General features: G+C 54.7%; 1 protein-coding gene across 1 annotated transcript; it reads left to right on the top strand.

Annotated features, from left to right (window-relative positions):
* The first annotated feature begins 20,503 nt into the window (after positions 1-20,503).
* On the top strand, positions 20,504-30,513 carry EFNB1 (ephrin B1). The gene is made up of 5 exons (XM_051968143.1): positions 20,504-20,908; positions 27,360-27,637; positions 28,236-28,328; positions 28,526-28,657; positions 28,765-30,513. The coding sequence occupies exons 1-5, from the start codon at positions 20,781-20,783 to the stop codon at positions 29,151-29,153; spliced, it is 1,020 nt and encodes a 339-aa protein (XP_051824103.1). The 5' UTR covers positions 20,504-20,780; the 3' UTR covers positions 29,154-30,513.
* Positions 30,514-69,368: the final 38,855 nt, after the last annotated feature.

A 69,368-nucleotide genomic window follows, 5' to 3' on the forward strand; every position in this document is an offset into this window, starting at 1 on the left:
GGAGTTTCCTCACAATTGTCATCTCAAACGAGCCCTGTGTCTTAGCTGAAAACTGCCCCCATCAGCCTCACCGGTCCTTGTTGCCATCTTCCCAGATGCCTGGGGGAAGGGGCCCCCTCCTTTTTGGATTCAGGGGATTGCTCCTGTTTTCTGTCCTCCCAAACTTGGAAAGGGCCTACTCTTTCCTCCCAACCCTAAACTGAGGAGGCCTCAGCCCACTTTGTGGGGCAATGGACAGCAACCTCAATGAATGCATATTCTCAGAAGTTCAAACTTCTGCTGGCTCGGTCATTTAATCTCCCCACCACCCCAGTAGTGAAAGGCAAGACTGATATTATTGCAAAAAGATAAGCAGCTTGGTGGGTGTTAGGGACGGGGATCAGGACTATGGAGGCGAAGCTATAGTTGAGATTACAAGCTGGCCACAAGAGCCGACCGCTAGGATTGGGGTCCCGATAAGGATGGATGCTAAGGGCCCAACCTCCAGATATGACCCGGGGGGGTGGGGGGGAGTGGAAGGGAAACGGGGGGAGGGTTAGAGCTGTGGTTCTGGGGATTTAGTGCCTCAAGGACAGGTGATCTCCTGAATTGGTGCTGGAGATAGGAGGCTGAGGGAACAAGGTGGTCCGGGCCAGGAGTGAGATTTCTGCTGTGGCCAGGACCCTCACTGGGACTGCTGTCGGCCATGGGGGCTGGTGCTGCTACCGGAAGGTGTCCGAGGCTTCCCAGCCCTTTGTCTGCAGCCGGGCTGCAAATCAGGCCCAGTTGAACTCTTGGGCTGTCATTGAGACTTTGGCCACCAGATGTCAGCAGAGCTCCACCAAGAGATAGCTTGCAGTGGGAGAAGAGCAGGAAGAGACAGCTGCTCACAGGAAAGCTGGTTGTGGGCACCCTGGCTTTGGTGTTAAGGGGCAGAGGGGGCATCTGAGGCCATCTTGGATTGGGTTTGGTCCTGGGGGTGTTAGCCTGAGCTAAGAGGAAAAAGTCAGGGTTCCAGAGTCACATCTGGCCTTCCTGCTAGAGATATCACTAGCACCTAGACTAGATGAATCAGACTAGACTAGACTAGAGAATCAGAATGGACGTAGGGGAAGGGGCCTGAGACCAGGATTGGTGTAGGGGTTTGACGTGAAGTATTAAAATCTTAGGGATCAGGAAAATATTGAGACTGCTTTTTTGAATGGGGTGAGACAACATGGCTCTTGCTATGTGTTCTGGGTACTCTAGCTTCGTGATAGAGAATCTCGGAGCATCCTTTGAATGGACCCCCCCTTTTTTTCTCCTCCACTCCTCTTCCTTTCTCCTGCCCCAGGTTCTTTGTCTGCCCTGGCTGAGCTCCTGGTGTGCTTCTCTGGGCCCTGGAGGTCATCGCAGCTCCATGCAATCTGTGTTGCAGGAGGGAAAGGGATGGACGAAAAGGTGTATCTTTGTAAAGGGCATAAGCCAGTTTGGTTCTGGGCATGAGAGACATTCTGGAAGCCAGTATCACTATAGCTAGGGCAGTAGGGTTTTTGCTAGACAATTCTGGAATCTAGAAGGTTGTTTCTGAAAGCAAAGGCCATGTTGGGATGGGCCTGGGTGGTGGAGAATGGGAGCCAATGGTCATCACTCTTTATGTCTGGATACTCTAGTCTGTTAGTATAAGAAAGATTTTCTGGGCGTCCATGGGCCCATGCTGCCCTTTTCCCACAGCTTTCGTTCTTTCAGCTCCAGCAGAGGCACTTAGTTAGCAAGTCTGACCATTTGTTGTCACTAGGCCTTCACACATAGATGACCTGGAGGAGGGGTTGGGATGGAAAAAATTTAAATGTGAAAAGAGCTTTTCTAGGATTGATTGTGTGTGTGTGTGTGTGTGTGTGTGTGTGTGTGTGTGTGTGTGTGTGTGTGTGTCCCAGGCACAGATACCACGGTGATGGGAGAGGATTCTGGGTGGTTCCAGCTATTAGGTCAGGATTTTGATTTGTGTTGGGGAAGGAATAGAAGTCAGGCCAGGAACTGGATTGGTGGTGGTCTAAGAGAAATATCTGGGCCACATGGGTTAGATCACTGAACTCTTCTCCCTTTTTGGCTAAGTGGCCTATCTGTCTTTGGGTAATCTGGGTTCAATCTGATAGAACCTGGGGCATCCGGGGTCTTGGTAATGAAAGGGATCAGGTTGTCTTTTTTCACACTGATCAGCTTTTTGTAACCCTACCCCGGTACCTTGGAATAATTTACTTCAAGCTTAGGTTTTGGCGTAATCTGGGGTCTTCCCAAATGGGAAAGGAGAAGGCTGCTCAATGTATTTCCTAATGAGGAGCCTCTAAAGACAATTCATCTTAAATACTTATTGCCTATAAGAAAATTTATCTCCCCAATGAACAAATGGAGAAAAGTAATGGCCCTTTATTCAGAAAGCCAAATAAAGGATGCCACCTGCCAATTATGAAAAGATTGTCTGAACAAGATGCTGCCTCAGAAGGTGCCATATCCAGTGTGGAAGGCAGCACGTGGCTCCCTGCAGCTTTAGAGCAGTTGCCTTACCTACAACTGCCTCCATTCCACATCAGACATTCTCTCCACCCACTTCTATTGCTGCAATACTTGCCTTGCCCCAACCTGGTCCCTTCCATGGCTCACTTCCTGTTCCAGACACACTAGCTTCTGCCCTGAGACAACTCCATCCAAGGCAAACCCCCACTGTACACATTGATAATCTACTTGAACTCATTCCTCCATGCTCAACCTCCTTCCCCCCTCAAACCCTCCCTCACCCCAGGGACCCTGAGTCCCTGGCTGCCATTGTTCAGCCTTCATTCTCTTTCCCGTGGACTGTTCTCTTATTCTCAATTCCTTCAATCCCTCCCAACTCTTAAACTGTCCCTCCCCTTCTGCAGTGCCCTCTGGAACACCTGCTCCACAGGCAAGACATTAAGCTTCCTCTTAATCCCTTTCCTTTTTTACTCTTTCCATCTTACTGCTGTCACAGAGTCCTCCCTCTCTCTTGATGACACAACTTCCCTTTCCAGTATTGGCTGTACTTTTGTTCCTTCTCCTTGGCTCGCTGGTCATAGCAGAGAAGGTGGCTCTTTGCTCCCCATTGTCACTTTCAGGGTCTCCTCTATTACCTCTCCTCCTTTGAGGTTCATTCAACTCCTTTTTCCCCCAGTCAAGAATCTGGTGGATGTTATCTACTGGCCCCCAAGAAACTCTCCATCAAAGAGTTCAGTTTCTGGTTCAGTCTTTCTCCCCCCTCCCCAACTCCTACCCTCATAGTGGGAACATTTACCATACAAACACCCCAACCTCCCAATTCCTCAATTTACTTGTTGTATGATCTAGTCCCCCATCTCACCATAGCCCCCTGAGATGGTTGTGCCTTTGATCTTGCCATTCCCCATCTTTGTGAACTCTGAAATATCTTTATCTGATCATAATGCCGTGACCCCGTTTCTCCCCCCGCCTCTTGATCTCTTACTTTGTTCTTCCTCCTCACCCACCCCTCCAAAGCTTTCAGCCTGAGCCACTGTAACTGCACTCCCCTTTGCTTTCAAATTACTTGCCTCCTTATCCTATGGCCCATTTTGCTTCATCTTGAGATTGGTTTACTGAATCAGAGGTGTGCTGAAGCTGGCTGACGCTGGATCGCAAAAGCCAATGATTACATTTTTCAGTTTGAGCATTTATACCTCGGGAGTCAGCAAACGGTACAAAATGGAGCTTGATTTATCATTCTGTTCATAATCTGGAGTTTAAAAAGTGATGGAGAAAATATTAATGCACATTGAAAGTGTGACCTGCACATATTTTCCCCTCAGAGAGTTAATTGTTAAACGTTTACCAGCACATCCTTGGAATATTCCCACCATCTACTGCCTTCACTCCTCTATATCTGCTGCTGGATGGAGGTGGACAAAATCACAAAACTACGTTGGCTACGTCTACTACAAACTTATGTTCCACAAGGCAATCCTTATATATGTCCCTGATCAATTGATGATTTCACCCACCACAGGGGTTTTTCCCACCCTTTTTATTACTTCCCCAAACCTCCCATGTCTCTCCCCTCCACGCCTTCACAGTTTAGAAAAATGCTCATATGGCACAGAGAAACTGAGCTACCTCTTCTCCTCTACTGATCTCTTATCACTTAGATGCCTCCTACTACTCTTTCTCCCTGTCTCTCATGAAGAACTAGCCCTACTCCTTGCCAAGGTAAACTTCTCTATGGGCCCGAGTGATCCCACTCCATCCTATTTTCTCCGGCAGATTGTCCTTCCTGTGTCATCCCCACTTTCTCATTTACCTTCAAGTGGATTTCTCTTCCATCCTCCAAAAACCCTTACTGGATCCCTCCATTTCCTTTAGCTATTATCCCATACCTGACCTCCCTTATCACATCTAAACTCCTCGAGAAGGTTGTCTACAATAAGTGCTTTTGGGGCCTTTCCTCTCACTCTTCTCAACTGTTCACTGTGTGGCCTCTGACCTCCCCGGTCAGCCAACACTGCTTTCTCCCAAATTGCTGATGTTCTCTTAATCTAAAAGCTTTTTCTCAATCCTTAATCTTCCTGACCTCTCTGTAACCTTGGACAACATGGCTGATCATGTTCTTCTCCTTGATCTTCCCTCTGCTCTCGGTTTTTGTACCACTGACCTCTGCTGCCTCACCTACCTTTTCTGGCTGTTCCTTTGCAGTTTCTGTCATGCCCACTGCCAAGGAGTGTCCTCCAAGCCCTGTCTATGACTCTCTTTTCCTCTTTCTACACTATTTTGTTTGGTGATCTCCTCAGCTCCCATGGATTCAGTGATCATCTTTATGCAGATGCTTCTCAGATATATTTATCCAGCCATAATTTTTCTCTTGCTCTCCAATCTCCCATCAGCTGTACGTAGGTGTCTCAAACTCAGCATCTTCAAAACCCAGCTCGTTTTCTCCCCACTTTTCCCTCAAGCCTTCTTCCGACTTTTCAATTACCGTCAAGCGGCTCAGCTGTTAGATCCTGCAGGTTCCCAACGTGATAGTCATTCTGGACTCCTCGCTTTCTCTCACCCTCCCATGTCTAAGCTGGTACCAAGTCTGCAGCATCTCTCAGATGTCCCCTTTCCCCCAACCCTGCCCCCATCCTGGTTCAGACTTATCACCTCATGCTTGGACTGTTGCCGTAGCCGCTCGCATGTCTGCCCACTTCCACTATTTCCCTATTCCAAGCCATCCTGCTCATATATAGGTCACAGGAAAGTTACCTTAGCTTCCAAGAGAACTGAAGGTGTTCTAGTTCCTCATGTAGCCAGATGGTAAGAACGACTATCATTCATACAATGGCTGCCTTGTACGTGTTTATTATTAATGGCCATGTTGATGCATTTTAGATGGTATGCTCCATTTTTTTATCCTGCTGTTTGTCCTTCCCGGTCATATAGCAGTGCTCTGCATGTACTTCCTGGAGCTACGTTTGTTTGGCAGTTCTGCATTGGTTTGCTGTCTGCTTATGGATGCGCTAATGCTTATTTACGTTCTCTTATTTTATAGGCCTGTTAATTTTTCTTTTGCTAGTTTTCATTGTGTGGCTGCTTTTGTTGATTTTCTTGTGTGTTATGGATACACGTGGATGATTATATGTGTGTGATGTGTCTTACAGATCATTCAAATCACTGAAGCAACCTGTGAAACAATGCTTTGCATGGTTAGAGCTATTGTAGTGTCTATTGCCTGTGAATTTCATTCTGAGATGACCCCCTGAGACTTGGAGACAAATATTAATGTTCTTTAAGAGCTGATGTTTATTTTGGTACTTGTGATACGCACACACACACACACACACACACACACACACACACACACACACATAGACACACACATATATGTCTGTGTGTGTGTGTGTATGTATGTATGTATGTATATATCAAATGCAGTGGGCCTGATTTTGCAGGAACATAACCAGCCTTTTAGCCATATCCATGGGGAAGAGTGATTCAAAATACCTGAGGTCAGGTTCTGGTACTGGATTGAGCTTTCCTATCCTTCCAAGCTCACCTTTCCCTTCCTTTGGTAAAAGGGTCTTGTAGGTACAAGATCCAAGAAGCCAAGCAAGCTAGAGGAAGGGGGAAACTTAGGCCTCTGCAAACCAGACAGACAAATATGGAATGATGGAGAATGGATATAGCTGAGGTCTCTCTGACAGCAAGTGATTTCTGAGGAGTGTGGTACTGGGGCAGAAATGATAAGAAGTCATGACATGTTTTTCATGCTGTTCTTCCCTCTTTTCAGGGAGGAAGCCGGATGTCCTCAGGGAATAGTTCCCTGCTTGAACTTTCTTGCTGGGCTCAGGAAGCGGTAATCCTTGCTCTAAACACACGCTTTATTCACTAATCTAGCTCTTGATGAAAATGTTGGCCAACAGAAACCCAAACTTTCATAGTTTGCTTATTGTTCATATATACAGATGATTAGAAGAGGGAGAGAGAATATTCCCCGTGGTAGAGATGAAATGTTTGGTCCGGCTGTGGGAGTGGCCAGATCTGGGGGTGGCTGGTAGGGCAAAATGGGGATAGTTATATTGGACTATGTTGGTGATATAATCCCAGACCTAGATATCCTGGGGAAGTCTGGGAAGAGACAGGAAATCACAGCTTCCTCCTCCCCTCCCTCAGGGAGAGTAGGGCAAGTTGAGTTCGGAAAGCAAACCAGACTTTTGGAAGGGGAGGGTGAGTAAGACTGCTCCACCCATACAAAGGGAGAGGAAAAGTCCATCCCCTGGGCATGCGCAGACAGGCCTTGGAACTCCGGAGATGATCCACAGCTTAGACTTCCTGACTAAGTCCTTACACCTGGCAGTTTATAAGAATTTGGGCTGAGGGAGTCTGGGTGAACAGTCATGGAAAAGTTCAGTGCCTAAGGCAGCTCTTAATCCCTTTGGACTTCTCTATAGTAGGCCTGGGAAGAAGTGGATGGAATGGTAAAGAAGCTGAAACACCGGGGTCCTGTGACAGAGGAGTGTTCCGGGAGGGTGGCCACTTTAGGAGTATGATCTCCACTAGTTGTGTATATTTCCCAGCCACACGTATTCACCGATCGCGTGAGATCCTTGTCCGTGTAGCCCTCCACGTATTGCCCTGCCATCTTCTCGGGCCACGCGGATTCCAGCATGATCGCCCTCCCCCATTGGTGGTATGGTAACTTGTGGGAGAGTGAACCCCAGTGGGAATGGGAGCAATCTTGCTAAGTATTTTGCCAGGCTGTTTCATGAAATGGTTTTGCTTTGAACTAAAATCCTCAGATCGGCTAGGGAAATAAATATATTGGTGAGGGCTTTTTAGCTGTGGATTTGAAATGATGCCCACTCATCTGTCAATGCTTCCAATTGTCCAAATGCTTCTTGGGCTCACTGGGTGCTCGCATATACAAGAGCAAGGGAAATGTTACAGAATTACAGAATAATCTGAGTGGGTAGGGACCTCTGCAGCCATTGATTCCAAGCTATTTCTGGGCAGGATTATCCTATCAAATAGCCCTGACAAGTAGTCATCCAAGCTCTTCTTAAAGATTTCTAGTGACCGAAAATCCACCAGCTCCCAAGTCAGGCCATTGCACTTTGGGGCAACCTACATCAGAATGAAATCGGCCCATCACTCCTCCTTCTGGTCTCTGGGACCCAACAGGATGTAGCAGATTTCTCTTTCATATATCTTTTCACATCCTGTAAAATAGACGAAGACAGCCCTCATTTCTGCCATAGGCTTCTCTAGGTTAACCAACACCAGGTTTTTTTTTTGTTTTTTTTTTTTTTTTTTTAAATCTCTTCCTTTAGTTGTTTAGTCATTGTTTAGTCATGTCTGACTCTCCATTACCCCATTTGGGGTTTTCTTGGTAAAGATAGGGGACATGATCTGCCATGTCCTTTTCCAGCTCATTTTACATTTAAATAGGTAAAGTGACTTGCCCAGGGGCACACAGCTAGGAATGTCTGAAGCCAGATTGGAACTCAAAAAGATAATTCTTCCTGTCTCAGGTCTGGAGCTCTAGCCATTGTAACACTACCTACCTGTTCTTTCCCTTTTATCCTTTTAAGAAAAGGGCACCAGGACAGGGATTTTTCCTCACTGAAATTTTTCCCATTTAAGGAAATTCAACCATGAGGAGGATGTCAGAGTAACTTTTAAGTAGTGACATACCTGCCATCATTATAACACTTATACCTCTAGACCTCAGTTTACTTCTTCAAAATGGGGGGTTTAGACTCAAGGATTTCTAAGGCTTCCTCCTACTTCTAGAACCCATGAGCCAAAGAACCCTTTGAAAAGAGATATTTGAACCTGGAAAACAATTTCTAGAAAGACAGTAGTGTGAAAATAACCAACTTTGAAAGATTCAGAAATTCTGATCGATGCAATGGCCTCCCACACAATTCCAGAGGACTGGTGCCTGTATCCAGGCAGAGAACTGATGGTTCAGACTGCAGGTTGTGCAGATTGGTTCTTTCTTTCTCTCTTCCTTCCTTCCTTCATTTCTTTCTTTCTTTCTTTCTTTCTTTCTTTCTTTCTTTCTTTCTTTCTTTCTTTCTTTCTTTTTTTCTTTCTTTCTTTCTTTCTTTCTTTCTTTCTTTTCCTTCCTTCCTTCCTTCCTTCCTTCCTTCCTTCCTTCCTTCCTTCCTTCCTTCCTTCCTTCCTTCCTTCCTTCCTTCCTTCCTTTGTTTAGGGAGACTCCTAGACCAATCTCAAGAGTAGATATGATGAATTAGAGAGTAAATATGACCCTATCTTGGCAGTCAGGTTCCTCTAAGACATAATCCCAGTCTATGTGATTCTATAACTAAGGCACCCCCCCCCCACACACACACTTTAAAGTTTAAACTGACATTTCCTCCCATAGTTTTAGCCTGGTCCGTTATGCCATACACTTCTCTCTTTTTAAAAGTTCATTTTTAAGTTCCAAATTCTCTCCTCTCTCCTCCTTTCCCCCTCCTCATCCATTGAGAAGACAAGAAAAACGAAACTCATCACAAATATGTAGTCATACAAAACAAATCCTCCCATTAGCCATATCAAGAAAGGAAGAAATAAGAGAGAGAGAATTATGGGAGGAAATGTCCGTTTAAACTTTAAAAGGTAATGCCCTAGTTCTAGGATCACATAGACTGAGCTTATGTCCTAGGGGAACCTGACTGCCAAAATAGGGTCGTACTTACTGTCTAATTCATCATGTCTACTCTTGAGATTGCTCTAGCAGTCTCCCTAAACAAAGCTGAGGTTTGGTTCAAGAGTCTCTTCAAATGGAGAACTATCTTAATAGGGACCTTGGGAGTCTCTGGGGCTGTTCTGTAAACAGGCAAGGTACCCAGTGCCTCTACAGCTAGTTATGGAAGAGCTCGCTGGCAATCTGCTAACTCACGGGTCCCTTGACCATCACAGTTTTTTCCACCATAACTCTTATCTCCTTGTGGCAAGTCCTGACAGTAAACTCTGGCATCATCCATTTATCTCTTTGTTTCTGTCAGAGCTCTCCCAAACTGAAGTCAAAGTTTCAGCAAGCTTCTCCAGCCTCTCTGTCAGCCACGAGCTGAACTAGGTTTTGAGTATGTTTATCTTTTCCATCTTTCGAGACTCCAAAACACGAGTTAGTGGAGAGAAGTAGCTCTCACTCCAACAGTGGTGGGAAGGGCATCATTGTTGGTGGTACATATAGATTTTACTTTGATTTGTTTTCTAGTCTTAGAAGTATCAACACACTCAGGCTGTGGTTCCTCTTGGGGATAGCCTGTTCTAACTCTGTCAAAGGTAGTGTTTCTGGGAGCAACCGGCTTTCAAAGGCCCTGCCTCAGTCAGTCTGAGACCTGGCAGGGAATCCCAGGTCTGAGAACTCTCTCTCCTGCTTGAACAACTCTGGCTACTTCCAGGTTGCTGGCTGGAGATGCTCATACATATTTGGTGAAATGATTGGCTATCACTGCTTGTTTAGGACTTAATATTCTTGCTTTCTTTTTCTGGACAATTTAAAGCAAACAACTGTGGACAGATTCCAAAGATTTGCCAGTGCTGATCTTTTCCAAACAGGCAGGATGTGCTTTTCTTTGAACAGTGTGGACCTGTTTCATACTTCATAGTGCCAGTTGCTACCTGGAGCCAGTATAATCGGTTTCTTACTAGCCCTAGTGCCCTCTCCTTGACTCACATGTCCAAAGTCATCCTTCAGTGCTTTCATGACCTTAGAATCGCTCTCCTACTTCTTGACCTGTAATATTTCTTGGAGGCCTGCACTAGCCAGCTGCTCTAGGCCTTAGGGATCCACACACAGATGACTGAGGTGTAGAAGGCTGGGACATTTATTCTGTCGACATGTTATCTGGTGAAAGCCCCGAACTCTTAGCAATATATTTCCCTACGTATCACATAGAGCTTTGCCTAGTTTCAAGATCACTGTCACGTTATGCATGTTCTGGTGAATTTAAGAATTGGCTAGGATTACTCTCCATCCCTTGCTATCCAACCTGGCATTGGTCAAAATGTACTATGTCAGCCTACACTTGGGATTTAGTGCCATGAACATGGAAGGACAGGGTGGAAATCCCCACTCCATTTTATCTCGATACTTTGTGAGAACATCTTTCAATCAACCAATCATAGGCTGTAAGAGTAAGAGCTCAAATTCTTTGAAAGCCATTCAAAGACGCCAAATCATGACAGACCTAGGTCTGTTCCCCTTGGCTGGAAGTCTTGTATGAAAGACTCCAAGTCTTGTATGAAAGTACTGCATTAGCTGCAATGTAAGGAGTTCAAGAAATTGGAGCGGGCATGGAGTTCCAGCTGAACCCTCCTGGTAAGAAATCACCTGGGGTGGGGGAGAGGTCCCAGCTTTAGTCTTGGTCAGATTCTTCTTTTTCTATCCCAACCTTTGAACCAAGGTGGGGAGGGGGGCTTTCCTTCTTTAAAGGGTCCAGAAGATGTTAGACTTCCCGTCTCCTCTGATCAATGTTCTAAAACTGATCTCCTCAGAGCACTTTGGGCCACTGTTTACATCCCTGGGAGCTGAGGATAGATTGTAGTTATGACTTTCAAAAGAACTCAGGAACAAAAACTTCATCATGCAGAAGTGAAATTGCTAGAGTCCTCATGAGTGGAAGAAAAGGCCGTCCCAGAGCCCACTCCCCCCCGCCCCCATGCTCTGTCTTTCCTCTAGGAACTGTCTCCCTAGGTGACCTCAGCATTTCCCAAAGAGTCCAGGACCATCGCTCTGTAGGTGGTTCCCAGATCCCTCTAGCCAGCCCTGATGAGCTCTAGCCCCACTTCACAATGTGTGGCCCCTTCAATCCAGATATCCCACAGACATCTCAAATTCAGCCTGTCTTAACTGAATCTCATCATTCCCCCACACCAAACTTTCCTTCTTCTGAACTTCCCTGTTACTGTCAGGGGCGCCGCCATCCATGCAGGTATCCAGGTTCATAGCTTCAGCTCATCCTCGATTCTCCTCTGGCTCCTTGTCTAATCACTTTCCGACCTGGTAATTTCCTTTTCTACGATATCTCTTGCTTGTGTCCCTTTCCTTCGTCAATCAATAGACAGTCATCTATTAAACTCCTCCTGTGTACCAGACACTGTGCTAAGTGCCTGGGATACAAAAAAGGCAAAAGCCAGTCCTTGCCCTCAAGGAGGGCATTTTTATGGGGGAGGCAACATGAAAGTGAATATATACATGACGAGCACTCTACAGGATAAATGGGAGGTCCCAGATTTAAGAGGGGTTAGAGAAGGCAGTGAGATTTTAGTTGGGACTTGAAGGAAGCCAGGGAGTTCAGGAGTCAGAGCAGAGGAGGGAGAGCCTTCCAGGCCCAGGACATACCCTGTGAGGATACCCAGAGCCCAGAGATGGAGGAACTTGTTCCTAATCCAGCCAGGTGGCCCAGCTCACTGGGTGAAAGAGGGCACATTAGAGAGGTTCAAGAAAACTAGAAAGGGGGCAGGGAGCAGGGCTTTAAATGCCAAAAAGAGCATCTTATATTTGCTTCTGGAGGCCATAGGGAGCCAGTGGAGTTTATTAAGTGAGAAGGAAGAGTATGTTCAGACCTTGGATTGAATAAAATTACTCTGGTTGAATGGATTGGAGAAGGCAACACTGTCTCCCCCCCTCCACCCCACCCCCCAGCAGATGTGTGGTGATGAGGGTCTGCACCAGGTGGTGGCCATGTCAGGGAAGAAACATGGCAGCGAGTGAATGGTGGGCCTTTCTAGATTCAAGCTCACCATCTTTCTAAGGTGGGGCCATTGCCACAGTTTCCTGATTGGCTTCTCTGCCTCCAGCCTCCCTTGTCTTCAAGCCTTCCTGCACACTAGAGTGTAGGTCTGCCCGTGGTACCCCACTCTACCCCATTTTTAAGTTCCTGGGGGGTTCTTTCTTTCCTATCGGGCCAGATAGAAGCTCTTCATGAACACCCCGCTCCAATCTACCATTCTCATGCTTCTTGGTCTCTCCATAATCCAGCCATTTTTAGTGTCCCGGGTGCTTAGTATAGAGCCTGGGTCTGAATTCCTGCTTGTTGACCAATTGGTCGACAATCAGATACTAATGTGTAAGAATAAGAACCGTTCTCCACAAGAGAAGCCATCACAGAGAATGGGCAGTTGCCTTGGTTTTTGTTTTGTTTTGCTTTGAGTGTTTACTAAGTGCCTAATCTATCTGAGGCAGTATGGGAGTTTTTGTATGATTTGGAGTCATCAATAAACAGAAATATTTGGGTAGGCACACAAGAAATAAGAGGATGCTACATGAAAGTGTGTCCCTGTCTCCTAGCTGCTTTCCAACCCCCTCCAAATGCACCCATGACTCCCCCATCCTGAAAACCCTTCCACTAGCTAATATCCTCCACCACTACCTCTCTCCTTGCCTAAATTTCTTGAGAAAGTTGTCTACTCTAGACACTTCCTTCCTCTCCCTCTTCTTCCCTCCCTCCCTCTCTCTGTCTGCCTCTCTCTGTATTTATCTGTCTCTGTTTCCATCTCTGTTTCTCTTCCTATGTCTTTGTATTTCTGCTTCCATCTTTCTGTGTCTGTTTCCATCTCTGTCTGTCTTTCTCTGTTTCTGTTTGTCTGTCTCTCTTACTCTGTCTTTCTGTCTCCATCTCTGTCTCTTTCTCTGTATCCATCTCTCTGTCTTTCTCTCTGTGTTTCCATCTGTCTGTCTCTCCTCTATCTGCCTCTGTGTTTCTCTGTCTGCATTTCTGTTTCTGTCTCTCTCTGTCTCCATCTCGGTCTTTCTCTGTCTCCATCTCTCTCTCTCTCTGTTTCCATCTCTCTGCCTTTCTCAGTTTCCATCTTTCTGCCTTGCTCTGTTATCTCTCTGTCTCTTTCTGTGTGTCTCTGTGTCTCCATCTCTCTGTGTCTGTCTCTGTCTTTATGTTTCTATCTGTCTGTCTCTCTGTCTTTCTCCATGTCTTTCTGTCTCCATCTCTGTCTTTGTCTCTGTCTCCGTCTTACTGTCCCTGTCTTTTTTAAATTAAAGCTTTTCATTTTCAAATCATATGTATGGATAATTTTTCAACATTGTCCCCTTCAAAACCCTGTGTTCCAATTTTTCCCCCTCCCTCTACCCCCATCCCTAGATGGCAAGTATTCCAATATATGTTAAAGATGGTAAAGCATATGTTAAGTCCAATTAAATCCAATGTAAACATTTATACAATTATCTTGCTTCACAAGAAAAATCAGATCAAAAAGAAAAAAATTGAAAAAGAAAACAAAATGCAAACAAACAATAACAAAAAGAGTGAAAATACTCTGTTGTGATCAACACTCAGTCCCCACAATCCTCTCTCTGGGTATAGATGGCTCTCATCATCATAATATCATTGGAATTGGCCTGAATCGTCTCATTGTTGAGAAGAGCCATGTCTATCCGAACTGATCATCGTATGATCTTCTTGTTGCCATATACAATGATCTCCTGGTCCTGCTCACTTCCCTCAGCATCAGTTCATGTAAGTCTTTCCAGGCCTTTCTGAAATCTTCCTGCTGATCGTTTCTTATAGAACAATAATATCCTATTACCTTCATAGACCATCACTTATTCAGACATTTCCCAACTAGGGGCACCCACTCAGTTTCCAATTTCCAGCCACTACAGAAAGAACTGCCACAAACATTTTTGCATACATGGGTCCCTTTCCCTCCTTGAAGATCTCTTTGGGATATAAGCTCAGTAGTAACTCTGCTGGGTCAAAGGGGATGCACCGTTTAATAACTTTTTGAGCTTAGTTCCAAATTGCTCTCCAGAATGGTTGGATCCTTTCACAATTCCACCAACAATGTATCAGTGTCCCTGTTTTCCCACATCCCCTCCAACATTCATCATTATCTTTTCCTGACATTTAGCCAATCTTAGATGTGTGTCTCAGAGTTGTCTTCATTTGCATTTCTCTTATTTTTGCTCTCTATCTCTCTTTCCTGGTCTTTCTCTGTGTCTCTCTTTCTATTTCTGTCTCTCTGTCTCTTCTAGACTTTGGCCTTTTCTCAGTCCTTATTCTTAAGCTCTCTGTGGATCACTTTCTTGTCTGAGTACTTTCTACTGTCTCTGTTGCCAGGACTTTCCTGGCGCCCTCCTGGTTTTCCTCCCACCTGCCTAAATGCTCCTTCACTAATTCTGACTTTCTCCTAAGGCTCTGTCCTGGATACTTCTCCGGCTCCAGGTTCTCTCACTTGGTGAGCTCATTGACTCTCATGGATTCAACTTTGACCTATGCAGATGATCCCTGGATCCATATCAGGTTTTGATAGCTCATTTAGGCTCATCTCATCACCAATTGGCTTTTGAATATTTCAAACTGGGGGTCTTATAGGCATCTTAAACTCAGTGTACCTGAACCTGAACTTATCTCCTCCTCCCTCTCTCCTCAGCCTCCCTCCCTCTTTCCAACTCTCCTGTTACCAAGTGTGCCCCAGCTTCCCAGTTACCTAGTAGCATCCACTGGAATTCTCTCCAGATACCCAACCCATTGCCAAAGCTCATCATTTCCATCCTCACAGTGTGTCTCTTCCCTGTCCGATCAGCTCCTGCCCTGGTCTAGGCCTTCGGTACCTCTTATCTGCACTATTGCAATAACCTTCCATCTACCCTTCCTCCTGGCCCACCCTGCCAGGGAGAACTGCCTCAGAGCTGGGGTGGGTAAAAAGTGGGAACAGCTGCTAGCTCTTTCCCTACTGTGACATTGATGAATGAGCCCCATTTCTCCACATGCTCCCGGGAGTGATGGCAGCAATGGCTAGTGTCAGGGTACCAGGGTCTTCTTCATTGTCTTACTCAGGACACGAAGGAAAGGTAGGGGTGTCTCTGTGTGTGTGTGTGTGTGTGTGTGTGTGTGTGTGTGTGTTTGTGTGTGTGAGATGACCGCGCTAGCACCCAGGATATCTCAGAATCAGCCAGAGTCAGGATAAGCAAAAGTTCTTAGGCTTTATTCTTGGTCCTTAGATGCAGGATTGAACAGGATGGAAGCAGAATCTCCCTGACCGCCTTCTCCCTCATCTACTGCCCAAGTGTGACTCTGGCTAGTCTTACTCCACCCCCTAGTCCCTCCTACAATCCTCTGTATACACTAATCATTGAGCCAGCACGGATAGTGGAAAGGACTATTTTCCAAGCATGTGCCCATAGAGTATTGTCCAATCGGTAGTTAGCCTCAAGTGCTCAGCAGTCCTGACCTCAGTGCATCGACTCAAGAGTTTCAGCCGTCTATATCTGTGTGTGTGTGTGTGTGTGTGTGTGTGTGTGTGTGCGCGCGCACTTCTGGCCTGGACCCCTGGTTTGGAGAGAAGGGAGAGATTTAGAACAGAGCTTACATCTCCAGCTGCTGCACCCCCATCCCACATCCCATCATGGGTCAAACAAAATGGAGCTGCCATGGTCTTCTGTTCTAGATCATGCCATGCTGGGCATCCATAGGAGCACAGGGCAGAGACTACATAAGAGCCCATCATAAGTTTGGGCTTTGGCCCCAGCTTTACTCATGAGTCTATGCTGCCTGTTTTCAGGTTCTAGTTCTTTGGAAAGTGGCAACACTAGCACTCTCCTCCCCGCCCTCCTTCCCAGTTCTGGAACATTTGACAGGAAGCAGAAAAAGGCACTGAAATGGAGGACAGTGGTCCTGCCACCAGTTTGCTGTGGGATCTGGGCAAGTGAAGCTCTGTGAGCCTCAGCCTTCTCCACCAATCAGGAGGTTGGGCTCCTTGGATCCCAGAGGGCAGAGCCAGGAGGCAAAGGGGGAAGCTGCAAAGCAATCCGACTTCATTGTGATGCTGGGAAACAGGCGCCATCCCGGAGTATCCTGGGCAGAACCCTGGGCGGAGAGCTCCAAATGGAGGGGAGGGGATAGGCAAGTCCCTCTTGGAGATGGTGGTGGGATAATAGCAGGGATTCCGAAGTCACGCTGAGGAGTGTTCCATCCAAGGGATCCCGTGATTCCCGGCACCAAGTGGGCCTGCCCCAGAGCAGAAGCAGGCCAGGCCACAAGAGAGAAAGCCCCCTGGTGAAAGGACATCTGGATATGTGAGGTTCGTTCATTCTTGGGAGTCTGTTGGCAGCCTCTGACTCTGAGGTGAAACACAGGGAGGTGTTTTAGGGAGAAGAAGGTGCTTTGCTCACCCCTCTGAACTAGCCCAGTAAACAGCCTGATCCCTGGCTTATGTTGGAACCTGGCATATCAGGGTCACATGGGTGCAGCCATCCATCTTCTGGGGATTGGGCTGTTTGGTTGACTTTGGGGCCCTGACTTTTCCTTCTAAGAAGCTGTATGGCTAGCTCAGGTTGGTGATGGGTGGAGGGGATCGTGGGGTGGGTGATGACATCTGAAACTTGGCTTGAGATGAACCGGAATGCCCAGCTGGGTTAGGAGAGCTGAAGCAGTAAGGGGGCAGTCCATTCAGGTGGGCAGGAGTCCTGCGGTTCATCTGAGAAAATGGTACCCAGCTGTCTGGGTGTAGGCTGGACCTGGCCTTTACACCTCCCCTCACTCGACTGTTCGAATGTGGAATGGCCGCCGTGGGCACCCTTGGGAGTCAGAATCCCGAGGAAGCCCTGCTGTGTTCAGAGCACCTCAGCCCCTGCCCTCAGGAAGGTTTCTGATTTCTGGAAATGGAAGGAGGCCCTACCCCAGGATTCTGCCTGAGTCAGGGAGGGAGGAGCTGGCCTGGTGAGAAAAGCTCACTCCCAACAGGATTTGGGGAGGGGACTGCTGCTGAACTAAGATTTCAAGGCTGGCCCTCGGTCACTCGGAGAAGAGGGAACCGGAGAGATACTGAGATATGAGATGAGGGAGAGGGACGGGGAGGCCTAGGGGAGGGCAAGGGAGGTCAGTGGCTTGTGGGCATCTCGGAGCAGAAGCACTGGTGGGCAAGGTGGGGCAGCCCTAGAAGTGAAGGAGTCTGGGAAGGGGAAGCAGGCAGTCGTAGAAAGGAGGGAGGGGCTGGGATGAGGGAGAGCCTGCATTCCCCACAAATCCCAACTTCCTGACTCCTTTGCCTAGCCTCAGGGCCCTGAATCACTATGGTTCAAGGAGGGAAAGGAAGAGAGAGGGAGAGAGGCCTCTGCAGGGTGGGGCAGGCTGGAGTTTCTGTCCTTCACCAAAGCAGGGAGTGTGCCCAGCCCCGTTTCCAGGGAACAGTGGCAGTGCCATGACCCAGCCTCCAAGTCTATCCTGGAACTCAGCTGGGGGTGGGTAGGGAAGACTGAGGCTTACCCCTACAGAAGGAGGCCCCCCCTGCCCACCCTGCCCTCCTTGGGAGAGCCTCGGGGCTTCTAGTAGCTGTTTTTCCTTCCCGTGGCTCTCTTCCCCTAGTGTTCTGGCTCAGCGGTTCCTAACAACTTGGCCTGGACACCTCTGGCTAGGGCTCCAGAGTGCTGGGGGTGGCACTGGGAGGGCAGAGGGGAGGTGGAGTAGAGTTGAACTGTCTCTGAAGGTTGGGAGGGGGTTCTGAGAACACTCCCTGGGCCGCCTCTAGGCCGGGCTCCTCCTTGTGGCCTACAGACTCCTGGACGAGGCAGGGTCAAGGACTGGGAAGTTCTAGTTGGGGCCCAGTGAAGGGTTGGGATAGCCTGAGCAAACAGCTGCTTGCTGAAGTCTCCTCCCTTGCTCTGCCCTAGGCCAGTCTGAAGCAGGGAAGCCTTTTTTCCAGTCCAGGTATCTGGCACTTTCCAATCCTGACCTCCAGAATTTGGCTTCTCCTGCACCCCCAGTCCCTAATCTGCCCCCCCCCCCCAGCATGAATCTTATGTGGTTCCCTGAGTCCCAATGGGGATGGGGGGAGGGACCCCTAGCTGGACTCAGAGACTCCCAGGGCAGTGGTGCTTGTTGTTCCTCTTGGAATGGCGTAAGAAAGGGCATTGGCCTGAGCAAAGGGAAAGAAGGCTGCGAAGACTTGGCCTGGAGTGAGGAGAGGCAGCTCTTCTAGCCCTGAGGACTTGGACTCTGCCATAGAACAGAAGGGCACATGGCAGACCCAGGTGCTTCTGCGTCATCCCCAGGGGGCAGTTGGAGGGAGAAGTTGATGGTCATTCCCAAGGGGCAGTTGGAGGGAGGAGAGGGATGCAGGCCATTCCCAAGGGGCAGTTGGAGGGAGGTGAGAGAATGCTGGTCTTTCCCAGGCTCTAGTTCCAGAAAGGGCTTTCTGTGGCTCCCAGAGGCCCGCTTGGGAGCATGATGGTAGAGGGTTCCCGCGGAAGTCAGCCTTCAACCCTTCGACATGCTTGCCAGCCACCACGGATTTTCTGCCCTCCTTTCTGAGGGCTGTGGTCAATGCCCCACTTTTCCTCCAGTTCTAGGAGCGACTCCCCTGACCCCAGCCCCTCCCTGTTCTCCCCGGCTTTCTCTTCCCTCTCCCGCTCCGACTTGCCCCGCCTGAATCCCGAATCCCTCCCTATGTAGGTCAGAGAACTGAGACCTTGGCCCAGGCGGGCAGACTCAAGCCTTGGAAAGAGCCCAGGGGCCAAAGGGCTCCCCCAGTAGGCACCTACCGCTGCTGCCGCCCGTGGTTCTCCCGTGGACCTCCAGGAGGCGCTATTGGCCCGCAAAAAGGCATATGGGCTCCTCCTGAGAAGCGGCTCTAGAGGATTGAGGAAAAGGACTCCCGAAAAGTGGCCGTTGTCTCGGCCGGGGCACAAGGCCGTGCTGAGACACTGAGGCTCAGCTGACCCGCCAGGATTTCGGGGCCCCAGTAGAGCTCGTCCCGTCCTCCGGAGCTCAGGGCTGAATGCCGGCTCGGCTTTGCCCTCTCTGGCCGCGCTTACAGTCCACATATAAGAGGGGCGGGAAGCGGGGAGGAGGTGGGGGGAGACACATCGAGCAAAATTATCTCCGCGTCGGAGCTGGAAATCGGTACAGCACAAAAAGGGAAACTGAGGCCCAGAACCCGGAGATTGGGGATCCCGGCGTGACGGGTTCTGGCTGTGCCTCGGGGCCCCTCTGGCTGGGGCTGTCCCCGCTTTTTCGCGCGGTGGCTCTCTGGGAAAGTTTGGAGAGGCATCTTAAATTTCAGCTCCTAGCGGAAGGGAAGTGGACGGCTAAGCATGATACTGCCTTTCATCCAAATTCATGGACGCCCCGACTTTATCCGGAGCCGGTCAAGAACCAAGTCTAGGCCAACCCCGTCCCATCACAGCGGGGAAACTGAGGCCTGGAGCTGGGGAGAGAACTTGGTTTCCCTGACTGGTCCTGAATGGGTCTTCAGAAATCATTTCTAGTCTTAACTCCTTCGTTTGACAGTAAAAGGAATTCAGGTCCCAAGAGAGGAGAGGACCCGACCAAAGTCACACAGAGCGTACGTGCCCTGAACACTGGTGTCAGTGGAGACGTTCATTGGCTAGAAATGAGCTGGGGCCCCCTTGGACCCTTGGGTGCCTCTTCCCTACCCCGCCTCCCTTCCCCCCCCCCCCCCCCCCCCGCCTGAGACAGAGAAGCCGGCGCCCGACAGGAGGGCAGAGCCCCCCGCCCCCCCCCCCCCCCGCTTGAGTCACTGTGCTGACTTAGAGCGCTTCTCGGAGCCGCCCGACGGGCCGGACTGGTGCCCACGCGGGCATCGGGCATCCTCCAACCTGCTGGCACCGGCGGCGCGGCGCCCTTAAGAGCCGGGCTCCTTCCCCGCCTCCTCCCCGCTCTGGGGGCGTGGCTCGGGGCGAGGACCCCGGCGTCGACGCTCGCCATTGGCCAAGAGGACCGAGGCTGCCCTTGAGTCCGCCTGAGCGGGAGAGTAGCTGGCCAGGCCCCGAGCGAGCGGAGTCTGTGCGCGTTGAGTCGCCGTGGCAGACGTGTGTGCCTATCGCTGCTCGCCGCTGCTCTCCGCTCCGCGCCCCGCGCCTCGCCCCGCGCCGCCCCCTCCCGGGCCTTCCCCGCCGCCCACCGAGCGAGCGAGCGAGCTGATGGGCGGGCCCCGCCGGCCCCCGCCCCGGCCCCGGCCCCGGCTCCGGCTCCGGCCCCGGCCCGCGGCGGCACAGGCGGTCCCCGGGCGCGGCTGAGGTAGCAGCCGTCGGGGGGCGGCCCGGGTCCGAGCCAGCCGGCCAGCTAGCCAGCCAGGTGCCTGGGCCGGGCCGGACCGGGCTGCGACGACCACAGCCTCGGGTGGCGATACCGGGATCGAGATCGGGATCGGGATCGGGATCGGGATCGGGATCGGGATCGGAGCCAGACGGGACGGGCGGTGGGCCATGGGCGACTGAGCTGGTCCGAGCCAGCTGCGAGCGAGTGACCCAAGCGGGCGAGTGACCTACCCACCCGGTGGGGCGGGCGAGCGAGGCAGCGAGCGCTCGAAGAGGGGAGCTCGGCAGGATGGCCCGGCCGGGACTGCGCTCCGCCGGGGGCAAGTGGCTGCTGGGGCTCGTGCTGGCGCTCTGCCGCCTCGCCACGCCGCTGCCCAAGACGCTGGAGCCCGTATCCTGGAGCTCCCTCAACCCCAAGTAAGTAAGCAAGCGCGCGGCCGCCCGTCCGTCTGTCAGCTAGTCTGTCTGTCCGTCTGTCTGTCTGTCTGCCAAGCTGGCCGCCTGGCCGCCCGCCCATCTGGCCGCCCGGCCGTCCGTTGGTCCGTCAGGCCGCCCGCCGAACTGTCTGTATGCATGTGTGGGGCTGGCCCCGGCCTCCAGCCGGCCTCGGCTGAGCTCGGAGCCCCCCGCTCTGGGACACCCGGCGGGGCTGGGCGGGGCAGGGCCCGCTCCGGGTAGCTCGCTCCCGGCCGACGCTGCGCTGGGCTGGGCTGGGCTGGGCTGGGCTTCGCTTCGGTGCCGCCGCCGAGTCGGCTCGTGGGACTGCCCGTCCCGGAGCTGAGCTCGCTGCTCTCCCCCTTTCTCCGATCAGCCTCCCAGCTCCAGCTTTGGCTCTCCCTCTCCGCTCTTCTTTATCTCCCTTTCTTCCTCCATCATCACCCCCCCCCCCCCCACCTTCTCCGTGCTGTTCTCGCCTCCTCGCTGCCGGGAGGCCCGGGGAGGCGCCGCTCGGAGCTCACAAAGGCGGGTGACGGCGGAGGGAGGAAGGGGGGCACCCCAGCAGCACCCCCGAAGCCCGAGGCGTTGTTCCGCCCTGCGGCCTTTGTGCAGCGCTCCCCCCCCCCCCAGCTCGGGAGAAATGGAGACCGGGGGAAGGGGGGAGCGGAGCCCCCCCTCCCCAGTCCTCCATTGTGGACCTTTTGGCCACCCCCCCCTCCTTTCCCTCCGCCACACCTTTCCCTGGGGATTTTTTGCACTGGAGCAGGGGTGGGGGGCTTCGAGGAGCTGCAAGCACCGTTGTCTTGGAGCCAGGGGCAAAGGGCGGCTGTTCTCGATGCCTTGCTCTCCCCCCCTCCCCAATCCAGCAGCTCTTCCTTCCTCTAGAGAACTTTTCTCCACTTTCCCAGTTTTTCAAGTCTAACTCCAAGGGATCCCTTCAGCCAGAAACTTCCCCATTCTCCACTGAGCTGGCTCTGAGGGCTCCAGGTAGCTGCTCTAGCCTCAGGACCTTTTGCGAGCACCTACTGTGTGCCCTGAAGGAGCTGCAGGGATCCTTGGGGTGGGGGTGGCCAGAGGGGATGGAGGGGGCCGGGGGCTTCTCTTAATGGGTGTGGGAGCTGCCAGAGGGAAAGACTTTGGATCTCTCTCGTGGAGTCTTGAGGCGTCCGCTGCCATGAGGCAGGCTGGGGCTGAGCCCCTGTGGTCCCAAGGGGGCGGGGGGCCGGGGACCTGGGCAGCGGAGCCCCAGCACAAGTTGCTAAGCACTTTGGTATGTATGTGTGTGGGGGGGTGCGGCCGAGCAGGATGGGACAGGATGGGGACTGGAGAGCCTTTGCCTTCAGGCGCCCAGGGTTCACTCACACCCATGTGTGGGAGTAAAGGGGGGGCGGGTGCGGGGCGACCTAGCTGGCTCCTCCGTTCCCCAAGTGCAGAGAGCACTTGGTAGAGGCGAGCAGACAGAGACCTGGCGCTGAGCAGCTTGGGAGGAGGCTAGGACCGGGGTCTTGGTGCCCCTTCCTCTCTGGTACCTCACTTCTAGCCTCTCCCCTCCACTTACGCTACCTTAATCCAGGGAGTCTCGGCAGGGGCTGAGGAAATCTGCAAGTTACTTTTGTCTGGTGCCTCCAAGAGCTAGACAAGGGAAAGCTGCAGGTGGGTGGGAAGGAGGGCTGCCTCCCCTCGGGCCGGGGCTGCTGCCCCCCGAACCATCTTCCAGGCAGCTGCCTCCCCTTTTCTCTGTGCCAGCCTCCGCCAGCCTCCACTCCATTCTGAGGGCTTCCCCTGGCCTCACTTAGTCACCTCTGACTGTCTTCCATCCTTTTGTTTTCACACATACCAGCACTTTTCCTCCCAGCTCTGGTCTGTCTCTCCTCTCCTCTTCTCTCACTCGTCTCCCTTTCTTCCAGATTTTCCTCCCTCCCCCTTTTCCCTCCTTCCCTCTCCCCTCTTGCCCTCTTCCCCTCCCCCTTTCCTTTTCTGTTCTCCCTCCCTCCTCCTCCCCTTTCTCCCTTTTCCCTTCCCTCCCTTTCACTCCTCTCCCCTCCTTATCTTCTCTTGTCTTTTTCCTCTTCCCCTGCTCTTTCCTTCCTTCCTTCCTTCCTTCCTTCCTTCCTTCCTTCCTTCCTTCCTTCCTTCCTTCCTTCCTTCCTTTCTTTTTTCTTTCTTTCTTTCTTTCTTTCTTTCTTTCTTTCTTTCTCTTTCTTTCTTTCTTTCTTTCTTTCTTTCTTTCTTTCTTTCTTTCTTTCTTTCTTTCTTTCTTTCTTTTCTTTCCCTTCTCCTTCTCCTCCTTCTTCCTCTCCTTCCTCTCCTTCTCTCTCCCTCTCGCCCCTTTTTCCCTCTCTCTCTTTATCCCCTCATTCCCCCTCTCCTTTTCTATCTCCCCCCCCCCCCACCTCCTTTCCTTTTAGCTTTTAGTCTTAGTCGTATCAGGGAGCTGGCAGCCTCCACCCCTCCCCCAGCTCCCGTAAACCTGCCTTAATTGCTTCCTCCTTGGGAAAAAAACCTCAAAATAAATAAGGGCTGGGGGTCTCTGTTTCTAGGTTGGAGGGCCAGCGCGGGCCGTGTCCAGGTGCTGCCAGGCAGTGGCTGGCACGGGGTTTTCCCTAGGAGTCTCTTCATGTGGCCTTTGGGGCCAACCTGGGTGACCAGGGCCTCTGGGTTTCCCTGGCTATCCCCCGAAGATGAGGGAAGGATACTTCCCAGTTCCCTTACAGAAATCTCCCAGTCTTGGGGGGCTGCTTAGCCAGCTGCAGCTGCTGCTGTTCCATTTGGGGCCTGTACCACTCCCATCCCAACCTCCCTCCATGGGAAGCCGCCCTCTGATGTTTACAGCCAGGACACAGCCTGAATTCACACTTCCCCCTCTTCAGCTTCAGCCGACGGCCATTTGGGCGGGGGGGGGGGGGGGTGGATAGCTGAGGGATCCTAAGGCTGGACTCTCTTTGTCCACTTGCCCTTAAGGCAGCCTCAGCTTGGGAGGCTGCTCCCGGCCTGGGTGCTGTTGCTAGGACTGAGGGATGGCCTTCCTTTCCAACAGCTGGTAGCTGGGACAAGGGACTCTGCCGAGTAAGAGATTGGGGGCTCTGAATCTCAGCCTACCCCTTTTCCTCTTGCCTCCACTTTGGAGGGGCTGGCGGAAGGAGCAGTGGACCTCTGTTGATGACATGGCTAATGCTTCCTTCCTGGGATGGCAAGACCCAGTGGGAGGGAGAAACGGGGCAGCAGCTCGGACCCTCACTTGTTCCATCCCTTAATACACAGCGTAGGCCACGGATGGCCCTAAGTTTGGGAGAAGTCTTTGGGTGGCGGGCCCTCAGCCTAATTCTTGTGTGTATGTGTATGTGAGACAGAGGAGGAGGGAGGGAGAGAGACACAGAAAGACACAGAGGAGAGATGTGATGTGACATGATGCGATTTGACGCCTTCCAGGTAGGACGAGGCCTGATGGAGCCTGCGAGTGCACATGGTAACAACAGAACCTTGCTGCCACCCTCCCCCCCCCCCAATTCACAGGCCTTCCATATTGTGTGATGAGTAGGTGAGGCCAGCCCCTGGGCCTGGGGCCAAGGCCAGCAAACTCATGGCTCTCTATCTTGTGGGTCTTAGGCAGTGCCATTTATCTGGCTTTGCCTCCCACCATCCCCCTCGCTTGGCCTCTTGGGGAGGGAGCTAGGATAGGGAGTTAAAAAGCCGCTGGGCAGTGGTGATGGGGAGGTCAGGGAGGCTTCCTGGAAGGCTCTATTGGATGGAGTCGGGGGAGCCATGAGAAGCCACAGTGGGGATTTTTGCAGCCAGCTTGAAGGAGAGCTAGCCCAGGCCCTGGAGGCAGGGCCTCCAGTCTGGGCCCCTGGGCTCTCTGGGGGCCGGGGGCAAGGACTCTGGGCCTTGAGCTCTGCTTGTTTCCAGCCTGCAGGGTGACTGCTGACCTCTGGCCCCTGTGAACATCTGAGGCGAGGGGCTCAAGTTGAGGGCGAGGTACTGCTCCCGAGTCTCCCACCTGTTCCCTGGTGGTGGTGGGGCTGTTCCTTTCCCCACCCTCCCCTTCTTGGTTCTCCAAAACCACCTGGACTCTGGTTTCCATGTTGGGGGAAAGGGGGTATTCCTGGGGATGACCTAGGACCCACCAGGATCAAGACTGGATGGGGGGGAAGTCTTCAGGGGTTACCATGGTAACTTGTTCCAGACTCCCTGCTGAGCCATGTCAATCCCCTTAGTTTCCAGAAAAGGGCTTTGTCTGGGGGTGGCCTGGGCAAGAAAGCACTCCTCGGGCATGGGGGTGGGGGTAGGCTGAGGTCTGGAAAGGTGAAACTGGGTGGGGAAAGGGGCTTTGCCCCCACCCCACCCCTAGCCCTTCTCCCACGGAGTGGGGGGTGGGGGAAGATAAGGGGAAGGAAGGCTGCAGAATTCACCAGTGGGGAACTCTGGGAGAAAATGGAGGGAGCTTCCAAGCTCCCATCGGGCTATCAACAATGGCTTCTGGTCTCTCTGCTTGCCGGGACTTAGGGCCAGGACGGTTTCTGGGTTCGGAACAAACAGTGGGCCGAGTTCTCATTCCCCTGGGACCGGAGAGAGGCGACACGCCCGGGTAGTTAGTCCAGCAGAACCAGAACCCATTAAGTAGCTGTGCCATTTCGGACACCAGTAGGTGCTCCAAAGACCCGAGTAAACTCATCTCCTGCCCTCGGGGAGCTTAGAGCTATGGCCCAAGTGGTAACCTGCACGTCCAAAATCAATGCTTTGAGAGTGGGAACAGCTGGGGCAGGGCAAAGGCACAGAGAGGGGAGATGCAGTGAGCTACAACAGCGGACTGTAGGGAGCACAGAGGGGAGTGATGGAGGTGGCAGTGTGTCGACCCGAAGCAATCCCCTTGATCTTTGAGATAACAGGAAGACGGGACTCTCAGCCAGAGCTGAGGCTTGGAGGGGGCTGGGCCTTGGAGACATCCCCGTGGCCTCGGGAACTGGGCCTTGGCTGTGGCCGTGACAGCGGAGACAAGGGAGGAAGGGACCAGACTGAGTTTTCCAGCAGCTGTGGAGGGGTGATGCTGAGGGCAGTCTGGTCGAGGGGCGAGGCCGGAGCCCCACCACGCTGGAAGGGCCGCCCTCTGCTCTGGGGCACATTATCAGAACAGGACCACTGAGTGGAAGCAGGATTCTGAGTGTGTGTGTGGGGAGGGGTCATTCACCATGATTTCCCTGTTTTTGGTAGGTGCCAGCCCCTTGCCCCACCACTCCCTACCATAACACTTGGCCTCAGGCCTTGTCCCCTTCCTCAGGGCTGGGGGACTCTCCCTTCTCCAGTGCTGGCTGTTCCTAACTGGGCTCCCCGACTCGGGCTAGACTTGTCACTCCTCACACTTCCGTGGATCTCCCAGTTTGGGAAGAGCTCCCCATTGTTGATGTCCCTCAGCTGACCTTCACAGCCTTGGGCAGCCCCCGCCTCATCCTTCCCTCTCTGTACTTCCCCCTCTGCAGCTTGCCCTGCTCATGCCCATCACTGTAGTCCTTGGCCCAGAGTGCGGCCTCCCGCTGGCTCGTCGTGGTGGGCCTCTCTGTCTGCACAAGAAACACGGGTTCCCTGTAGGTGCCTCTTGTCCAGAGGTCTCTTGAACCCCTGGGGAGCAGACAGCCCTTTGTTTGAGTTCTGGGCCCAAACCAAGACTGAACAGCTTAGTGCCCGGTTGGAATTCTGTCACTCAACTCTGTGTCTTTCCTACTTCCGAAGCCCAGGGGAGGTGGGAAGAAGGCCCGATTTGAGTTTTTGGAGTCTGTGGGCGGGACTTTGTTTCCTCCCTCCTGGGCTAACATTCCTTCGGAATTGGGCTTGGGGCATTGGCCAGTCTGGAAAGCTGGGGTTCCCTCTTGCTTTGGGGGACGAGAGGGCTGCAGGTACGGCGTGTGGAGGCCCTGCCTCTTCTCTGCCCTTGTGGCCGGCCTTTCCCGCCCCTTCTCTTTGGGGATGCGCTCCCCAGTGAACATGATGGAAGGGAGAAGACTCCCCAAGTGATGAGCCCCACGGGGCCTGTGCTGCGAGTGTGAGGACTAAGGGGAAGTCGTGGAGAGGCTCGTGGCCCCCACCTCCAGGACGGTCTTGCCCTGTGCATCCTGTTCCCAGCCCTTGCCCTGCCTTTGCTGGGTTTGCTGTGGGGTGAAGGGGGGGGAGGGGGCGGCTTAGGCTTCCTCACCCTTGGCTGGGAACATGGAGGGTGGTGGCCCAGGCAAGTGAGAGCTTGCTGAGCTGTGAAGGCTGGGAGTGGGAAAGGATGAGCAAGGGACAGGAGGCGGGGGGTGGGGTGTGTGTGACAGCAGTCCCGCTTCACATGGCCCAGGCTCGGCTCCCTGGGAGTTCCTCGGCTGCAGACGGAGCCCGGGAGGGCCCGGAGGGCCCTCCTCCTGGGCTGAGCTCTCCCCCCTTCCTCCTTCTTGGGCAGGTTCCTGAGTGGGAAGGGCTTGGTGATCTACCCCAAGATCGGCGACAAGCTGGACATCATCTGCCCCCCGGCGGAGGCCGGCCGGCCCTACGAGTACTACAAGCTGTACCTGGTACGGCTGGAGCAGGCCGCGGCCTGCAGCACGGTGCTCAACCCCAAGGTGCTGGTCACCTGCAACCAGCCCGAGCGGGAGATCCGCTTCACCATCAAGTTCCAGGAGTTCAGCCCCAACCACATGGGCCTCGAGTTTCAGAGGCAGCAGGACTACTACATCACGTGTGAGTGTCCCACCCGCCACGGCGCCCCCTCCTCACCGGCCAGTCCCCTCGGGCCCTTGCCTGCTTTGCTGGGGTTCAAAGGCTTCAGCCCCCAAGGTGCCGGTCCCCCTCCCCACCTTGTCTCCAGGCAGTGCAGGAGGAGGGGCTCTGTCTGTGGGAGGAGGAGGGTGGGCTAGCAATACTCATCACGGCAGCCCCTCGCCTGTGGGAAGCTTCGGCCTCGCCGGGGCACCGGTTTGCGGCAAGTTCCCGGTCCCGTCGGGCCCAGGGCCTGGCATTGTGGCCTCCCAGGGCTTTCTGCTGTTTCTCTTCCTTCCTTACCCTGAGAAGGCCCGGGCCTGGGCATCTGCTGTGCCCTGGGGGCAGAGGCAGGTTGGGGGGAACAGCCCACAGAGCTGCCTGCTCAGCACAGAAGCTCAGGGCAGTGGAAGCTCGAAGCTAAGACTGGCCAATCCCAAGTTGAGGCCCCCCCCAGGGAGTCTTGGGGTGTCCCCCTGAGGCTGACTTCCTTCTCCATGCCCTTTCCCTGGGACCTTCTGGGATTTCTGAGGAGACCCAGCCTCCCCAGCCTTGAACTCACCTTCTGCCTCTGTTCCAGCCACATCCAATGGGAGCTTGGAGGGGCTGGAGAACCGAGAGGGGGGGGTGTGCCATACACGGACCATGAAGATTGTCATGAAGGTCCAGCAGGGTGAGTAGATCTGCCTTTGAACTGTATGGGGGGACCACACCTTCCCGTGGCGGGGGTCCCTAGACCACCAGGGCTCGTGGGGGGGGGGTCTCTAAACTGCAAGGGCTCTTGGAGGGACCACACCTTCCTGTGGTGGGGGGGGTCCCTAGACCACCACGGCTCTTGGCCAGCCCGGTCTCTCTTTGCCATGTCACCAGACCCTAATGCTGTGGTACCCGAGCAGCCAACCACGAGCCGGCCAAGTAAGGAGACGGACAACAGGGTGAAGGCGGCGACGCAGCCCCCTCGAGGCCGAGGCCCTTTTAATGACGACAATGGCGGCAAGCGTGGTGAGTGTCCCGGGTCCTCAGCCAGCTGGCGCTGCCAGCGCTGCCGGGAGCCGTTGTCCCGGACCCCTCTGAGCATTCGTCTCCCTCTCTCCCCTCCCTCCCTGCAGAGACGGGGAGCCCCAGCAGCAGCAGCCCAGGCGGGGGGGCCGACGGCTTCTTCAGTTCCCGGGTGGCCGTGTTCGCAGCCATCGGGGCGGGCTGCGTCATCTTCCTCCTCCTCGTCATCTTCCTCACGGTGCTGCTCCTGAAGCTGCGGAAACGGCACCGGAAGCACACGCAGCAGAGGACGGCAGCCCTGGCCCTCAGCACCCTGGCCAGCCCTAAAGGCAGCGGCACTGCGGGCACAGAGCCCAGTGACATCATCATCCCCTTACGGACTACAGAGAACAACTACTGCCCCCACTATGAGAAGGTGAGCGGGGACTATGGGCACCCCGTCTACATCGTCCAGGAGATGCCTCCCCAGAGCCCCGCCAACATCTACTACAAGGTCTGAGTGCCCCAAGCTGGTGCAGCTGGCCGTGAGCAACGGGCACGAGCCTGGACGGGCACCCCCTCCCATGCCAGCCGGGCCCCGATTTGGGTATATAGGTTTTTAGCTTCTTGGCTTTTAGAATTCCCTGCCCTCCTGTCTCAGGGGTGGGTAAGAGGGCAGGGGCGTACCCTTGGGAAGCACCCTCCTGTCTCTCTCCCCTCCGTTCTTGTGCCTTCCTCATCCCGTGCCCTACCTGGGCCTCTGGTGCCAGCTCTGTGATGGCAGGGTTGGACATTGGCTAGCAGTTGGCACCCGGCCCTGCCCTCTCCCTCGTGTCACGCCCACCCCAGACTCGGCCCACCTTTGGCCATCATCGTTTTCTTGAACTCTGCTCACTTTTAAGTGTCCGTTTTTCACGTTTGGAAGAAAAAGCAAAAGGGGCCAACGGAACGAGCCAACCCTTAGTGAAAGGAGGGGCCCTCTTGGGCCTGGCTCTCTGGGTCCGCCCCCCCCCCCCCTCATCCCAGCTGTTCTTGACATTTCTCTGGCTAAGCTCCTTGGGATTTCTGGCCTCCATCATGTGGCGAGCGCTGCCCCGAGCCCATCCCTCTGCAGAGAGGCCCAAGAGTTGGAATACTGGGTCCTGGTTGTTGTTGAGTTTATTTTTTGGGGGGGATCATCCCACCCTCTGCTTCCCTCCCCAGATCCCTTCCTTGTGGGATTCTTGAGCAGCTCTTGCCTCCCTCACTCTCACGGTAATTAGTGTCTTAATTGGCTGTTGCCAGGGCAACAGGAGAGCTGCAGGCGTGGTGACCTCATTGGGGGTGGGGTGCACAGGTGGCTATTTGCCCTGGAGAACTGGGAGTTTCCCTTCTCCCCTCTCCCCTTCCCCCTCATTTTCAGCATTGCTCTTCTGGCCGAACCCAGGGGTTCTGCTACCCTCTCCGAGTTGTAGCAGGTGTGTGTGAGCCAGAAGTCCGAGCTCTGCCCACCCCCTGTTCCTCCAGGTTGGGGAAGGGGGAGCCTCGGGACAGATGCTACCGCCACCTGGGGCCCGACGGGGCCGCCCAACATGGGGCTCCCCTGCTCATTGCCCTCATGGGTGCTGGGCTGCTGCTCACCAGCGAGAGGGGGACCGGGGGCCGGGCTTCTCACGCCCCCACCTCTCCCTCTCGGCTGGGCTCCACGCCCCAGGGACAGGGCGCCCGGCCACCCTCCGCCCCCCGGGTGACAGGCCGAAGGTCGTGGCTTCGTTGCTGTTTGTGTAAATACGAGTCTTTTTGGAAGAAAACCTGTAAAGATGTTTTGTACAAACAATTATTTTCTTGTTGCTTTTTCTTAGAAAAAAATGAGAACTAAAAAAATTAACCACACAGAGAAATGGGTGTAAGCAGTGTCGTGATGCGCCTGGGGAGGAGGGCAGTGTATCGTGGGTAACTCTCTGGGTACCGTATGCCGGGGCTTCGGGCCCCCGGGGAGGACAGCCGAGTCCTAACCTTTGTTCCCTTGCTCCCTTTGTGGCCCTCTCGAGGAAGGGGGAGCCGGGACCCTCATCGGACCCTCCCAACGCCGAGGAGCCCATCGGGAGTGCCCTGGCTCTTAGAAGGAAAGGGCTAGGGTGGAGGCGGGCCAGCCAGAGGGCAGGAAGTGGGGTAGCATCCTGGGAGCAAGGCTCCTGGGTGGGGCTGAGCCCAGCCCAGGGAGTTGCCAGGGCCAGCTGGGGCTGAGGCTGGCTCTGGCTGCTTATTAACCACAGGTAATAGCAGGCTCACCTCAGGGCTCTTGTGGCTGGCGGGGGCAAGGCTGAAGATGACCGCCAAGGCTCCCCTTCCTGGGCTCCCTCCTACTTTTCCTGAGGGAAGCAGGATCCCGTTGGCTCGTATCTCCAAGGAGAGAGGGTTAGCAACCCCTCGTTGAACTTCCATATGGCAGCCTTTGCGTGGCCAAGCCCCCTGGGGGTCTATGGGAAGCCGGCCTTGAGCCTGGGAGCCCCCTTCTCTCTGCTCCCTGGCCTGTTTGCCCACGGAGCAACTGATTGGTGGGTCCCCATGCCGCCTGCTCCTGGGCTGCCTGGGGCATCCTGCCTCCCTGAAGTCCTCTGGGAAACAGGAGGGAGGGAGCTGAAGCCCTTCTGGGGAGTGTGGCCTAGCAAGGCTGGCATAAAGAACCATTTGTGGGGGGGGGAGGAGTGGGGCACTTCCCATAGGGACCCTCACATGGGGGCTGAGCCCACTGCCGGGAGCCAGAGATGGGAGGGAGCTGGATACCTGCCACAGGAAGATGGCTACATCATCCCGGGAGAGCCAGCCAGACAGGAGAGATTCTCTTCCCTGTTCTGTCTGGTCTAGGGAGGAGCTGACAAGGATTTGGGGTGGCACCCTCGGGCCGCCGGGCCTCAGTCCCTGCCCCACCCTGGCCTCTCCTGTCCCGGCTCCCCAATGGAGCTTGGCACTGGGGTGTGGAAGGTCCGGGCCTGGGTGGAGAGAAAGGGCAGCCGGGACGGAGCTTCCTGCCTGAGTCAGATGGGGTGGGTGGGATCCCTTGCCTTGCCTTGCCCCAGAGAAGCTTGGGGCGTTGGGGCGGGAGCCGGCCTCAGCAGCCGGTGGCAGATAGCATGGCACTGAGACGCTGCCGGGAGTCCCCTCGGAGACCAGGCTGGGCTGCCCTGCCCCTGCCCCCAGCCCTTTCCCACCCCATCCCCATCAGAAGTGTCAGGGGGAAACAAGAGGCCTGAATTATCCTGGTTCTCCTGAGTGAAGGATCCAGGGGTGGAGGGGCCAGGTCCCATCTCCCCACCCTGTGGGACTGATGGGCAGCCAGCCTCTGTCGGGCATTTGGCCTCGCTCAGTCTTGACAGCCTGGGAGCTTTCCCAGCCACTCAGAGCCTGACCAGGACGCCCCCTGCCCAGCTGCTAGCTCACCCACCTGCCTGGACTTCCAAGGGCGGGAATGGAGGTAGGGAGGAGCCCATCACCATTTACCAAGAAAATCCCAGGGCTCAGGACCAAGCCAAAAAGCATTTTGGGTGCAGGGCAGAGGGAACTAAGCCACTGGCCCCTCTCCCGTCGATCCCAGGCTGCTCTGGGCCTTGCTGCATCCCGGCCTCCAGTCGGCTCTCCCTTCTCTGCCGTGTTTGCCCGGGCCGATGGAGCTCAGTTTTGGCTGGCTCCTGGCTCCGTGGGCACCGAGTCTGGCCCACTAGGAAGGTGGGAGGAGCCTTGTTTTGTCCTGGGATGGCGGGGGGCTTTGCTGTTCCCATGGAATCGGTGGCTATTTAGAAATGGAAGGGACCTTTGGGAGAGGCTCTCCTGTGCCAGCCTCCCCTCCCCCCTTCATTTCACAGAAGAGCAAACTGGCATCAGCGAGGGGTCTCTAGGGTTCTCAGTGACTTGGTGACAGATGCTCAGGCCTCCTGACTCACAGCTGTCTCCAGGGCGGGGCACAGCTGAGGAGCCCCTGTCCCCAAGGAGCCGCCCATTTTTCCTGAACTCTGTGCTCCTGGAAAGAAGTCTCGAAGTGGACCCCCTTGTCTCTTCCTGCCTCGCTGATCGTGCTGGGCTGGTCACCCTATCGTGGGATAACTTGGCTGGGGGTACCAACCTAGCACATGACCCCGGGCACAGCTCTGGCCCCTCAGGCCTCAGCGGGGTTCTTCCCAGTTGCTCATTGTGGGGATTGGCCACGCCCACAGCCCGCAAGGCTTCTGTCCGCTATCCATAAGGGCAGGCCAGGAGGACGCTCGGCCCAGCCCTCGGTTTGGCCCGCTTCTCGGCGGTGGCCGCCGTTACCGCCGTCTGAGAGTGGAGCAGGGGGTCTCGAGGGGAGCACTTATGCAGCAGGCTGAGGCAGCCCTGCATCCGTCTGGCCCGGTCTGAAGCGAACCTTGCTCCTGAGCCCGGGAATCCGCTCACCTGGTGCACCTGTTCCCTAGGCCAGTGGGCCTGGGGAGGGGATGGTCCAGAAAGGAAGGCCCTAGGGCCCCTCGCAGAGTTAAGGGTCATCCAAAGGGGCCATACCCAGGTTGTCCAGACAAATGGAGATGAACCGGGGTGGGCTTTCCAGTGATCTTGGGAGCTGGCATCTCTGTCTATAAAGTGCCTTTGGGTGCTCATGCCCTATGCCAGGTTGGTGGAGCAGTCAAGGCAGGGGTGAAAAGCCCCATTTTCCAGGTCAGGAAACTGATGTCCAGAGAGATTGACGAGCCCAGGATGGCATATGCCACGTCATGGGGACCTTCCGCTGCACCCCCAAAACTTTTTCTTTTGCCATTATTTTCTTCTAAGTTAGGACAGCGTCTGGGAGGGAAGGTCCCGGGTATCCGACTGTGACGTGTGACCTGAGCTGGCCTTGTCTGCCCTCACTGACTAGCTTTCCAAGGTCCTGTTGGCACTGGGCAGGACTGCTGTGGGGCTGCTGTCTGGGGGCTTCCTGTTCCAGAGTCTTGCCGGAGAACTCCTTCATAGTCTGAGCTCCCGCTTCCTCCAGGGCCACCTGGTGAATTGGCCACATCCTGATGAAGCACGTGCCAGGTCCCCCCTTCCTATGTGAGCCCAGATGCGTGGAGGGTGCCCTTGATTTGGCCCCGGTTAGCTCGGCAGGCCAGTTCCTTCTGCCGGCCCAGTTCTGACCTTCAGTGCCATAGGCCCGATAAGCACACAGCCTGATTTCCCACGGGCTGTTTGGTTTCCCCAAATACTCCAGAAATGCCCAGATTTTGGCAGCCAGGGCCTGCCGAGTCAACAAATGTTGCAAGAAAAAAAACTACCAATCACTGAAGGCTCAGACACTCGGTGAAAAGGAGGAAGGGTCCGAGAAGCTTGTGGACAGCCTCCTCCTGCCACGTGAACACTCGGGTTGCTGGGGCTTCTTGGACAGCCCCAGAGTCCGCGAGTGGTGGAGTCCAGGCCAAGTGGTGGAAGTGCCGGCTGGCCTCGTGGCACAGTGACAGTACCCGGGGGTTGGATTCACAGAGCGGGCTCTCCGTGGCCCTGGGGGCGTCGAGCTGGGCCCAAATGAGCACCATTGAGGAGCTGTTCCGATTCCAAGGTTGCTGGTGTGAAGCTGTGTCACCTGTGGGAGCAGGAGGCAATGGCATGGGCCCACAGCGTGGCTCGAGTCCCTGTGTGTGCACACGTGCGTGCACAGAGAGCCATGTACATGGGGGGGGGCAGCATAGGTGCATTCGGGAGAACACTGGGGGCCCATCCCAGGATACAGTGGCTCTAACACTGCCCAGATGGCCATAGTAAGCCCCGATCTCCCCCAAGGGAATCAACTGAATCTCAAGAGTTTGTGTGGGTAAGAGTCTGAGCCCAGGGCCCATCTGCCAGTTCTGTGAGCAGCATGCTGAAGGGCAGGGGCCCAGGAAAGACCCAGGGCATCATGGGACACAAATGACTTGACCGCATAGTGAGAAACGAAAGGTCACAGACGGGAGAGGACTTTGCTGAAGTCACATGGCGAGAACATGGCAAAGCTGAGATGCGGAGCCCATCTCTCCTAAGAGCTCTGTCTGTGAGAGCAGTTGGGGAGAGTTGGAAATGGAGGCTATCCACTAGGCCACATCTACCCATTCTCCAGGAGTGCAACACAATGAGGAGGGGAGGGATGGGGGTCTGACGGGAGGGCCTGGCACTAGTAGCAGCATAGGATGTAAGCATCCCACCTGTTGGACCGCCATGGGGGAGGGCGGGGAGGGGGCCGGTGTTTAAGAAGCAGCCCTGCTTGCCAGACACGGTCCCACGGCCATCTGGGTAATGGGTCTGGGCCTTTTCCCTGGGCCGTGGCCCATTATTGACTGGAGAGAGGGGATGAGGGGGGTGAGAACGACCTGCCCCACTGTGGGAAGGGGCTGTTCTGGAGCCATGGTGCGCACACTAAGGCCACAACGGAGCCCTGACTCGTGCTCTCTGTGTCTGCGCTTTGTTGGACTTTTACCTCTTTGCCTCAAACGCCAGAAAAAGCCTGTTTTTTGGAAAGCCCGTTTCTGTTTTAGGATGAGCTGGGGGAAAGGAGGAGGCGAGATCCGCTGGGGCAAGACAGGTTTTAGGGGCCAGAAGAGGGGGGAGTGGCAGGTTATTCCAGGCAAGATATGGAGGGAAAGGGCATCACACCCTCAGGCTTGCATCTTTCCAGCCGCCCCTCCACCCCCCCTCAAAGGCCTCTGGAGCTGGCCCTGGCCGCTTTGCCACCTCTACTTTGGATCTGAAGAAATGTCTCCTTAGGAACCTCAGCCCCCTTCTCTCCTTTCCAAGGGCTTGACCCTTGGGAGTCCCATGGTTCGGTTCCCCCCCTCCCACCTTCCCAGACCTGGATCCTAGCTCCCTCCCTACAGGGGAGAGCTCACAGCTGGCAGTCCTAGCCCCTACCCAGGATTCCCTTCTCAGCCAACCCCCCCTTCCATCCTCAGTTTAGGTCTGCCTAAAATGGAGCCCAGGGGTGGGCCAGGGGAGGCCAAATAAAGGCCTCCAGTCTGTGGGCCTGCTCCTCGCCTCAGGCCTTCTTTCTTAGACCTTCCCGTCTCCCCTCACTGCCTCTCCCAGTCTCCCTCCGTTCCTCAGGCTGGCTTTGAGGCCCACCCCCATTTCCCATTCTTCAGCATGGGCTCCAACCTCCCCTCCCAACCCCCAGCCTCTAGCCCCTGTCCTTGTGACTCCAGCACCCAGGCTTCGAGCTAGGGATGCTTGCCCAGGCTGTTGCCTGCTTATTATTACAAGGGCAATTTCTTTAATCAAAACTCCCCAATTACCCATGGGCCCCTCTGATTAATATTCCATGATAACAGGAACAGGCCACATCTGGCTTCAGGAGTTGGAATTCTCCACTTTGGGAGTCAGTGATTGGTCTGCAGGAAGAATAATAAACTCCGTCCAGCCTCCCCCATCTCCCTCCCTTCCCACCAAGAGGCCCCCACCTCCTGAGCCTGTCTCCACCTATCACCCAGCTCCCTCTCCATCTTTGGGGTGTCTGGACTCAACCCCTCCTCTCATTTAAATTCAGAAGAGCAAACGGGCCCGAGCCCCTGCCACCACGTCAGACTCCTGAGCCCAGGGGTGATGCTGTCGGGGGGAGATGTCGGGGCGTGATGCTGTTGGGGCGTCAACACTGACTGCCTCCCGAGCCCTCATCCTTATTTGAACTCGAGGGCGTGCTCCGTGTTCGCCAGGCCTTTTGCAAACTCCCTCCAGTGAAGCAGGCACAAAGCATTTGGCAAGTACCCACTGTGTGGAGCCAGGCCCCAGGCAAGGCCCACGAAAAGGCCCCCCAAACTCCCTATTCTGGGGAGCTGACATTTGAATGGGAGACCTTGGTCTTTTCTCTAATCCACCTGGAGTCTGGTTTTATTCTGAGAATTTTCCCAGAATCACCTGGTTTGGCGGGCCTTCAGAGGCTGGCCGACCTTAGCGAGAAGTAGGTCCCCAAATACCCAGCTGGCCTCGCTGGAAGACCTCGAGCCAAGGGCCACTAAGCTCCACTCCAGGCGGTCTAGGGTACCTGGGAACCATGTTCAGCTCTAGCAAGTCGGTCCTGCCTTTTAGACCACACCCTCCCATTCCCTCTGTGTCCGGTCCTGACTTTGGGGGCCCAGAAGGTCAAGTGGGATCCCTTTCCCATACGATGGCCCTTTGGGCCTTTCAAGGCTGCTGCTACAGTCCCTTTGGGGCTGAATTTCGACCCGGTCCCTTCAATCCCCCTTTGTGGGTGTGTGTAAGGCCAGGCTCTCCGTAAACAGAGAAGATGTGGACAGAGCTGCTGGTCAACAAGTGCCGTGCTGTACCACTCCCTGCTGGCAAGGGCACGGGCCCAGAAAAGGCCTCTCCAAACCTCAAGTGGGACAGTTTTTGAATTGAAGTGTGGTTCTTTGGGGCCCCTTTAGCCATTAAGTACATCGAGCCCACCCACTGCACTAACCAGTCACGGTTTGGCTCCCAGCTGCTCTCATTCAGCGTGCTCTCTTTCTCTCTGTCTCTGTCTGTCTCCCTCGTACTTGGCTAATTTAGTGCTCACTACCCACTACTCCACTTCCGTTCCTTGAACACAGTTGGGGGGAGATGTAGGGGGCGATGGTGTGGGGCGATGCTGTCGGGCCCCTGCTTCTCAGCCTCCTTGGGCCGCTCTTTGCTCCTCTGTGGTTTCTAGATCGTCCCTGTGACTGACTCTTGAACTCCACAAAGAGAATGTCAGGTGAGTGAAACACCAGTTCTAGAACCTGAAGGATCTTAGGCCTTAGAGAGAAAGAAGATTGGTGGCCATCTAGTCCAGCCTCCTTATTGCACCAATGAGAGGGGAAGTGACTGTCCAAGGTCATAGGGCAGGTCTGTGAGTGAGAAGGAGCCTCTGGAGCCTTCAGGTTATAGGTTGGGAAAGTGAAACACAGAGCCAGGAATTCGTTAGTATCTGAACTCGGGGGGCAGAGGGGGGTAAACCAGGCTCCTCTGACCAGAAATCCACTGATCCTCCTGCTGCACCTAAATGTAGACTTTTCCTTCTGAGTAGCTTCCTTGTTCAGTAAGAGGCTGAGAATAGACTAGTAGACCATGAGGAGGAAGGACCACAGGGATGAAGGACCATGGGGATGGAGGACCATGGGCATGGAGGACAACAGAGATGGAGGGCCACAGGGACGGAGGACCACGGGCATGGAGGACAACAGAGATGGAGGGCCACAGGGATGGAGGACCACGGGCATGGAGGACCATGGGGAGGAAGGGTCATGGGCATGGAGGACCGTGGGGATGGAGAGCCATGGGCATGGAGGACCATAGGGATGGAGGATCATGGGCATGGAGGACCATGGGGATGGAGAGCCATGGGAATTGAGGACCATAGGAATGGAGGACCACAGGCATGGAGGACCACAGGCATGGTTTCACTCTCCTCCTGTTCCCACCTCACTCTGCTTTCCTCGGCTATGGTTCTCTGTGTTTCTGAAACTTGGAGCTGGTTGGGGATAGGTGTCATTTAAATTAAGTTAAATTTAAAATATTCTGAAGTTCTCAGCGATCCACGCTTCTTATGTCCACAAACTCCCTCAATGAAAATGGTTCCAGACCAATCTGTTTATTGGGTATCCTCCTGACAAGATTTGGAAGCCTCTATCTGTCGTTTGGAGATTGCTCATCTCTCAGTCCATGAGAGATTGTGAGCTTCTGTGTGTATAATCTTAGCTCCCCGGCTCATGCCACGGCAGGGATCTCTGGTAGCTTTTGCCCATCTTCTGCACGGTGATCAAGTCCGAGCCCCTTCGAGATAACCTGTCATTTCTGGTAGCGCTGAGCTGCTTCTGAATGGCCATCACCAACCCTTCCACCAGATTTTATTATCGGCCAAGGGCATGGGGGCGTCGCCCAGGGAAGGCCTTTGGATTCCTTTCCTGGATCTTGGCAGCCGTTTCTGGGGCTCCATCTGGAGGCTTGCCCCCTTTCTCAGACATCGGACCAGCTCAGTGGTGGTCCACTGGGGATGGAGGACCACAGCACCAGTCTTTAGAGTCATTCAGCGCCTGCCACTTGCTTTGTTCCAAATGTATTTCCATTGGGTTTGCCTTATAGATGCTATTATTGTTATTGTTGCTGTATTATTATTATGTATATATTATCCGATGCTCCTTTTTTTCCCTTTGATCTGATGATTTCCTGGGTGTTCTTGGGCTTCCCTGAGGCCAGTCTGAGTCCCAAGGGAGCAGCCAAGCCTGATCCTGAAGCTGTGGCTCACCCGGGCCTTCTCCCCACCAGGTCTCCTAGCCCAGGGGAAATGGAGGCCCCTCCCGGGAAGGAGAACCCAAAGAGCACTCTCCTTTTGGAGGAGCGAGTGTCCGATCTGGGCTGGGTGGGACATACGGACCGTCCCTGCGTAGACACCCGGGCACCTATGTGTGCAGGGGCCCCCCAGCTCCTTCCCCATTACTGAAGCCCCTGGGAGGGGAGCGGGGTGCAGTAGACCAGCGAGGGAAGGCCAGAGCCCCGGAGGATGTCCTCTTGGCAAAAAGGCACCGCTCACTTGGGACCAGAGAGCTAATGGGAATAATTACTGGTAATTCTGTCGATTTTGGTCCCTGACTGAGGTGAGATGGGGGCAGAGGAAGGGGACCGTGAGAGGGCTGGGAATGTCTGCCGGGTAAGTTCAGGAGAAACGGGAGGTGGGGGTGCTACGGAGGAAGCCACAGCGGGCTCAGAGATTTCCTTGGACAGATTTCTGGCAGGCAAGGGATGGGAGGGGGGCGTCTGCAGCTTTCCCTGGAGGCCGGTGGCGGACCGGGCCCCTCCGGGGAAGGCTAAAGCGGGCTCCTACTGTGCCGCCGCCTGTCTGGGTTCTCCTTGGGCTCCCTTTTGTCCAGGGGTTCTGTTTAAGTCCAACCCAGCTGACTTCCCTTCCCACTGTCCTTCCCTTCCCTTCATAGATTTGGGTGTAGGGAGGAGCCCAGAGTCCAGGCGCCTGGGAGTCCTCCCTGCCCGCTGACCCCGGCGGGGGCTCGGGACTCAAGGCCCTGATCCTGAGTGGAGGGAAAGGGCTCGAACCTAGATGGAGGGGAGCTGGGGGAGGGGAAGGAGCCAGGGAAGGAGGCCCCCTGGGGAGGGGGCTGCAAACCATTAGGGCAGGTTATCTTTCTGGCAAGGCTGACAGAAGGAGCGTCTGGAAGGAGTTAGCACTAGCAGCCCATGGGGGTGGGGGGAGAGGCCGGGATGGGGGGACGGGGCCCTGGGCTGCCTAATGAGTCCGGGCGAAGGGGATTCCCACGGAGCTCTGGGAGCGGGAGACGGGGCAGCCCCCCTCCCCTGGAGTGGTTGGTAGAGGACTCGGTGACAGGAGTGAATGCGATGGGCCTGGCCGGCCGGGGCACCCGGGGCTGGCGGGACCCCACTCCCGCCCCTCACCCCCCTCCCTCGGCCAGCCATCTGGCTCCCCGTAAGGATTCCCTCAGCTCAGACTGGGGCCTTCTTTCCTTCCCTTGCTGAAGGCTCTAGAGAAACGGGGGCCCCGGGCACTGAGGCACCCCCTGCACGAAGCCCAGGTCCCACCTCCTCCTGGGAGGGGGTCTTCGGCCGACTGCTGTGTCTTGTTGCTGGGGAGGGGCCCTGTTGCCTGCCCTGAGCCCTCCTAAGCCACCCCTGGGAAGCTTGGGAGGGGAAGAGATGGCCTGATGTCCCCACTGGAGATCTTTCTAGATGAAGATCCCTTTGGGCCACTCTCCAGTGTTCTTGACCGGGCTGTTGTCACGGTCCCCGGTGTCTCGGACCGCCAAAGCAAAGCCTTCCCTCTTCTGGGCTACTTTTCCTTAACTTTGCTCTCTGGCCACTCCCTCATTCAAGAACTTTTAGAGGCTCCCCTTGACCTCCCGAAGGGTGAGCTCTTTAAGCAGGCATTCATTCATTCAGTCCCTTTGGAAACAATGACTGAGCATTCACTCTCGTCTGCTGGGAGACTCTACCTCTCCCCGGACTCTTGGAGCTCCCAGGGTCCCGTGTGTGGCCAAATCTGCCCGGGAGAACAGGCTGGATTTTTCGAGAATGTGCTGAGGTGGGAAGCTTTTTTAGAGAAGGTTTGGCCCCTGGGAAGAAATTGGCACTTGACCTTGGGGAAAGGAGGAGGGTGGTGAGAGCTTGGGACGGGCCTACAAGGGAACCCCCCCACCCCGGCACACTCTCAGGGGCCACTGTAGAGGCCGTCCCAAGGTCTAGGGAGCTGGGGGAGGCAGGGCAAGGCACTGGGATGGCAGACAAGGCACTTTCCCTTGTGGAGCCTCTCTGCAGCTCTCTTGTCACATCTCCCTCCCAAATGAAGTCCCGTCAACAAGTGGGCGAGTGAGAATGATGCACTTCCCTGTGGTAAGGACCCCCCAGTGTGGCTTTGGGCCTAAAAGCCTTTCTGTTGCCTGGGGCGTCAACGTCTGGGCGGAGATGTGAAGGGAGGCCAAGAGGAGGCTCTGAGCCTGGAGGGCTCAGGCCGTGGGACGCCGTGGGGATGAGGGGGCTTGTTTGGCCACAGCCAGGAGGCCGGGGACCCCGGACAGAAGAGGACGTGGTAGGATGTGGGGCATAAAGAGACTGGAAAGGGGGGAAGGGGGAGCCATGAAGGCTTTGGACACCAAAGAGAGTGTTTGCTCCCGGAGGTACTGGGAGCCACTGGGGATTTGCTGAGCAGGGAGGTGGGAGGGTAAAATGGCCAGGCCTGTGCTTTAAGAAAATCACTGGCTGCCCACTGGATTGGATGGGGCAGATGGGAGCCAGGGCCACCTGATAGAGAAAATCACCTAGGACTAGGTTTGGCGAGCAGGAATAAGGAGCCACAAAAAAGGAACGGTGAAGAGGAGAGGCAATCCCGAAGGAGAGGATGGTCATCGGTGGGCATCGAGAAGGGCGAGGGTCGAGAAAAGCCCATCCGATTCATTGCAAAGAAGGGGTCGCTGGGCAAGCGGGGAGGGGGAGGCTGAGGGGATGGAGCTGTTGGCCACTGGCCTGCAGAATGAAGAGGGGAGGGAGGGAAAAGGAAGTACAAGAGGCAACTTGGTCCAGGAGTTTCGTCAGAGAGGGGAGGAGAGGAGAGCGGAGCTGGTGGGGACGACTGGAGCGAGGCGGGGCTTTTTGAGGGTGGGGGAGAAACGGGAGAAACGGGCTGCTTTGTGGGCAGTGAGGATGGGGCCGGTGAGATGGAGAGACCGAGAGGGGGAGGAGAACAGAGGCAGTGACCCGAAGAAGGTGCTGCTGGCCTGTTGCCCTGGAAAAAGCCTGAGGAGGATGGGTACCACAATGGGCCCGGGGGATGTTAGGACGCTACAGTGAGTCCTGAGGCAGAAGGTGTCCAGGGCCCTCAGCATGCATTGCTCTCAAGAGACCCCCCTTCTGATTTTCCCCCAAATGTGAGCTCCAGGGTCCTCCATCTGGAGACAGCCATAGGGAAACCTGGAAAGGAGACCTCTGGGAGGGCTTGGGTGGGGAAGGGTGGGGGGCCATCCATTCCCCATGCGTATCTTCCTCTGACCTCCAGGGCAGGCAAAAGGGGTTCTGGCTTTGGGGGAGCCCCCAAAGAGCAAAAGAGCCTACTGGACTTTCTTTCTATCCCCAGCACATAGTAGGGCTTTCCCAAAGACTTCTGGACTCATCTGCAGGAGTCAAGGATGGGACTTGGAAACTGTGGTGCTCCAGAATTCTCCCTGCCGGGGTGCTCCTGCTGCCCCCGACTCATAGGGAAGTGTGTTTCGGCTCATGCCGGGGGGCACTTTTTTGGGAGTGATGGAGGGGCGCCCGCTGACCGAGGCCTCAGTTGTTTGTGCCGTTAATTGCTAGATGACCGCTATTCCTTCCTGCCCTTTCCCTCCCCTTCCTCTCCCCCTCCCCCCCCCCCCCCCCATCAAACTCCACTACTTGCAATTCCACCATCATGACTTCATCCTTAGGGCTGGAGTTCCTTCTCTCTACAGTAGCCAGTTGGATTGCACACCTTGCCCCCCCAGTCAGCTAACAGACCCCCCCTCACCCTCCCGTGGACAAGCCTTATCAGCTAAGCCCTTCCTCTGCCTGACTGGCAGCCAGCTGAGAGCGCGCCCTACGAGGTCAGGCGGGCGGGCCGGGGGACGTCAGGTAGCCCGCATGCAGGGGGCAGGGGGCCCCGAGCTGTCCCAGAAGCTCCCTTCTGCATCTGCCGAGCGACCTTGGCCACCTTTAGGGTCGGGGAGCTCACTGGAACTAGCACCTCGGGCTCTCGTTAGGGTGAAGGCCACAGGTTAAAGTCGGTCCCGCATCCAGAGCCAGTGGGGGCCTTCCCTTTTCCGGTGAGGAGATTCCGACCCCGGGAGGGGGAGTGACTTGGCCGGGAAGACGCAGGCGGCTGGGACAGAGCCAGGGTTCGGCCCGAGGCCCCCTGGCTGCACCATATGAGAAATGACAAATGAAGGAGCCGGTCCTTGGCGCCATTTTCGGCCTCTTCCTTCCCCGACATTTCTAGCTCATCTTTGAATGGGCTCCATTTGGATTTCCCTATTCAGGGGAAGTTCACCCCTGCCGTTACCCTGCTGGCTGAGAGGACCCCCTCCTCCCCGTCCCGGCCGGGGCCCCGTTTCCGAAGGGCACATGGAGCCACGATCTCCTTCGTGGGATCTCGGGGATGGGGAACTCGGAGAGGGAGGGAAGGAGGCTCAGTCATTATTCCAGTTCTGGAAATGAATTTAAAAAGGTGCACAGACGGACGGTGACTGGTCAGGTCATGCGGCTGCAGCGAGCAAGAGCCAGCCTTTAAACCCGCTTCCACTCACTGCGCCAGGCAGCCGTACCCTTGGGACCAATGGGTTAGAACCGGGTCTGCCCTCAACCTGCCCCTTTCCCGGCACCGCTGCGGAGGTACCTGACTACACGGCCTCGCTGCAAGGGGTCCGGCTGGGCCGCGTGGTTGCTACCCAGGCCTTGGCCTGCTGGGTTTGCAAAGTACTTTTTCCCCCTGAGGCAATTGGGGTTAAGCGACTGGCCCAGGGTGACACAGCTGGGAAGTGTTAAGTGTCTGAGGTGGGATTTGAACTCGGGTCCTCCTGATTTCAGGGCGGGTGCTCTACCAAAGGACTTTCTTCTTGACAACTCCTAAAGAAGGCAGTGCCAGCTGCCGAAGGCGGAGTTGGGTATCCGGGAAGACCCGCAATTCAAATCCGCTCTCGGATCCTGAAATGCTGCGGGGGCTGGGAAAACCGCGGGCTTTTCCTCAACTACAACACCAGGAAGTTGGACTCAGTGACCCCTAAGGCTCTTTCCAGCTCCAGGTTTGAGGCCCTAGAAAAAAGTGACGGGCCCTGTGTGGCAAGCTCGGAACCGGAAGCCGAACTTTGGCCTCCTGAGGGGTTAAGGTCGGGGTTACTGCTTTCCCTGTCCCCCTCCCCCGCCCTCTTGGCGCAGTCATAAGATGGAGTGTTCACTAGGTCCCTCCACTGAAGCAGATCGCCGCTTCTCTCTTTCCTTTTCTGCTTTTCCCGCTCCATGTCTGGGCCCTCCTCCCCTCAGGCTCCCCGGCTCCAGAACAAACGGCCCCCGCTGGCGCCCCAAAGGGGTTGTCTGGGCCGACTGGGAGCCGTCTGGCTGAGCCTCAGTCTCCCCGGCTGGGCAAGGGGGCCGCGCCGGCCCCTCTCCTCCCCCGCCGAGGCTGTCAGGGCTGATCAAAGGCGAGTGCGCACATACTTGTGCCCGCCGCTGGCTTCTTTCATGTCTGCTCCTTTCTCTCCCCCTCCCTCCTTTCACTTTCTCCTGCCCCTCCAGCCTTTTCCCCAGTCTCTCAGCATCCCCTCCCCTCCCCCCACCGCCCCTGCCTGCCGGCCCCCAGGGTGAAGTTCCCAGCCCCCGGGCCTCGAGCCTCGGCTCTCCCCTCCCCGCCTCCCTCCCAGCCAGAGCAGGCCCCTCCCCGGCCCGCCGTGCCCTGCCTCCCCGGGGCCCCACTCGGAGCTTCTGGCTGCCCGGTGTGGGGCTTTCCCCGGCCCTCCCACGGGGATGACTGCTCATTAACTAGGATCTGAGGCTAAGGAAGGGAGCCAGGTGGGCTGAGGATGGCTGGGATCCCCGGGAAGGGAGGAGCCTGACCTGGAACGGAGGGCTGGGGGTGGGGGGAAGGAGGGAGCCCCGGAGACTTCTGGGCTGGCCCGAGAGCGGCTCACGGCAGAGAATGGCAGCCCGGCCACCTTCCCCTGCTCCTCCCTCCCAGTCTCCATTGGGATGGTTCTAGGTCCCAGTGGCTGGGGTGGGGGAAGGGAGAGCCAGGGTCTCTTGGGGAGGAGGCGGCCCGAGAGCTTTCTGGAGAGCTCTCCTACTGGCGCAAATCTTACCCCCCCCCCACGGGGATTCCCCCTCAGCCGGTCGCCGGCCTGTGGAGCTCGCCTCGCAGTAGAGGGACGGAGGCCCTTGGGAGGCCCGTTTCTCCCTAACTCCGTGCTCCCGGGCCCCATCTTGCAGGCTTGCCCCCATCCCTCCCCAAGTCCCCCCTAGAAGAGCAGTTGCTATTTCCCGAGAAGGCCAAAGGCCTCTCTGCGCAAAGCCTGGCTTGAGGCCTGGGGGGGCAGGGGCAGTTGCCACCCCCACCCCCACCCCCAACGCATTCTCCTATGGAACCTCTGTCCCCAGCCTCCAGCCGCAACCTTCCGGCCTGGCCTTTGCCAGCAGCGGGTGAGAGCAGTCCAGACTGGGGAGAACCCGGATTGCCCTGGCCAAGGTGACAACCGTCCGAGGGGCGGTGACCACGGAGGGATGGGGCGCTATCTTGTTTTTGATTCACGTCTCCATAGTCGATGCCAGAACCACCCTGCCTTCCAGGGAACTGAGGCTTATGGGTATTTTCCCAGAACCACCAAATGGGAGAAGTGGAAGGGACTTAGGAGGAGATCATGGCTTTATTCATTCAACCTGCCAGGGAGCCCCGCTTGGATAGACCTGCCAAGGGCTGGCCGGCTTCTATTTGGAGATCCATCGTGAGGGGTCCAAGCATGGGGGAAGATACTAGTTCTGTGACCCGGCAGCCTTTGCAACCAATGGAGCTCTCCCGCTCCCTAGATACTGAATTTGGGGAGTCTCTGGGCCTCTCAGAACCCAAGTTTCTGCCACTTTTCAGATGAATGGTCTACATGAGCTGGTCTCCAAGGTTCTCAGAAGCCCCAAATCCTCCCAGAGTTAGGATGTGGACAGATTGGCTGACCTTGGCCAATGGCCTACGCTGCCTCGTGCTCCCCTGTAAAATGAGAGAAGAAAGAACCCGAGGCTTCATGTAGTCCAAGCCCCTCAATTTCCAAAGGAGGGAACCGAGCCCTCGAGAGACAATGTCATTTGTTGAGACGGCCGGCGGCAGGGCTGGGGTTTGAAGTCAGGGCCTCCGATGCTCTTTACCACCGGCCCACAATTCGTTCTTTTACGATCTTCACGCCACCTGTAGAAACTTCAGTAGAGTTGGTCCAAAGATAGAAGGCCGGAGATGGTCAGAGGCCCCTGGCCAGCTTCACGGTCAGTGTGCTCGCCGCTTGTCAACTCAGACCTTGGACTAGATGATCTCGGGGTCCTTCCGGTTCTAAATCCTCTGACCCCGAGGCCCACGGGATCTGCTGAGGATGTCTCAAAGCCCATTGGCAGCCAGGGCAGGGAAGCTGGCTTTCCAGAAAATCGTCCCAGAAAGGAGAGCCGGGACCTCCACACAGCCCGCTTGTCGTTTTGTGTACAGATGAAAAGGAAGAATCGGTAAGTTCTCGGCAGTGTGGTCCGGCAGGCCCAGCCGTGGACCTCTGGACCTGGGAGCTGTCCCCTGGGCAGCCCGAGCCACCTGCCCTGGGGAGGTCCTTGCCATGACCAGCGTCCTGGAGCCAGAGTGCTCGCCGACCAGAAGGGACAGATGGAAAGAGAGGTCGGAGAAGGGCAAGAGGGGAAGAAGCAAATTAAGAGGGCTGGGGAGGAGGGAATAGGGTTGGGGGACTGGGGGGATGTTGGGGAACAGAGCTGGGAGGATACTAAGAGCTAGCATAGGGGAAACACTGCAGAAAGGCCACAGGAGAGAGGGAAAGCCCACTGAGGGTGGAGAGAACTCTGGGGGTGATGCTGTGTGGGGGATGAGGCAGAGATGAAGGGAATGCTGGGGGATTTCTAGTTCTGCCCTTAAGTTCTTCTGTCACTTTGGGCAAATCTCTCCCACTCCTTGGTCCTCAGTTTCCTCCTCCGTAGAATGGGGAGCATGGTCCTGAGGTGACTTTGAAGGGCAGCCTAACAGCTCCAAGAGAGGGCAAGGGAAACCGGGTTCCCGGAGGGATGAGCAGGAAAGCGGGGAGAGATTTGGAAGAGATCTGGGAGCTTTGGACAGAAACCACCCGAAACCCTTAGTAAGAGACCAGTTCATGTGTCTTCCTTGGTGTTCCGGGTGTGCCTGGGTGTGGTAGGAGGCTCAGTATGTGGCCCCGAGGCTTAGCCAGTCCTGCGCCCCACCCTCATCATTTGGAAGATCCTAGGGAGAGAGTCCATTCTTTCAGTCCCAGAGCTGGTGCCCTTCACTCCCCTCTGGCCTCCTCCCTTCCCACTCCTCAGCTCTTTCTTGGTCCATCTTTCCTTGACCTACTCAGCAATTCCCCTTTCTTTGGGTGAGAGTCATGGTAGAGGAAGGCTCCCGAAGAGTGCTAGGATCTTGCCAAAGGTCAAGGGAAACCTTTGAGAGGCTCCCGCCTCCTCCTTCTCCCCATCCATCCCTCTGTCCTTGTGTGGGGGAGCCTCCGAGTCTTGCATTTTGTACTCCTTGGAGCAGGAGCTATCTTGTTTGTGTGCCCTGGGAAGGATGGAGGTGTTTACACTTAGGAAGGTCTAAACCGCTTTGACAGCCGCTTACTACCTACCTTAGTGAATAAAGGTTCATCAGGAAGGGTAGCTGGACCAAAAGCCACTTCCTCCCTCACACACCTGCTGGCTCAGGGGGCTTCCTGATTGGCCGAGAGTATTTGGTAGTCCCGGAACTGAAGCCGGGTGCTAGACTTGCTTGCGGAAGCGGCTCCGGGAGGAGGTGGGCTACAAGACAATTGCATAGTTGGGATCTAGTGGGGAGCCTGGAGCTAAGACCCCCCAGCCCAGCTCAGAGCCATACTTTGGTCAGAGATAGCAGGCTCCTGTGTCTTACAAGAAAAAGGAGCCCTGGCTGGCCAGAAGGACTCCCGAGTTCCACCTTCTGCCTCGGGATGAGTCCTCACTCCTCGTACACCTGAGACTGACCAGAAAACCCAGGACACACATCCCACCCTCCTTGCCTTTCCCGCTTGGCTAGGGATCCCCAGTCACAGCCGTCTGGGGGCAGACTGCTGGGCTGTCCCTGTCCGAGATGAGCAGGGACCTCTAAGATTGAATCCACCCGGTGTGACCCTGGCAAGTCACTTAACCCTAATTGCCAAAGGGGAGGAAAAATTGACTCCACCTTGGCCAGCTCCCCCCCCGCCCCGGGGTTACCCAGAGTGCCCTAAGGGCAGGGAACCAGCAAGGATTCAATTTTAAGACTATACCATAATGAATCCAGCCTATGTATTTGGCCATTTCCGAGAAAGGGGATCCCAGTGGAGAACCCAGACGCTCGTCGGTAGAAGCGTGTGGGAGAGATCAGAGAAAAGTGTTTGACTTCCCCTCCTTTCAGCAACCTCCCACTCTGATGGGGAAGAGTCTGCATGAGTGTACACAAATGTACAGAGAAGTCCCAAATGGGAAGAAAAATGGGCAACTGGGGGGTGAGGATTGTTTGCAGCAACTTTCTCAATGAAGGTTTCAATTCTCAAAGAAATTAGGGTTTCTTCCCTAACGTGAAGCCATCAAACGAAATTCATAAAAATGAGAGCCATTCCCCACTTGATAAATGGTTAAAGGACATGAACAGGCAGGTTTTGGAAGAAGGAATCAAATCAAGGCTGTCTAGTCATGAAAACAAATGTTCCGAATCACTATTTTTCCTCCTGAGGCAATTGGGGTTAAATGACTTGGTGGAGGGTCACACAGCCAGGAAATGTTAAGTGTCTGAGGTCACATTTGAACTCAGGTCCTCCTACTTCAGGGCTTCTGAATCATTGTTGATTAAACAAATGCTAATGAAAAGAACAGAGGTACCATCTCACACCTCTCAGAACGGTCAACATGACAGAAAAGGAAAATGATAAACGTTGGAGAGGAGGTGGGAAAACTGGGACACTAATGCATTGTTGGTGGAGTTGGGAAGTAGCCTAACCTTTGGGGAAAATAATTTGCAATTATGCCCCAAAGGCAGGCAAATTGAGCACAGCCTTTGATCCAGCAACAATCACTCCCAGGTCTGTATCCGATTGCCAAAGGGGAGATTAGCAAAAGGGGAAAAGGCCCTACTGCACAAAAAGGATTACAGCAGATCTTTTTGCAGTGGCAAAGAATTGGAAATCGAGGGGGTGCTCCTCCATGGGAGAATGACTGAATAAGTTGTGGTATAAGATTGGGATACAACACTGTTGTGCTGTAAGAAATGATGAACAAAAAATAATAATAATAAAAAACAAGCAAAAAATAATTTACAAAAAGAAATGACGAACAGTTGGAAATTGGAAAAACTAGTCAGTCTTACCTGAACTGATGCAGTAAAGGGAGCAGAATCAGGAGAACATGGTACACAGCAACAGCAAGATTGGGTCATGATCTATTGGGGGATGGGGGAACGACTAAATAGTGCAACAGATAGAGCCCTGGTCCTGGAGTAAGAAGGACGTGAGATCCAATCCAGACTCAAATCCAGAGATCATTGGGAACTCAACATTTTGGTGGAAAAAAAAGATTGTTAAAATGTCTTACCTGGAACCGGAAGATATGTAGCAAAATAAATCATTTCTTTGAAATACAAGGGAAAAACGCAGGGAGCGTTAGCAGGTGCGGGGAGAAGAGTATCAGGAATGGATGGACAAGGGAGGGATTCTGGGAGATGGAGGTGAAGAGCAAAGATAAAGGGGCGAGAGGTGTGTACGGAGAAAGCTGGGCTCACTTGGGTTGGATTTCAGAGTGGAGGAGGAGGATTCGTGTCCAAGAGGACTGAAAAGATGGGTTGCAGCCATGTTGGGAAGGGCTTTAAAGGCCAAATGGGAGTTTTGATTTGGTTCCAGAAGTAGTAGGGAGACAATGGAGTTCACTGAGTAGAGAGACGACATCAGATCTGGGTTTTAAGAAAATGGCTTTGCTGGGTAGCATAAACTGTCTGGGTGAGCCAGGGTGCTGAGACCCATTGGGAGGCTGGTGCAATGATCCGGGTAACAGGAGGCTGTGGGTCCCAGCTAGCCTGCAAGCACCTGTCCCGACTAGTGCGGCAGCCCCTGGGCCCTCCCTCCTGAGGAACACCCAGCCAGCTGCTGGGGGTGGGTGAGAGGGGATGGGTTAAGCTGAGGATTAGTGGGGGGGGGGGGGGTCGGCGTGTGCTGGGAGCTACAGAAGCTCTAGTGGCTTAATCGGATTACAGGAACCCGGCCCCTGGGAGAGGAGGAGAAGGGAGCCTGGCCTGGGTCTGGGTGCCCGGCCCCACGCAGGTACAGGGTGGGGAAGGCAGAGGGAAGGGCTATGTCCACCCGGGAGAGTGGACAGACCGCTCTGGAAGGGCCGCGGCCCTCCCACCCCAGCACACATCCACTCCCGCCCTTTGGGGGGGCCACTGAGGCGTTCCTACCTCACCCGTGGCTCCCCCACAGAGGGAAGGAGAGCCAGGTTTTCAGCGGGTTCAGGTGTTTCCCCGCCCTCTCCTCTCCCTGCCCCAGGGGACAAGGTTCCCCTTTGTCTCACCCTGGGTGGGCCAGGCTTGTCCAGACACTGGGGATGGATGGAAGGGGCTGGCCGGGGGAGGAAAGGGAAAAAGAGAAAAGGAAGGAGGAGAGGACAAGAAGGAGAGGACTGAAACGAGAGGGAAGAGGGAGAAGAGTGCAAGGAAGCAAAAAGAAGGGACGGGGAGGGAGGGAAGAGGTAGAAAAGGGAGAGGAAGAAGAGAAGGGGAGCACTGGCCCCAGGCCCGAGCCACTGGCCAGAGATTGGCCGACCAAGCCAAGATTATTTAGTTTAGGGACTACCCCCTGTCCAGACTGACCCCCTGGGCATATCTGGCAGCTCCAGGGAGGGAAGGAAGACAGTTGGGCAAGGTCTGTAGAGCTGAAAGCCCTCCTCTGTCACCCCCTTCCCCTAATTGGGGTGAGATTTCCAGATCTCTGAGTGGAAGAAGCTGCTTCCCCCCCCCCCATTGATAAGGGGGCACCATCTCTGTTGGGGGGCTGGCAGGTCCCTACCACTTTTCTCCATCTCAGCTTGGGAGGGGGGTGGGATGGAGAGTTTTGGAGGAGCAGAGTGGACAGGAGCTGAAGGAACACCCTAAGTGCCATTAAGAACTGGGAGCTGGGGTTCATCAGAGGCGTCGTTCTCAGGTGGCGCAGGTTCCGGATGATGGAGCTGCTTCCTGGAGTCCAGTCTTACTACACTCTATCCCCAACCCTGGAACCCCAAAAGTAATTTTTTTTTTTTTTTTTTTTTTTTTTTTTTTTTTTTTTTTTTTTTTTTTTTTTTTTTTTTTGCTGAGGCAATTGGGACTAAATGACTTGCCCAGGGTCACACAGCTAGGACGTGTTAGGTGTCTGAGGTCACATTTGAACTCAGGTCCTCCTGATTTCAGGACTGGTGCTCTATGCACTGCGCCACCTAGTTGTCCCCCAGAAGTCATTTCTGAAGCTTTCAACTTATCAGTGGCTACTTCAATGCTTCCACCTCCTTGTTTTGTAGGCCCCCAAATATTGGGAATTCAGGATGAGTCAGGAGCTCCAAGGGGCTGAGGACTCTCAGGTTTCCCATGTGGGTGGGCAGGTGGGGGCAGTTCCGGTCTGCGGGCTCCTCCTCTGGCACCACATCCCCTCGGACACTCTTTTCCTATAACCTTTGTGACAACGTTCTCTTGGTTCTCCTCCCTCCCTGACTGCTCCTTCTTAGTCTTGGTCAGATCTTCACCTTCCTCACACCACGGGAGTGGGACTGTCCTCAGGGCTCCGGCCTGGACCCCCAGCGTTGCTCTTTCTCCATAGGGTGTTCTCTCGGTGATTTTATCCATTCCCAGGAACCGAGTTAGCATCCCACGTGGACCTCGGCAAGTCCCCGCCATTGGCTGTTCCGTGCTCTCGCCGGCCTGCCCGCCGGACACCTCGGCCTGGATGTCTTGGAGGCATCTGGAGCCTAACGAGATCCGAGGGCAAAAATGGAACTCCTCCCCTTCCCCCAGCCTCCTGAGGCCCCATTTCTGTTTCTGGCAGCATGGTCCTCCCTCTCCCTCCTGTTTGGAACTTGGCTTGGACCTAGCTGCTTCCCTCCCCCTTACCCTCAACTCCCCTCGAAAATCCATCTATAAACCAGAGTGGGGAATGGAACATCTTCCTAGAAAGAGTGAGGGCTACATGGGACGTGGCCCATTGGGTTGCCGGAGCCCAGGGTGCTGTTTTTAACAGGGGGCGCCACGCTGACTACGTAAGAGCTCCAAACTACACGTAATGAAATGCTCTCGAAATTAGAGACTGTGTGGCAACGGGAGGGGGGCGGTGTACCCACAGTGAGCTGTGATGCCCCGACCCAGTGGTCCAATTACAAAGGAGGGGGTGGAGGAAGAGGAAGAGGAGAAAGAAGAGGAGGAGGAGATAAAGAAGGAGGAAGACAAGGAGAAAAAGAAGGAGGAAATGGATGAAGAAAAAGAGGAGGAGATGAAGGAGGAGGAGCAAGAGGAAGAAATTAAGAAGAGGAGGACATGAGGGAGGAGGAAGAAGAGCAGGAGATGGGGAGGAGGAGGAAGAGAAAGAGATGGAGAAAGAGGAAGAAGAGGAGGAGGAAGAAGAGGAGGAGATAAAGGAAGGGAAAGATGAAGGAGGAGGAGGAGGCAGAGGAGGAGGAAATTAAGGATGAAGAGGAGGAAGAAGAGGAGAGGAAAAACAGGAGATGAAGGAGCAGAAGGAGGAAGAGGAAGAAGAAGAGAAGAATGAGGAGGAGATGGAGGAGGCGGGAGAAAGAGGAGATGGAGGAAGAGGAAGAGGACAAGATGAAGGAGGAAGAGGAGGAGAAGGAGATTATGATTCATATTCGTGTAGTGTTCTTACAAATGTTTTAGGGCCACCTTTTTTTTTTCAGATCCATCTTTTTAAGTGCCAGTATTGTGCTGGGGAGTCTAAATGGCATCAAGTCATGGGACCTAACAGTCCCAGGAGAATGCCGGTCATTGGTGCCCCGGTGTGGGGTGGAAAGGGGGAGGCAGGCCCTCCCGATGCTCCATGGGATGCATCACTTGGGATACACATGACCAGAGTCGGAGGGTTTTCTGAGCCACAGTTCAAAGGGAAGGGTAACAGGGTGCTATAAGCCAACACGCAACGTGCTATCATGAGACAACCTGTGGAATGGGCAGAGAACTAAAAGCTGTGGTCAGGCACAGCCCAGGGTGAGTGTGGGGGCGGGAGGGAGGGGAGTTAGTACTGGCCACATCATAGGATCAGGGACTTCAGCAGGATGTGCCCCGGGTTTAGCCTCTCATTTTATAGGGAAGGACACAGAAAGTCAGGGAGGGGAGGAGCAAGCCTCTAGTCACGCTTAGGAAATGGCAGAGGCTGCCTTTAAATCCAGGTCCGTTGTGTTGGACAAGGGCCCGCTGTGGCTTTGAAGTAGCTCGTTTTATTAGAGTTTGCAAAATGCTTCTCTTATTCCTATGAGGTAAGTGGTCTTCTCCCAACTTTACAGAATAGGAAACTGAGGCTGAGAGAGTGAGATTAACTCAGATCAAATCGCTGCTAGGGATCGTGGGGAAGCCAGGACTGCACCTCCGACATTCACGTCCACTGAACATTTGCCCCTGAGTCTGGGATCCGGCCGGCGGAGCCCAGCTTGCGGGAGGTATCCCGGGGGAGACCCCCCGGGAACCCAAATCCAGCAGCCCCCCGACCACAGGTAGACACCCTTCCCGGAGACGGGTGAAAACATCTCGGGGCCAGGTAGCCAGCCACAGGGCGCTGAGGGGGCAGTGATGCCAGACCCATGATATCTCTCTGGGAGGGGGCGGCTAGGCAAGGGTGAGGATTCTGGGTCCGGAGAAAATAGCCGGAGGCCACCTAGGATGACGGTTCTGTGTTTGGGCTCCTCTCCCGGTGCTCCCCTCAGCTCCTCCCCTCGAACTCCACTATTTAATATGCGGTGGGACAATTAGTCCAGTGTTGGGGGCCGTGGGAGGGCCAAGTGGGCAGAGGAGAAGTGAGGGCTGAGAGGGCTCTGGCCCTTGGGGGCGGGGAGGGGAAGAGGTCCCTCCTGCACCCTTTGGAGAGCTTGGCTAGCTGATGATTCCCAGCACTACAGCCTGAAGCAAGACTTGGCAAGAGGAGACAGGTCTGGGGGTGGCGGGAAGGTAGGGAGAGGTGGGGGGAAGATAGGGAGAGCAGGAGGGGAGGTAGGGAAGGCTGGGGGGCAGGGAGGGAGGGGCGGCTTCAGGTTTTAAGCGTTTCTTTTCTTCACTGGCTTCTGACTATTGCTGCAGGCTCTGCACTTGGAAGGGAGGGGGGGAGCCCCGCCCTCGTGCAGGGGCCTGCCAGGGTCCCTGCCCCCCTCTGGGCCCTGGGTGAAGCTCATTAGCTCCAAGGAGAAGCCCTCGGCCTTCCCCTCCCCAAAGCTTGTCACACAATTAGCTGCCATCTACCCGCAAGTTACTGTGTAATTAGGTGTTGGGGGGAGCGGGGTGGGAAGCGGAGGGTGGGTGCTGGGCCAGGCCATTAGCCTGCCCTGCCTGCAGCTCTCTCTTAGGGCCATTAGCAGGCCTGCTGTCACTGGGAAACGTGGGGGTGGGGGGTGGGAAACTCCTTGGCCAAGGCCACCAAGGCATCTGCATGACAATGTCCACATTGCGGCTCGGTGGGCTGCGCTCCTCCAGAAGGGCAGCTGGTGCTATTGTGTGCCAGAGAACGGGCACCCAGTCCCCCAGCTCCCCAGGCCGAGCCGGCCGCTTCCTGAGTCTCCTCGGCCCAGCGGCCTTCTGAGTTTGGCTGACTTATTCCGGCGCTCCGGGGACCAGGCCCTCTCTGACAGGCTGCAGAGTCGATGCTTGGCTCTCATTTGCCCTTCGGTCTCCCTCTGGGAGAGGATGCTGGAACATGCAAGTGGATTGGATTGACGTGAGGAAGTCCGGGCGAGGTTCCACGCCTAACTTTCCCCACTGGAGCCATTGGGGTCCGATGGCCAGAGAGAGACCGGGATGCCAGGAGGTGGCCTCGGATGCGGGGGGAAGCCTTGGCCTTTTTAAGCAAAGGTTCTCAACAAGTCATATTTGTGGGAGGGGCCTCTTGGTGGCTTTCTGGGAGGGATCTTTTCTCCAATCCTAATTAGACTTACCAAGAGTCTCTGCCCACCAGCTTCTGTCCCCTTTGGGGACCTTGGCCAACCAGCACAAGGCTCTGAGAGCCAGGCTGCTCATTTGAAAAATGAGGGACTTGGCTTAGATGGTTCCCCAAAGGCCCCTCTGCTGCCACCATCCTCTGTCCTTGGTCCTGGGGGCTCTCTCGGCCCAGGCCAGCTCCGTTCTAAGGCCCCTTCTACGGCCCGAGAGCCCTCCTTTCCATGTTCCTCTCTCAGATCCGCTGAGCTGTACTCTGCAATCCCCTCCAAGTTCAGGCAGCCACTTTTCTCTGGGTCTTCCTAGCTTGGATGTTTCCAGGTTGCCACGAGCTCCAACGTTCCAGGGGGCAGGATGCTCCGGGGGCCATTCTGCTTACCAGGATCCCCCCCACCTCACCCTGGCCTACAATCCTGGCCATCGATGCCAACTGGCTCCAAATGTGAGTCCCCGTGTATCCATCAATGATTTCGCAGGGGGTTGGCGTTCACTCCAGCGCAACAGTGAGGGCTCACGGGACTGGCCAGGAAGCAGCTCTAATCGTCAGAGCATTTACAAACCCACCTTTTCTCTTTTTTTTTTCCCCTCCTCATTCCCAGTTCTGCCCTCAGCCAAGAAGTTCTCATCCACTTGACCTGTTTGCTGGTAGCTGTTGGGTCTCCCTCCAGGTCTTCCCATTGGGACCTCTACCACCCACTCTGGATGCTCTCTGAAAATGGGATGCCCAGAACAGAATATATCTCCTTAGATGGGACGGGACCCAGGATCCTTTTGATGCAGCCTAAAAGTATTCATTTGGGAAATTGATTTTTTGTACCCACATCTAAGACTTTACATTTCCCTTCCCTGTTTCCATGTGTAGGAGCTTGCCTTTGATTCACATAAGCTCACAAGTCTTTGCTAGTCTCTGTCTCTCTAGGTCTTTGTCTCTCATCCAGGGCAAGAGTTTTTCTGAGGCTCAGGGATTGGCTTCCCATTATTGGGAAAGTTTTACCTCGGTCCTTCCTTCTTTGTGGACTCAAGAAGCAAGGGATCCTTGTTCTGTGTTGGGATGCGCCGGTTTGAACCACAGCTTAGACTTTATGGAACTGGGGGCTGGACACAGGACTTTTAATGGGCAAAGCTGGAACCTTGTGCAGAAATCATTTTTCCAGACCAGAATGCTCTCTGCCCTCACTGGTTACAAGGCGCCCCTTCCTGTAAGAGTCTGCACCTTGATGGCGTGTGCTGGCATGTGCCGGCCCGTCACATGGCCTGCTGGGAAGAGGGCTGGAGGCAGTTTCAGACCCGAGTGGCCAAGTCACCCCCGCTTTGGGCTTACTTTTCTCTCAGGAGTCTTTGAGTGGGAAGGGAGCCTTTAGAGATCCTGTGTCTCTCCCAGCCTTCTCCTGGGCTAAATGAGGTGATTTGTGGAGACTGGGGGGGGGGTGAACCTGGATCTTGGAACAGGGTGAACTCCTGAGGCCTGCAAGTTCCAGCATTTCCCTAGGGAAAGGAGCCGGGCCTCCCACGTGAGTGCCCCCCTCTCCCTGGCTGCTTCCCTCCTCCCATGGCCTGGCCACCTTGTGGCTCCCTGGGAGCCCCCCTGGGCCCTCCCCACCCCCATTCTCTGCTGTCCTTACAATCCCTCCCTCCCCTTTGCAGGGCTAGTGACAAGTGTGCCCGGCTTAATTGGTGGGCATGAAAGGCAGCACTGACACTAATTGGCTGCATTTGGCATGCGGGCCCCCGGGCCTCCCCCTTTTCTTCCTCCAAACCCTCCCACCCCCTTTCCAGGAACCTTATCAATCTGACCACGGGGACCCTGGCTTCCCTGGCCCCTGCCAATTAGTCCTGTTCGTTGCTTTTTCTTTCCTTGATGAGGCTTAGTTGGGATTTATCACACTCTGGGAGGGGGAGGGGATGGGGGGCCTCTCTTGCAGAGGGGGAGCTGTCCAGGGAGGATGGAGGGAGGAGGCTGAGGACTGGGGACAGTGTGGCCCAAACCCACTTACATTGAGCTCCTCTGGCTGGTGGAAGGGCCGGGGTTCAGGATGTTCTGGGGGAGCTCCGGATGGTGGGTGAGAAATCTGTCCATGCCTTCCCTTCCTCTCCCTTCCCACCGCCCCCCTCTCCTTTCCATCCCTTCCCCTTCCTCCTCCTCCCCTTTGTGAACCTGGAGGAAAGTTGTACAAAGTGGAGGACAGTCCCGCTCCTGCTGTCTGCGGCTGGATTGGGGGCAAGGGGATCGCAGACGAGAGCCAGAAGGGGTCACGGCGTCCAGAGTCGAGCCTCTCATTTTATAGAGGAGGAAGCTGAGCCCCAGAGTGCCTTGCAAAAGGAAGTAAGCATGACTTCGAACAGAACTACATACTCTCTGAGCCTCAGTTTCCTCGTTTGTAAAATGGGGGTGGGGGTGATGATTGCACTCCAGGAGGGTCTCGAGGATCCATCTAGAAGTGGCAGGGAGCCAAGATGGGTGAGGCCAGAGTGAGGAGCTGCTGGGGTGGGCCAGAGAACAGAGCCAGCCATCCCCATCCTTCTTCACTTCTGTTTGCTTGGGTCCTCATTGGCGGGGCTGCTGACAGGTGGGTGAGCGGGCCCCTGGGCAGAGCAGGGGCCGTCCCATTGGGAGCCCCCAAGGTTCCCGTTATTTCTCCTTCCACATACTCTGCGGATGGCGGCCCGCCTCTAGCTGATGAACGAGGGGTTGCGGCTTAGGTCTAGGTCTGAATGCCTCCTCCTGCTCAGGGGGCTTCTCCTTCCTGCCTCCCTGGGACACGGGGACACTGGGGTCCCAATCCGGCTCTCGCCTTCCAACCTCCTCACGCAGAGCTGACTGCTTCAGTCTGTCGGGCAATGCTCCGTGCCTCCCTGTGGATGAGGCCTTTCCTCTCTGCACCCCATTGCCCGGCATCGAATCCAAGAGAGCTTCCTTATGTGGGCTTTTGGAGGCCCAGCAGGCTGTGGGGCCAGGGTGGGAGCTGAGCTCTGGGAGTGGGCCTGAGTCAGAGCTGGCTGATGCTTCCTTCAAGAGCTGACAGACAAGTGAACCTGTGAACTCCGGGGTACGGGCTCCTCTCCGGGTAGTTCCCCCACTTGGGTAGCCCCTCCTTTCTAGGCAGGCCCCATTCTCTGGGCAGCCTCCCCTCGAGCAGTTCCCCCCTCTTGGCAGCCACCCTCTCTGCTCCCCCCCTTTCTCCTCTCATTCTCCAAACTCTTGACCCGGGGCTTTGATTCCCTCTCCCCCTCAGAATCCTTTTCTTCCTGGCTTCCTTCCTGGATTCTTTCTTCCCGCCTGGCTAAGAACCCTTCAGCTGCTCTAATAAGCCATGGTGTCAAGAGGCCGCCCTCCTTTCCTGGAGCTCTTTCTTTCACCCCCTCCAGCAGGGATTGGCAGCTTGGCACACTGGGGCTGGAAGACTTCACACTGGAAGACCCCCTCTAGTATGTCTCCTTCAATTTACAGAGGGGAAACTGAGGCCCCAAGGGTTAAGTGAGTTGCCCAAGGTCACACAGCTAGTAAGCTGTGGCCAAGCCATTCTCTGGCATGCGCTTTAACCCCCTAGGGAGAAGCCAGGCTCCGCCGCCAGTGACGGCAGAGCATCAGGTCCGCGGCTTTCCGTCTTGAAACCTCAGTCTCCTCGTCTGGGAACACGCCAATGACACGTGTTCTCCATCCTGTTCCCCTCCCCCGGCCCCCAGCACTTTGTGGCCCTGAAGGCCTGAGTTCAAAGCCTCTCTTGGCATGACTTGGGCGGGGGGGGGGCCCTTGCCCCTGGCTGGAGGGTAGCTTCTACGCTAGCAGGAGAGGATGGATGCTGAGTGTGGAGGCTCCAACACTCATTCTGCACCTTTCCTTCTGCACCTGATTGAGACAGAAAAGGGACTAGCCACTGCCTGGTGGCCGTCTTAGAAAAAGAGGAACAGCTCCTGGAGAAATGTGCTGGATGGTAATAACAAGGACCAGCAGCCAGCGCTCCGGCACCCAGAAGCCTCCCAGGAGGTGGTATGCCTCCAGCACCTCACCCAGGGCCTGGTCCACAGTAGGCACTTAATAGATGCTTGTTGACCGACTGACCGATGGTTAGGGGCCCAGCCTAGAATGCTGCCCTTCTCTGTGGCGACACTGCCAGTCGCCATCTTCCAAGCAGAGTAACGTTCCCCACCCCCGCTCCAAGTAGTGACTCTGAAATGTCTCGTGGCGGGAGGACAATCACCAGCCAAATGTCAAGAGCTCTGGAGGGGGAGCATCGCTCGATCCCCCTAGGGAAGCAGGGGGAGGGCGGCCTGCAGCACTGAGTGGGGCTCAATCGTGGAGTCTCCAACGCTTCTTAAAGTGACTTGTCTTTGCTGTCCTGGCAAATGTGGAGTCTGGGAGAGCTCAGGACCGTGCTAGCCTGCCTCCCTTGTTCCAGCAGAGGAGCCCAGGAGCAGAAAAGGACAGGGAAGGGGCTCAGTCAGGGAACGTGGCCCAGAGGCTGCTCGCGGGAGGGGCCGACGGCGGATACTTGGAGTGGGAGGAGGCGTGCCTTTGGAGCTCAGCAAAACATTTCCCCTCAGCAGACCTCAGTTTCCCCAGCTGTAAAACAAGGATATTGTACTATATGAATCCTAAGGGACGTTGCTAAGAACCCAGGTCTTACAGTCCCTGCATCCTGTGCTCTTCAGCTTTCAAAGGAGGCTTGGACCGACGGCCAAGGCGGGCCACTCTACATGGCCTGAAAACCTTAGAAGGAGAGGCAGGCAGCCGAGGGCTGGGCTGGGATGTGCAGCCTGTCCCACGGCCTCCCTATTTGCAACCCCCCTCACCCAGTGACATACCAGACAGGCTTCTCTCCCTAAGTCCTTCCCCAACCCTAACTCCTCAAGAACCTCCTTCGTCCTCCTCTCCTTGGCTAACCCTTTATAGATGAGACTGAGACCCAGAGATGGAAAAAGCCTCATTTTGGGCCCCCAGAGGCTGAGCGGGGCCTGGACACGTGGCATGCTAACAACTTGGAGCTCGGAGCGGAGCCCCTTAAGCCGCTCTTCTCAGAGAAGTCCTTCCTGAGTCTGGGCTGGGGGGGGGACTGGAGCCCGGGCTTTGATGCCCCGGCCCCCTGCCACCTCCCCTTACTCAGAGCACTCCCATAACAGCCCACGGAGGCCCAAGATGGAAGTCCAGGCCAATCTAGACATCTGAGCAGCCTCCTGAAGAGGTGGGCAGCTGCACAGTCAAGAGGGAACATGGTGCTCACTCCCTCAATCTTCCCCCCATCCCTTAGAATCTGGAGGTTGGCCACCGGTCTCTTGGAAACTGCCAAGTCCAATGGCCACCCTTTCACCCTCATTCCTCTGGACACCCCCTGAAGGGTTTGATGCTGTTGCCTTCTGTCATCACCTAATACCTGCTATTGGGGAGGTGGGTCAGTGGAACAAAATAGTCCCAGAAGTAACCAAGAGCCAAGGGGCCGCTAAGGCTGGCAGAGGGCCCAGACTTAATGAGCTTCTCCACCAGCAGAACCTTTCTGGGCAATGTTTTCATCTCTTCTCCTTGAATCAGTGGGACTCCCCTGGTTAGCCAGCTCTCACTTCTTGCTCTTCTGCTCCCCTGATTTTTAGGATTCATGGTCACTCTGACAGTTTGGTCCTTGAAGGATTAGAATAAGCATTAGTACAGAGCCTACCGTATATATTTTTTCTTTCCTTTTTTTTTTTTTTTGTAGCTTTTTATTTTTCCAAATCCACGCAAAGAGAGTTTTCAACACTGATCTTTGCGAGACCTTGTGTTCCAAATTTTTCTTCCCCTCCCCTCTCTTCTCCTCCCATACACAACCCAATATAGGTCAAACCTGTGCAATTCTTCTAAACATATTTCTATATTTGTCATGTTACGCAAAAAATCAGATCAAAAGGTGAAAGAAAAAAACCCAAGCAAACAACAACAACGACAAAAAAGTGAAGATACTATGCTGTGATCCACACAGTCCCCACAGGCCTCTCTCTGGGTACAGACGGCTCTCTTCATCACAAGATCATTGGAACTGGCTTGGATCATCTCCTTGTTGAGAAGATCATCAGAATTGATCATTGTATAGTCTTCTTGTCACTGTAGACGGTGATCTCCTGGTTCTGGTCACTTCCCTCAGCATCAGTTCGTGTAAGTCTCTCCAGGCCTCTCTGAAATCCTCCTGCTGGTCATTTTTATAGGACAATAATATTTCATAACCTTCATATACCATAACTTATTCAGCCATTCTCCAATCGATGGGCATCCACTCAGTTTCCAGTTTCTGGCCACTACAAAAAGGGCTGCTGCAAACAGTTTTGCATATGAGGATCCCTTTCCCTCCTTTAAGATCTCTTTGGGATACAGACAGTAGAAACTCTGGTGGGTCACAGGGTATGCACAGTGTGATAGCCCTTTGGGCATAGTTCCTGATTGCTCTCCAGAATGGTTTGGCTCAGTTCACAGCTCCACCAATATCACTTTCCCCACATCCCCATCAACATTTATTATTCTCTTTTCCTGTCATCTTAGCCAGTCTGAGAGGTGGGAGGTGGTACCTCAGAGTTGTCTTAATTTGCACTTCTCAGAACAATAGTGATTTAGAGCATTTTTATATGACTATAGATGGCTTTAATTTCTTCATTTGAAAACTCATATCATCTAACCTTTCATCAACTGAGGAATGATTTGGATTCTTATAAATCTGACTCACTTTTCTATGTATTTGAGAAAGGAGACCTTTATCAGAAACAACAGTTATAAAGAATACTTCCCAGCTTTTGGTTTCCTTTCTAATCTAGGTTGCATTGCCTTTATTTATGCAAAAACATTTTCATTTAATGTAATCGAAATGATAATGTTCTCTGTCTCCTGTTTGGTCACAAATCCTTCCCTTCTCCATAGATCAGACAGGTAAACTATTCCTTGCTCTCCTGATTTGCTTATGATATCATCCTGTATGCTTAAATCAGATCCCCATTTGGCTCTTATCTTCGTATGAGGTACGAGATGTTGGTCAACACCTAGTTTCTGCCATACTATTTTCCAGTTTTCCCAGCAATTTTTATCAGTGAGTTCTTATCCCAGAACTTGGAGTCTTTGGGTTTCTGGAACACTACTGTGTCTTGTAAACCTAACCTACCTACTCCTCTGATCCACTATTCTATTTCTTAGCCTGTACCAAATGGTTTTGAAGACTGCTGCTTTATAATATAGTTTTAGGTCTGGTACAGCTAGGCTACCTTCCAAAGTAATTTTTTTTTTTGCTGAGGCAGTTGGGGTGAAGTGACTCACCCAGGGTAAAAGGCCAACCATGGGGACAGAGAGAATGGATAGAGAGGAGAGACTTGGGCACTGATAGAAGCTAAGAGAAAGGGGAGAAACAAGGATGACTTTACCATTGGGCACCTGGCTCGCCTTTCTCACCAGAAAGGGACTTGGGAGGGAGAAAGCATCTGCCAGGGTGTGGGGGGGAGATGAGAAGTTCCATTCAGACATGTCATTTAGGGTGCCTCGGGAACATCCAGGAGGAGACAACCTAAGAGACATGACCAGACCTCAGAAAGGATGCTTGACCCAAAGAGCTAGGATGTGGGGCCAAGGTGAGAAGGGGACCTTTTCCTCGGAGACGAGAGCAAAAGGAGCACAGGCTAGGTGGGGAAATGTCAAGAGGTGTGGAAGGGAGTCAGTGGAGAAGAGGCTCCCCCCTGCTCTGCCCTAGGGATTGAGGAAGACTTCAGAGCTCTGGAGGTTGTGGGACAACCGTCAAGAGCAATTGGTAAAGCCAGAGCTAGTCAGGGAAGAAGAAGAGTTTTCCCTAGGAAAAGGGGAGATTCTGCACGTCCATGGGGAGGCAGGTCTGGGAAACATATTCAGCTGCTTGGAAGTAGAAGTGGAAAAGAGATAGAGGAGTTGGGCGGGAAGAGTGGTGCCCGGAGTTGAGGGCTAGGGGGCTATGAATGGCAGGCAAAGGCCAGGGGGCTGGGAATTGAAGGCTAGAGGACCAGGTATGGTGAACCTGATCAAGTCTATAGAGGAGAATGGGGAAGGAAGAAATTGAGGGATGAGGGGTGAAAAGAGCACAATGAGGAGGCTGAAGGAGAGGTGGGAGGGGGCTTGAAATGGGGGGGTAGATGGGAGGCCTGGGGTTTATGTTGGAGTAGAAAGGGGAGCTTAGAGTTCTGATTTCTGGAGCCGCATGGAACTTGGGAGCTGCTGAGAACCAAGCTTTGATTGGCCCTTTGGGTGGCAGAGGGAGAGCGACTCCGCCAGTCCTGGGAGCCGAGGAAGTCGATGATCTCGGGGGCTGGGAGTTTTGAGGGAACACGTCCCTAGTATGAGGGTAAGAGCTGGGCTCGAGAGAGAGATTGGGAGGCGGGCATAGGTCCAGGGATCTAGAAGTCTACAGGGGATGGCAACAAATGTCTGGACCGAGGAGAGATGGGGAGCTGGACCGAGCCCCAAAGGAGAAGAGACTGCTGAGAGATGGAGGCGAAGAGGTTGCCCTGCAGTGGGATCCAGGGGACCCCGAGGGCTGTGGCGCTCCGTATGGCCCCCATTGCTCGGGATCCTGGGGTGGCTTAATTCCAGAGTACCAAGGCCCACTCTGGTCTTGGAGGAGAGGATGGCTTATTCATACACTGGTCCCTCTGTCCATCCCTCAATTCCGGGGAGCATAGGGGGTGAGTAAGGCTGCCCTCATAGTGGCTCCTCTTAGAGCTGCCCAGCAGCAGCCAGCAAAGGGAAGCCCTGGCATGCAGGAGGCTCATAGCTGTTTCCAATTTGCAGATAATGGAATCCCAGCCAGTCCCAGCCTGGGCTCTCTCCGGCCCGGCTTGAAGGCTTGCCCAGGAATGCCGTTCAAAATGGTCCTCCTCGACTAGCGAGGGCCCAGACCGCCAAGATTTCTTGGAAGCCACGGGCTGGGCTGGGGGGCGGGTGGAGAAGGGCAGGAGGGAACTGGTGAGAAGGACCATCACCCACCTGAACAAGCGACTCTTACCACCTGGAGCCCAGAGCCTGAGAGTTGGGACGTGGCCTCCTGCACGGCCTCTGACCTCTCCAGGAATAGAGACCCATTTCGTGGGCAACCCCTGTGGAGATGTTTCCTGGCTTCTAGTGGGTAAGTAGCAGAGCTGGGCCAGTGCTGGGCTCCTAGGTGCCGGGAAGGGCTCCAGAAAGCGTCGGATCTACCTCCCTTTGTTTGCCCGGAGAGAAAAGAAAGGTCCAAGGGTGAGATGACTAGCCTAAGATCCCCTAGGTGCTCGGCAGCAAAGCAGAATTTGTAGAAGCAGGGTTGCTTCCATGGCTTCCTCTGGACAGTCAGGGGGTCCGAGTCCATGACCTTGGAGGACCCCAGTAGCTCTGACCCACGGCTTTAGAGCTCAGAAAGGACTGTGTGTGTGTGCACAGTTCCTGCATTATCAGGACCACAGGATTGAGGTTGCTGGGGCTCCATTTTGCAAATGGGAATACTGAGGCTGAGAGCAGTGACATAGGCCCAGTGGGATAGAGGCTGACCTATGGTGTTCTTCACCTCCCCCACCCCCTACCTCTCCAGGTCCTGGCTTAAGGCTCTGGACAAATGAAAATGCTTCCTTGGGAGAGGTGACTTACTGAGAGACAAGGACTTCCCTAGAGAGAGAGAGAGACAGAGAGAGAAAGAGAGAGACAGACAGAGACAGACAGAGACAGAGACAGAGAGAGAGAGACAGGGACAGAGAGAGAGACAGAGAGAGACAGAGAAAGACAGAAAGAGACAGAGAGACAGAGACAGAGAGAGACAGAGAGAGAGAGACAGAGAGACAGAGAGAGAGAGAGGAGACAAGAGAGAGAGACAGAGAGAGACAGAGAGAGAGAGAGAGAGAGAGAGAGAGAGAGAGAGAGAGAGAGAGAGAGAGAGAGAGAGAGAGAGAGAGAGAGAGGCAGAGAGAGAGAGAGAGAGAGAGAGAGAGAGAGAGAGAGAGAGAGGCAGAGAGACAGTCACAAAGAGAGACAGAGAAAGAGAGACGAGAGAGAGAAACAGAGAGGAGACAGACAGAGGGATAGAAACAGGAACAAAGAAAGAGACAAAGAGAGGGAGAGATGGAAAAAGAAGGGGAGAGAGAGAGAGAGAAAATAGGGGGAGAGAGAGGGAGGGAGAGACACAGAGAGAGTGTGTGCACTGGAGAGTGGGAGCTCATTAAGGAACACTCCAGTGGGCCCTGCTGCTCCGGCTGCCTTTGTCTGTGACTATTAGAGGAAGCCTTGGGCCAGCCTGTTCACAGCGGGGGAGAAGGCCTGCCCCGCCACTGATGGTGGGACAAGGGGCTGGTCCCCAGCACACCCCTCCCCCCACTGAGTGGAAAGGAAACCATGGCAGAGGAGGAGGAAGTGGAGACGGGAAAAGGGTGAAGAGTTATGTGATCGGGGCATCTGAGGCAGACCTTTGAGGCCGCCTCCAGGGAGGGTGATTCTCTAACCTCTTCAATGGCCCCTGCAGTGCGGTGTCCTGCTCCTTCCTCTGTCTGCCTTGGCTAGCAGCTACTGCCCCTTTTGCAGTCTCGGAGTCCCCAAAGGTTGGAGGCAGAAGGCCAGCGCGGTCCAGGCAACGGTATCCAGCTGAGGAGGGCCTGGGCTGGCCTTCGAGGAGGCTGCTGGTGGAAGGCCCTCATTTTAAGAATAGAAAATGGAGAGCCCGAGAGGGGCATTGTGGACCAGCCCATAGACCCAGGCCAGGGCTCATTTTCCCTCCACCATCATTTCCCTTTTGTTGCATCCTTAACTGGACCTCCAAGGGAGGCCCCCTGTGGTCCGATTCTCTCCTTTGCATTCCCTGCCAGCCTCCCTGGATACTTGTCTTCTCAGAGACTAGGCCCCCTCCTCCCCATCCCTGTGCTCCGGCCTTTCCCCTCAGGGGCTGCTTTCCGCCCTGTTTGCCATCTCTCTCAGAGGGCCCATGTGAAGCAGTGAGGACAGAACCTCAGAAATGCCAAGAACCCCGAGACAGGAGACCCCAGAAGTGACAAAAAAGGGGGGACGAGGAGCTGTCTCCCATTGTAAACTTGGCGCCAGCGGGAGCCCGTCTGGATGTGACTGAAGCCGGACACCTCGTGCACGCGCGGCGCTTTGGGCCGAGGTGCATCTAGGGCGGGGTAACTGGTGTCTTTCTTCAGGACGCTGGATGGCATTGACATGTCTCGGGCGGAATAGAAACAACAGAGCTTAACGTCGAGTTAGTTCAAATAATTAAAGAGTTAAATACCAGATAGGAGGCTTGGGGGGACCCATGTCATCCGACTTCTCACTGACCCACCCCATCTGCACCAAGGGCTTTACATCACTTGCCCCAGGTACAAAGATTCCTCCTTCTCACTCTGGCTTCTTTGTGGATCACATACATTCTCTTTCAAATGAGGGAGGGAGAGGGAAAGGGAGAGGGGGGACAGAGAGGAGAGAGAGAACACAGAGAAGAGAGAGAGGGGGAGAGAGCGAGAGAGAGTTAATTAATTAATTAGCCTTGGCGTTCCTTCCTGGGAATCTGCTGCTGGGCTCCCTGCTTCTCCCCCTCCCCCCCTCCCTCCCTTTCCCGAAGAGCGGGCCAAGATAGCTGACAGAAACACTTGAGAACAAAGTGGCAGAGGCTAATTCGGGGCTGCTCAGGAAGCCAGAGCAGCACAGCTGAGATAATGGGCCTTACATAGAACAGGATGCCGAGGCTTCCTCAGCCTGTGGCCGGGCAGCCTCCGGCCACAGGCCTGGCAGCCGGAGCCCAGAGCTGCTCAGTAACCGGGACCTGATGAGAGGCAGACGGCTCCCTTCTCTGCTGTCTGGCTCGGACCCCTTCCTTCTGCCACCTCAGAGGGGTCTGGAAGGGGCCAGGGTCTCCTTCAAAGGAAGGACAAAAGCCCCAAGAGGCCCGGGAACTTCCTGAGCATCATACACCAGAGCCATGACAAACATGAGTCAGGAATCCAGGTGTCCCAGATGCTGGCCCAGGTTGCTTCCTGCTTGGCTGCACCGTCTCCAGCCCGGCCTTGAGGTGGGAGGCACAGGACAGGATCTGGGCCTCTAGCCAGGCTCTGGAAGGAGAGCCCCTGCTTCGGGGAAGAGACAGATCTACAGCAGGAGGCTGGACCACAGCCCTGCTCTGGGGAGGTGAGTAGGCCCTTCCCCACTGAGGTGCCCCTGAAGGTAAAGAATGGAACCAGGCCCCTGGGCTTGCCTACTCCTAACTGTACTTAGCTTAGGTGTGACCCCAAGGGCTGGTGCTGCAGAGACTCCCAAGCAAAGCTATGGTCCAGGTTCCCTTGCTCCAGATCAGCCAGCTGAAACGAGGCTCTGAATTTGCTCAGTGTTTTCTGGTTCCAAAGCTCTTTGCGCCACGCCCCCTCTTCCCCCTCTCTCCCCCCCCCCCGGAAGCAGTTGTTAGAGCCATGTTATAGAGGAGAGCCCTGAGCCCCAGAGAAGTTAAGGATGGATTTATCCTTCAGAAGGGAGAGGCAGTGACAAGGGGAAGTGTCATTCTTGACTGGAGTCCCGCCAACAAGGACATAGAAATGCTGAGAATTGGGGGAGGGGGTTAGATTCTGTGATGGAGATAGAGTGGAAGACCAGACGTAATGGGCCCCCTGCACTTATGGTTGCTGAGTGTAGATCTCAAAAGAATTAGGTCAGGAAAGATAGAGGTAAAATTATGCAAAGAAAACCTCCCAAGTGGGTTGGGATGTTCTCAAGAACAAAATTGTAATGGCCTAAACACAATTTCTTTGAAGAGGAAAGGGAAAAAAAAAGTCTAAAGAAACTGGTGTGGCTGCACAGGGTACTCCCGAGCAACAGCCTTATTAAAAGCTAGATGCAAAAGTTGGCAGCAAACGGAAGTGCTAGAAGCCACATGGGAAAGAATAGTGATTTTTATAAAAAGAGGGTTTGGAATGAATTGAGACTTTTGCTGGAGGTCAAGGAGAACAAAAAGTTATTTCTTAGCCTTATTTCCTTTAAAAATTTTTTTTTTTAAAAGCTTTTTATTTTCAAAACATATGCATGGATAATTTGACAACGTTGACCCTCGCATAGCTTCTGTTTCATATTTTCCCCTCTTCCCCCCAACCCCTCCCCTAGATGACAAGCAATCCAATGTATGTTAAACATGTTAAAATATGTTAAATCCAATATGTAGAAACATATTTGTACAATTCTCTTGCTGCACCAAAAAATCGGATCAAAAAGGAAAGAAAGTGAGTAAGAAAACAAAAGGCAAGCAAATGACAGAGAGAGTGAGAATGCTCTGTTATGGTCCCCACTCAGTTCCCAGAATTCTCTCTCTGGGTGTAGATGGCTCTCTTCATCACTGAACAATTGGAACTGGTTTGAATCATCTCATTATTGAAGAAAGCCACTTCCATCAGAATACATCCTCATACAGTATCGTTGTTGAGGTATATAATGATCTCCTGGTTCTGCTCATCTCACTCAGCATCAGTCCCTGTAAGTCTCGCCAGTCCTCTCTGTATTCATCCTGTTGGTCATTCCTTACAGAGCAATAATATTCCATAACATTCATATACCACAATTTACTCAGCCCTTCTCCAATGGATGGGCATCCACTCAATTTCCAGCTTCTAGCCGCTACAAACAGGGCTGCCACAAACATTTTGGCACATACCGGTCCCTTTCCCTTCTTTACTATCTCTTTGGGATATAAGCCCAATAGAAACACTGCTGGATCAAAGGGTGTGCACAGTTTGAGCACTCATTGGACAGAGTTCCCAATTTTAGCCTTATTTCCACAACAGAATCAAGGCAGTGACAGGGCTTCCCCTGGGTGCAGAGGGGAGAATGAGAATGGATGACAGACATCAGGGAGAACTATTCCGTTCCCATTAGGCACATTCATTCTCTAACAAGCAGAGTGCTCTTGGGAATGCTTAGCAGAAAATTGGAACCCAGACTGAGGAGCTGGGAAGGGAGTACCCAAGTCCCCAACCCCAGGTTCACCATGTTGGAGTGGATTGAAAGCGCTCACCAACATGGTTGCTTTTGATCTTTGAAAAATCCTGGAAAATAAAAGCCCCCGCTTCGATAGGGGACAAATGGTTCCCACTGTTCCAAGGTAACTTCTTCAAGCTGTGATCCAATGACCACCGGCAAAAGCTCACGGATATGCTCAAAGGGATGTGTTGTGAGCACTTAGAAAGGGAAGCAAGTCACCGAAAGCCAGCGTGGGCCCATCGAGAGACGGCCGAGCTGATTGGCTCGTTTAAGAGACTCGGCTGGTGGGGCCATGCTACTGGTGAAACCCTCGTGTGGATTTCAGCGTTTGAGGTGTTTTGGGTAGTCTTGGGGCTAGCTTCATGGATGTGATAGAGATACTGCGGTTGACCATCCTAGTTTTATTGGTTGACCTCAGAAGTGGGTGAAGGTTTTCCACCAGA

Source organism: Antechinus flavipes, chromosome X (assembly GCF_016432865.1).
Source record: "Antechinus flavipes isolate AdamAnt ecotype Samford, QLD, Australia chromosome X, AdamAnt_v2, whole genome shotgun sequence".
Taxonomy (NCBI): domain Eukaryota; kingdom Metazoa; phylum Chordata; class Mammalia; order Dasyuromorphia; family Dasyuridae; genus Antechinus; species Antechinus flavipes.

Bases quoted from the DNA above. Each gene is read 5' to 3' on its own strand.
- EFNB1 (XM_051968143.1), top strand. From the start codon at position 20,781: ATGGCCCGGCCGGGACTGCGCTCCGCCGGGGGCAAGTGGCTGCTGGGG. The intron at 27,638-28,235 runs GTGAGTGTCCCA...CCTCTGTTCCAG, and splicing joins GCAGGACTACTACATCACGT to CCACATCCAATGGGAGCTTG. The intron at 28,329-28,525 runs GTGAGTAGATCT...CCATGTCACCAG, and splicing joins TGTCATGAAGGTCCAGCAGG to ACCCTAATGCTGTGGTACCC.